Source organism: Cyprinodon tularosa, unplaced genomic scaffold, assembly GCF_016077235.1.
Source record: "Cyprinodon tularosa strain WSP-4 unplaced genomic scaffold, ASM1607723v1 ctg580, whole genome shotgun sequence".
NCBI classification, from domain to species: Eukaryota; Metazoa; Chordata; class Actinopteri; order Cyprinodontiformes; family Cyprinodontidae; genus Cyprinodon; species Cyprinodon tularosa.
This window is the reverse complement of record NW_024039319.1, coordinates 274,227-335,907: the sequence shown is the minus strand read 5'-3', so window position 1 is coordinate 335,907 and position 61,681 is coordinate 274,227. Positions and strand designations below refer to the sequence as shown.

Sequence of the window (61,681 nt, the reverse complement as noted above, 5' to 3'; positions counted from 1 at the left end):
ACACCTGATTCCAATAATTTGGATGGGTGAGCAAATACTTTTGGCAATATAGTGTATATAAAGCACTGTACTTTTCAATGAAGATAACCTTAAACTAGTCTTAACTTTAAAGAAATACACTCTATACATTGCTAATGTAGTAAATGACTATTCTAGCTGCAGATGTCTGGTTTTTGGTGCAATATCTCCATAGGTGTATAGAGGCCCATTTCCAGCAACTATCACTCCAGTGTTCTAATGGTACAATGTGTTTGCTCATTGGCTCAGAAGGCTAATTGATGATTAGAAAACCCTTGTGCAATCATGTTCACACATCCGAAAACAGTTTAGCTCATTACAGAAGCTACAAAACTGACCTTCCTTTGAGCAGATTGAGTTTCTGGAGCATCACATTTGTGGGGTCATTTAAACGCTGAAAATGGCCAGAAAAAGAGAACTTTCATCTGAAACTCGACAGTCTATTCTTGCTCTTAGAAATGAAGGCTATTCCATGTGAGAAATTGCTAGGAAACTGAAGATTTCCTATAATGGTGTGTATTACTCCCTTCAGAGGACAGCACAAACGGACTCCAGCCAGAGTAGAAAAAGAAGTGGGAGGCCGCGTTGCACAACTGAACAAAAAGATAAGTACATTAGAGTCTCTAGTTTAAGAAACAGACGCCTCACAGGTCCCCAACAGGCATCTTCATTAAATAGTATCCGCAAAACACCAGTGTCAACATCTACAGTGAAGAGGCGGCTGCGGGATTCTGGGCTTCAGGGCAGAGCGGCAAAGAAAAAGCCATATCTGAGACTGACCTATAAAAGAAAAAGAAAAAGATGGGCAAAAGAACACAGACATTGGACAGAGGAAGACTGGAAAAAAGTGTTGTGGACGGATGAATCCAAGTTTGAGGTGTTTGGATCACAAGGAAGAATGTTTGTGAGACGCAGAACAAATGAAAAGACGCCGGAAGGATGCCTGACGCCATCTGTTAAGCATGGTGGAGGTAACGTGATGGTCTGGGGTTGCTTTGGTGCTGGTAAGGTGGGAGATTTGTACAGGGTAAAAAAGATTCTGAATAAGGAAGGCTATCACTCCATTTTGCAACTCCATGCCATACCCAGTGGACAGCGCTTGATTGGAGCCAATTTCATCCTACAACAGGACAATGACCCTACACACACCTCCAAATTGTGCAAGAACTATTTAGAGCAGAAGCAGGCAGCTGGTATTCTATTGGTAATGGAGTGGCCAGCGCAGTCACCAGATCTGAACCCCATTGAGCTGTTGTGGGAGCAGCTTGACGCAAGAGGTTTCTGGCAGCGTTGGGTGCAATTTCTCTAGAATACCTCAACAAATTAACAGCTAGAATGCCAAAGGTCTGCAATGCTGTAATTGCTGCAAATGGAGGAGTCTTTGACGAAAGCAAAGTTTGATGTAAAAAAAAAATCTTATTTCAAATAAAAATTATTATTTGTAATAATAACAATAAACTAAATAAAAATAAAATTCACAATAAACTTGTGAATGTCTTGACTCTATTTTCTATTCATTTCACAATGTATGGTGGTGAATACGTGTGACTTTTTAGGAAAACACAAAATTGTTTGGGTGACCCCAAACTTTTGAACGGTAGTGTATATTATATATATAAATATATATATATATATATATATATATATATATATATATATATATATATATATATATATATATATATATATATATATATATATATATATATATTGTCAGTATGTGTGGTCTGTTTTTGTGTTTCCTTTCCTCCTCCACTAGGTGGTGCCCCGTCCTCATTGGGTCTCCCTGCACAACTGCAGCTCATTGCCTCATTACCTGTAGAGTGTTCTTAAGCTGCTGACTGCCACTAGCTAGACGCCAGAGTGTTTGCCAATACAGGGCACTCTAGCCATGCTTAGTTTAGCAGAGTCTAACCTGAGTTTTGGTTTGGCAGTTTTGGATTCTCTAGTCAAGCCGAGTTTTTCTGAGCCAAACTGAGTTTTTTGTCAACCTGAGTCTTAACTTTGTTTTTGTCTTTGCCTCTCGGCAGGAAGTCATCCTACAAACGGGATTTGTTTGGTCCTTCTCTCTCTAGAAGGTTCAATCGAGCTTCTAACTGAGCTGGGGTTCCAAACAGGAAGTTTGGATCAATTTTCCCCAAGAGGTCGTTTGAGCTTCACACCAAGCAAAGAAAGCACTACAACCCGTTCAAGTACTGCAGGAAATCAGAGTGGCAGTCAGCTTCTCCATTCACCAGGGAACAACCGCAGTCTGAGTAACCCAGTCCACCCATTACTAAACAAGACAATCTCTGGTACAACCCTCACAGTCTGGATTTCATAAAGGACTCCTTTCCCTGGAGAAGTGAGTCTGCAACCTTTTCCTCCAATTCTAAATCAAGATTCAAATTTCCTACTGAGCCTGAACTAACCGCAGTGTCTTCCCCTCACCTTCCAGTTCCTGTTGAGCAGTGTTCAGAGCAACACTGGACTCATTCCCTTCTACTCTGAGCAGCACTGGTTTCATCACATTTTTCCTTAATAAACCTGTCTAAACTTTTCCCTGGTCTCTCTGTTTGGTCTTCTGCATCTTGGGGTCAGACCTTTAAGTAAAATCAAATGATAAAACAAAAATTAAATGCAAGATATTTACTTTCTATAATAAATAAATTCTTAATTTAAAAGTTATTCAAACATAGATCAGTTTTTTTTTCCATTTGAAAGCAGCATAGAGAACACAGGCTGTGTAACATCTGCTTGGGAATCTACTGGTAAATTACGGAACCAGCAATATCTCAACTTTTGTTGAAGGATGTAGATCTTCAGGTAATCTGTTCAGGTTGAACTTCATCTAGTTTTCTAACAGCTAACTTACCATTATCTCAGACTGCAAAGTATTGAGTAGCTGGGGACACAAATATCTGAATGTCCACAGATTATGTACAGTTTATTCTGTAAAAGTTTATAAACAATCCACTGGACTTGGTTTCCAAGGTGTGAAGACGTTTCGCTTCCCCTCCAGGAAGCATTCTCAATTCAAATGAAATTTGAATGCCATCCCCGTTGCTCCTGGGGGCTTTGGCATTACTGCGGCTAGGGGATTTCCTCGTGGCCATTTTTCCCGTTCCCTTGATGGGGGGGGGGGCGTCAGATTTCCTGTGCTGGCCCTTCTTGGGCGGCCTTACTTTTTGGTTTGGTTTCCCCGAGCCTGCCTCAGTTCTCTGGGGGGTGGGTCTTTGGCTCTTCACAACCACTACTGAACATTTTTCTTTTGGATAAACTTTACATGCAAAAATGCACTCTCACCAACAACTACAGGTGCTTGGTTCCAGGTACTTAATGATTCACTTCTATACAAAAAGCCCGTATTTTAATCTTCATCTACCACAGTATACATGTCAGATTAAATAATACTACATATACTTCAGCGTTGGTGTCAAGGCCGTACTGCTCCACTGGTGAAAGTGAAATCTGTTGGGCTCTTTTTGGCATCAAGACAATAAGTCTTATTGCCACATTGCCAGATACTGTAAAAAAGGTGAGCAGGTGAACTTCCTGTGGATCCCATCAGGCTAGAGACTTTTCCTGTTTTGCATAAACCTGTCAGACAAAATACCTTCTCAGCTTACAGAGGTTGGTCAGATGGTTGACTGAAGCAGAGCCACAAAATGTTCAATCTTCCAATTATAGCTGCTAAGGAGTGCCTGCAGGTTTATGATGGGGCCTTTGCTAGGTATAGGTTGGGGACATTTTCTCCTGGGATTGTAATGTTTAGAGATCTAAGAGCTAGTGATATGAAGCAAGCTAATATTTATTTAAAATCCTAACTGAAGCTAATTTGCACAGTGCCAAACATTTATCAACATAATGTCAATATATAAACTGTGGAAAACGATTTTTTTTTGGATGCCAGAGTTCGCTAACTGGTATGCTTTAACACTAGAACTACTACGGAGGGGTCAATTGTCCTTTTTACCTAAAAGCCCTACAAGAGGGTCATTTGACCTTTGGACCTCCTGCGGACACTGCTTTTGTTGTGGAAATGTAGCTGTTAGCAGCTCATAGCTGTCACAGAGTCGCTTGAGCCTGTGTGGGGAAGGGAACCCTAAGGCAAACTTTTAGTATAGATTTTAGTGGATTTTTCCGGGTCAATTGACCCCTCTCTGGTAGTTCAAGGTAGGCAGAAAAATCCTGGAAGTTCTATGACCTCATAAATGGGCTGGGCAGATGTTTTTCTTCAAACCTAGAAGAAAAACATGTGCCCAGTTTGGATCATTTGGATGGGATTAAACAGTTTTTCATCAGGACCTGTCATTTAAATCCCATATCCAAGAGGTTTCTAGAATTTCCTTCTTTCATCTGCGGAATATTGCAAAAATTAGAAATATCCTGTCCAGAGGTCAGGGGCGTGCATACATAGACACTAGGTGGAGCTAAAGCACTAGGAAGTTTGCCCTTTATCAACGAAAATGCCCTTTTGAAACTCATTTTTTTTAATTATTATTATTAATATTATCAAGATTTTACTGAGGTCGGTTTTGAAATGATCTTTTGAAAACCTGAGTAATTAAAAACGACTGAAACAATGCCCCGAAATGAGCCACCTCCTTGCGCACACCCGACCAGCCTCTCTCTCTTCCTTTGTCACGTGAACTCGCGCGGTCGCCCGCAGGGCATGCCAGATGTGCAGCATCATAGCAGTTCAGTAAGCGTCTTCAGATAGCAGGAACGGTCGCTGACAGGCTGCTTCTCCCCTGCGCCATTAGCCAGGTAATATACAGATCAAGCAGAATCATTTTGTTGTGCATTAAAATGTCTCATTCAGCAGCACCAAACAAGCATTTTTGCCGACTGGTCATCTGATAAACTAGTTAGGCTAGATAAAGCTAGTCGGCTAGATAAAGTTTTACACTGTAGCCCAAGTCAATGACAGATAACGTGAGGACGACCAGTTAGGCTACAAATAATTTCGGTAGAGTTTGCAATTGCAAATCTATGTGTTAAGACAAACGTTTTCTGTTGTATAGGTTTTGTTAGGCAACATAAATTAACACATTTTGGTCTCTTTATTGTCTTAATTGTATATTGATTTAGTAATTGCAGCACAATGCCAAGAAAGGAGAGGCTGAAAAAAGAACAAATAAAGGAGCTGCAGCAGGCAGCACAGGGAAGCAGGTCTTTGCTCTCCTGGATGACAGCAAAGCCAAACGATGACAGGTCAGAGTCAAGGTCAGAATCACTAACTGTTGTGAGCCTTAGTTATATGCTATTGATCTGCTCCTATTGAGCTGTTCACATTTTATTTTTAAGTGGTTTGTATTTAATCAGCAGGTATTAAAATAGCTATTATTTTGTAGGCTACCATAAGTCATATCCACGTGACAAGACTTCCAGTCATGTTGCCCTAATAGCCCATTATTTAAACTAATGTGGCATATATGTTAAAGCTATTATTATCATTATTATTGTCATGATGGTTATTATTATTATATTGTAGCCAGTCACAGCAGGGAAGCTCTATACCATCAACATCTACCAGGACAGGAGATGAGGAAGAGTTCAGGGAAGACACAGAGACAGAAAAAGACCAGGATGAGGGAGAACAGATGGATGAGGGAGAGCAGATGGGTGAGGGAAAACAGGGAGATGAGCCAGATGAAAGAAGAAGAAAGATGAGCAAGATAGCGACTTTGCCGTATCCCACAGATCATTCACATTTTTCAGCGTTTAAAATCAAGGGTGATGAATACATTTCAATGTGCTGCAGTCGGGGCCCATGCCAGCCAGATATACAATACCCAAAAAATACAGAGGGGAGATCATTCCAGAAGCAGTGGTTTTCAGGGAATGTGTGGCTGGAATACTCCCCTGCTGGTAATTCCATGCATTGTTTTAGCTGTCGGCTTTTCCTCTCTGAGGAAAAATACAAAAGTAAAACAATCTGGACAACTGATGGCATCAGAAAGTGGAGCACTGCTCTTGAAAAAAATCAAGCAACACTCCATCACAGAGATGCACATGACAAGCATGGTTCGATGGACCAACTCCCAAAAAAAGCTCCTCCAGTCCGCATTTGATGTTTCAGATGTAAAGAGGGTGGAAGTTAGAGAGCGAGAGAGGCAGGCAAATAGGGAAATCCTGACCAGATTGATTGACCTCACAGTGTATCTTGCACGTCAGGGACAAGTATTCAGAGGTCATGATGAGAGTGAGTCCAGCGACAACCGTGGCAATTTCCATGAATTGGTGAATGTGTTTGCTCGATATGACAGTGTCCTGAAAATGCATTTGGAAAAGGTTTCGAAAGCTAAAGCCACCAAGACTAGGCCCCAGGTGTCACTGCTTTCCAACAGATGCCAAAATGACATCATTGCAGCACTAGCCACTAACATCAGAAGGGAGATAAACCACGAAATAAAAGAGGCTGAAATGTTTTCCATCCTTCTTGATGAAACCTCTGAAATCTCACACAAAGAGCAAGTTACATTTGTTGTGCGATATTTACATCATATGAAAATCAAGGAGCGGTTTATTGAAGTCTGCAACGTAGATTCCACTACAGGCCAGGAGCTGGAGAACACTGTGTTCTCCCTTCTCCAGAAAAATGGCCTAGAGCTTAACAACATGTATGGCCAAGGCTATGATGGAGCAGCCAACATGAGTGGCATGTACAAAGGTCTCCAAGCGAGGATTCGTGCACACAATGAGAAGGCGCTCTATGTGCACTGCAAAGCCCACTGCCTCAATTTGGTACTGGTGGAAGCAGCAAAGTCCAGCAAACATTTTGTGACATTCTTCAACCTGGTGGAGAAATTGTATGCGTTTTGCACAGGCTCTCCAAAGCGCCATGCTGCCCTGGTCAAATTTCAGGAGTCCTTGTATCCTGGACAGCGTGTTTTGGCATTTCAGCAGCTGTCAGATACCAGATGGGCTTGCAGGGAAAAAGCCCTGAAGGCACTTCAGAGAAATCTGAAAGCTGTTTTTATGCTCCTTGATGACATCACTGAAAGTGACTCACATAACCTGGCCAGAGGTGATGCGCAGATGTACAGAAACACCATCAACTTCATGTTTATTCTGTGCATGGAGATCACCACCCCAGTATTCGAAGTCACTGCTATGGCATCAAATTCTCTGCAGAAAGAAGGATTGGACCATTCCACAGCCCACAAGGTAGTTGATGGTGTTCTTCACACAATGAGCTCCTTGAGGTCTGAGGAGAAATTTGCAGAAATATTTGGATGTGCAACAGAAAAGGCAGAGAGTTTCAACATTCCAGTACCTACTGTGGTGCCTGGTCAAGAGAGGAAACAGAAAGTGCCAGTGCGTTTCCAACACAACCCAACAGTGTCTCAATTAGGAGCTCAGTTTGAGTCAGTGGAGGCATATTTCAGGAGTAGCGTGTACTTCACCTTCCTGGATATTATGACTGAGGAGATGAACAGGAGATTCAAAGGGGAGAACACTGGAAGCCCTACATCAAGAATCATTGAGTCATTCCAGCCCTTAACTGTACATGCTAACTGGGTAGGCACACCAAACACAGAAGCCATGGAAGCTGTGCACATTCTCTGTGAGTTCTATGGAGAAGATGAGGAGCAGCTTAAGACAGAACTAAAGGTCTTCTACTCCAGCTTTACTTCAGAGAACCTACATGAAATATGTTTAATACTGAGGGAAAACCATGGCCAGCTGATCTTTCCTGCCTTTGTCAAAATGATCCAAATATATGCAACATTACCAGTGACGACAGCTTCAGTTGAAAGATCATTTTCCAAGCTGAAAATCATCAAAACTAAACTAAGAAGCCTGTGTGGAGAAGAAAGGCTCTCTGACCTTCTTCTGCTTGCCATTGAAAAAGACATTGAGGTAAAACACAGCGAGGTGATCAACATCTTTAAAGACATGGCACCAAGGAGGATGCTGCTTTAAAGTAGTACGCTTTTTTCCATTGAAAACTCATGTTTACAGAATGTTACAAATAAAAGTCAAATTTCATTCAACATGCGTGTGTATTTTTTTAAAATAATTAATTGTTCCACGTGTGCTAAAAAGTGCCCCCTCCCTCCTGAGCACCTGCCCCCCAAAATGTCTGTGCACGCCTCTGCCAGAGGTGATGCTGAGAAACTAGTCCATGCATGTGTTACTTCAAGGCTGCACTATTGTAATTCTTTACTATCAGGAAGTCCACAAACTGTAGTTAAAAGCCTTCAGCTGATCCAAAATGCTGCAGCCAGAGTTCTGATGAAAATGAAAAAGAGAGATCATATCTCTCCTATCCTGGCTTCTCTTCATTGGCTTCCTTTTAAATCCAGAATAGAATTTAAAATCCTCCTTCTCACATATAAAGCCTTAAATGGCCAAGCTCCATCTGATATCAGAGATCTGATTGTTCCTTATGTTCCTAACAGAGCACTTCGCTCTCAATCTGCAGGTTTACTAGTGGTTCCTAGAATTTCTAAAAGTAGAATGGGAGGCAGATCTTTTAGTTCTCAGGCTCCTCTCCTGTGGAACCAACTACCAGTTTTAGTCCGTGAGGCAGACACCCTGTCTACTTTTAAGGCTAGGCTTAAAACTTTCCTTTTTGATAAAGCTTCTAGTTAGAGTGGCTCAGGTTATCCTGAGCTATCTCTATAGTTATGCTGCTATAGGCTTAGACTGCTGGAGGACATAGGGACCCCTTTTTCATCATTCTGCTTCATTCTCTCTCTATTCTCCCACTCTGCAGAATCTGTTAGTTCAATCTCTAACGTTCATCTGGTCTGTTCCTGTTTGGCTGTGACTCCATCCTGGAGAGAAATATCAGCTGTGCTGCTGCCATCAACACCTTTGTTTCTAGATGTTGGAGCTTGGCCTGTTTTCCAGTGTAGTCCTGTTTCTCTGACTGTGACTAACAGGATGTGCTCTCTTCATCCTCTGACATGGGAGTTGACTCATCGCTGTCTGAGGTCCCAACTTGTTATTTTTGTAACTGGAGACTCACGTCTAGCTTAAGGGAAATGGGGAGAAAATTTGCTGGCAGAAACAAATGGAGAATTCTGCATTCACTCTTACATAAAACTAGTTACTCTTGAAAGTTATTAGGCAACTATATAATTACCTTTTTAACCCCACTGTTAGCAAATTCACAAAAACTTTTTTTCATAGGATTTATCTTAGCTACATTATACAACATGTCACTTTGGCAGGAAAGCAATGTTTGTTTAAAGCAAATAGATTCCATGATTAAAACACTACGGGCAAAGTAAGATAAAAGATACAAAAATTACAAGCATAACAGGTTCCACAAATTAAACACAAAAAAGTCCCACCCATCAGACGTATACTTTACAGGACTGACTAGAAACATGATCATGTGAAAAAACTTCACCTGCTGGTGTTGAAGAGGAAAGGAGAGAAAAGGGCAACTTTCACCTTTCTGTAGCTCCTTATGAGAATGAATATCTAATCTAACAAAAACTTTGACTTCCTATATTTACAATGAGATTCAAACTGCAACTGCCCAAAAAATGGAATCAATTCTTCTTCTACCTCGTCCTTTCTGTCGTCCTTCTGCTGCTGCTGCTTATGGCAAGAACCAGGTGAGTGGAAATGACCAACTCTAACTACTTCAACATGTATTTAAAAAAAAAAGAAAGAAAGAGGCTTGGCAGGGGTTACTATTAATACGTTTTTCACTGTTACTTATGCTTTTATGGAAGCAAATCGTTACCATATTATGCTTTTTCATTTTAAGAATGTGGCTGCATTGTTTGACTCATAAATTAAATTAGTAATCAATAATCCTATTTGCATTTTCATTTTCTTCTTCAACACTGCTCATCCTTTTACTTAATTACAATTAAAAAGAAAAAGAGATTTGAGATTTATTTTTCAAAATGTACCCCAGCAAATACATACCAAAAATCAATTTAAAATGTAAAATTTAAAAATGAAAAAGTATTTCCAGAAATGCTTTTTCATTTTAAGAATGTGGCTGCATTATTTGACTCATAAATTAAATTAGTAATCAATCATCCGATTTGCATTTTCCATAATGCTTTGGGCTGCAAATACAACAAATACAAAGTTAGGGAGGATATTTGTTTAAATGAAGCGTTGAAATCAGGTAAAGAAAAGGCTGCTGTGTCCTGGTTGTAGGTGATAAATTATAAACATGGCTTCCAAAAAAAGAGCATTTTTGTTGTGTCAAGAGGTGAGAAGGACATAAATATTTTGTGCTTTTTGGTGGGTAGAAATGATTTATTGTTTAACTTCAAAACTGGAACTTCTTTTCCTAAATCTGCATTTAAAATTATAAAATTTCCAACTTGAAAATTTTTCAGAGAGCTTTGCATCAGAACCATTGAGTGAATCTGATTTTCCAAAAGAAATTTAACTAAATGGAAATTTAAATTATGTTCAGCTCTTAACATCAGGTCTGATCAATAACTTTAAGGCGTCTGCTAGAAAGCGAAATATTTTTGAGAACCAGGAAATTTATGGTTTAAGCCAAAAGAAAAAAACAAAATAATAAAGGAGAATCTGAATGACCTCCTTTATTATTATAATACCGGTAATATAATAAGATAAATAAATGTCCTGAGAATCTTGTCTTAAAAAGGTCTTGGAAACTTTCTTCCCTTCAAAGATAGCTGACGGTTATTGTGATTCATTCTAATATTAAACTCTTCATGCGCTCCTCTTGCATAACTAAAGGAAGTAGGTAACAAAACTCACAATGGAAAAGTACAGAAATGAAGCCTGAGTAAATAAAAAAAATTGATTAACTTGGAACCTTAACACTGAACTGCCTCAGTAGAGCAAAGGGTTGAGAATAACAATGGTTTAGTAAACATTTCCTCATCATTTGTTGTTCTGCAGGACCCATCAGACTTCTCACTTCTTTGGTAAAAAGAAACAAATCCACAATGATGGAGAGGTGTCTGTGCAAGATCATTTATCTCCGATGACGCCAACAGGAAAGACAGGTACAAATATGGTGACTGGATTTTAAACGGCTCGATGTTTTTAAAGGCTTTAACAGGAGAAATGTCTTTTGGTTATGTTTTTTTTTTTTTTTTAATCCCTTCATTAGGATTCCTGACAGCTAAATGTTTGGCTGCAGGTGCTCGACCTCTTGTTCAAATGCACAGAAAAACAACTCAAGTTTCACTGTTTGGGTTGAATATTTTAATTCGCATTTATGGAGGACCAGTAAAGTCACCGAACAAAGATTAAAACCATTTAAATCCTAAAATATTTATCATAAAATTAGAAATCTATAATTAAACTGTTTTATAGTTGCACATTTTCAAGTAAAATATTATAGAAAATGTGTAAAGTGTATGTATTAAACTGTTATAAAACATCTTTTCTTTTCAAACCTTATTTCTAATTAGAGATTTAAGAGCCACAAATCATAAATCGAATTATAAATAATCCTCCTTATTACTCATTTCAAATGGTAATTCTAATCTCTACTTCATCTAGCACATTTCAATTATTTTTGCACTTGCATTATTCTTTTTTTCTTTTTCACATTGTGTTTTTGTGATGAAGAAACATCTTATTAATTAAGATTAAGTTAGAGGTGATTAAATGGTACCCACACATTCTCTTAAAGGTTTCCCTTTCCCATTTGGTCTTTGTGTGACCATTGTTGCCTAAATCGTTAACGAGCTGTTAATAAATTTTTTACAAATGGTTAATAGGCTGTTACTTAGCTGCTAAAAAGTGTTCCTAAACTATTAATAAGCTGTTGCTTAATCATTAATAAGCTTTTACTAAACTAATTATGAACTCAATCCAAACTTGATAGGTTGAGACAATTCTATTATTTGATGAAAACTAAGCGGTTAAATAGCTGATGGGTCATGGAAATTATAAATGGAGCAAGTGAAGTTAAAAAATGAAACAGTGAAAAAGAAAATGGAAACGGAGAAGGGAATGACCTCTTAAATCTTTGATAAAATGATATTCATGATCTGTGATGGAATTTCAAGGTACCTTTTTTAAATGTTAGGACAGTTTGAAATTCCTCTTTTATAATCTAATTTAAAATGTGCAATTTTTAAGTTGTTTTTATTTTTTACGAATTCTCCTGGCCCCCCAAATACTTTCTTATATATAATTCTTTGTATAATTTCTTTTTCACATTCATGTAATTTTTAAAGGAGAATCAGCATATTTGGTGAAGGTCAAGGGAGCAAAAACTCTGCTGGTCTCTGCCTATTTGGAGCATCGCACAGCGGTAAAAGAAGTAAGAAAATTTGTCAGATGTTTCAATTTCTCACACCTTCTAACATTAGAGACACATTCTGAAAATGTTGTGTCGATACTAGTGGAAGTAGTGAGACAGGAAATGGATTGATAGAGAAAGAGGTGGGAAGTCATGCAGCAACAGGAAATGACTGACAGCCATGTTGACGACCAACACCTGTTCTGAAAAGATTTGCATGTTTTCTAAGCTAAAGCGAGGCTTTGAGTTTGGTCCACTCTGTAAAGCCTCAAACTCAACGCTATTTCTGACATTTTGCATTGAAAAAGCTTCCTGATTGGGAAGGGAAATGTCTTCAAACTGGGAAACAAAGTCCAATGGATTTTTTTTAAACATTCTTGGATTTTAATGTATTATAAATTACACAGCACATGAATTTTACAAAGGGTTGTGATGGTAGATAAGTGTGAACAGACCTGTAGATCAGATGTCATTTAGCAAGCCCTACACTTTTAAAACCTGTTAGGAAACCAAATTAAACACATTTTTTTTCTTTTGTAAAGACGCATATTTTCAAGAACTTACAGAGTATTTTGTCATTTGTAAAGTCGTGTTTTTCTCAATCCTTTTACAATGAAATAACATTAGTGACAGAAGATAGAAGATCTTTTTAGATCTTTTTTTTTCATTATTTTTTGTCAATATTCAGTAAAAAGAAGAAATTAGTTTACTTTTCTGGCATATCAGGCATTTCAGGAATATTAAGGGAAACCATAAATCTTTAATTTTCAAACTGGTAATGTACCAATGGAAATTATTTTTACGAACAAGTTGTGCTTGGAAAAGTATTTATGGTATAATCTTAAAATATATTGTTCCTTCTGTAAACATGGTCTGCTGATAACATTACGTTAAGTTCATGACTAAATATAGATATCTTTTAATATAAATGCTTCATTTAGGTCCACTTCAAAACCTTTTTTCTCTCTCTTGACCCTTTTTTTTTATTTTTTCTTTATGTTTAACAAGCACTGATCCAAGGGCATTTAGATTGGGTTGGTAGTTTTTAGATATAGTCATGGTTGTTTAAAAATATTTAGGGAATTTTAATATAAAGTATTTATTTTTCAGTTTTATTTCATGTGTTTCAGTACCACTTACTGTATCTACACTGTAAAAACGACAACTCAAAATTGTTCACCTTACTAAGATTTTTGCATTCACTGACAATAAAATTGCCAGTTGGAACTTGAACTGTCTGTTGTGAGCCAGTTGAACTCACTTTCATAAGTTTCTGATGAAAAGTTCATCTTATTCAATAAATTAAGTTGAGTTTACTTAGAAGTTGTAGTTGACACCCAGTCCGAGCGAGGTCAACTTATCTGCGCATGCTCATTTCAAATTTGTCATGGCAACCGGCTGCTACAGGGTTTCCATGGATTTTCCCAGGAGCTCCCTTCTAAAGTTTGGTTCAGCCATCTGGTCACTCGTCCAAGAGAAGACTAAGGCACTAGTTTCCTGTCATCTCTGGCAATATTGCATTATTTGTAAGGTTTTAACAGGAGTTGGAAAGTAAAAAAAATATGTGCTGAAACCTGATTTGCTTTAAGCATAAGATTACTTGTTTACACTGTGAAATTGTAAACCTGTTTTTGCCAAAGTGGTTCAAATAAAAATGCAAAATTTAACTGGGTTACTGTTAGGGCTGCTCGGTGGCGCAGTGGGTAGCACTGCTGCCTTGCAGCAAGAAGGTTCTGGGTTCGATTCCTGGCCTGGGGTTTTTCTGCATGGAGTTTGCATGTTCTCCCTGAGCATGTGTGGGTTCTCTCTGGGTACTCTGGCCTCGTCCAAAAACATGACTGTTAGGTTGATTGGCTTCTCTAAATTGTTGAGTGTGTGCATGAATGGTTGTTAGTCCTGTGTGTCTGGTGACCTGTCCAGGGTGGACCCTGCCCCACTTGGGACAAGCGTGTAAGAAAATGGATGGATGGTTTACTGTCAGTGGATGATTTAATGGGGGGGGACTGAACTCAAAAATGTAAGTTATTACAGGGGATGGTAATCTGTATTTAAAACATTTTACAGATAATCTGAACTTAAAATAATAAGTTTTTACAGACTTGAAAGTTCCAGTAACTTGAATTAAAAAAACTTAGTTGGCAGAACTTGAAAAGCTTAGCTGACACAACTTAATAAGTGTAGTTCTACAAAACTTAAAAAATTAAGTTGATGCCTTCAACTCAAAAATTCTGTGCAGCCGGTTGCCTTGAAATTTTGAGTTGAACTAACTTTTTCGTTTTTGCAGTGTAAAGCAAATTTATAATTTTGCACATTTTAATTATATTAGCCAGAATATAAATTCTTTTATTAATGGACTTATTTATCAAACATATTAATGTTCACCTTTTGTTAAATTCAACAGGTGTGCCAATACTTAAGGCTAGCAATCATCAGGAGCAGAAACATTTCTTGTTTTCTGTGTGTTGCAAAAACAAAAATGGCAAAACCTTTTTGCATTATTTCAAAGACACATACAGTAAGAGAAACTAAGGAAGATTCTGCGAGTCCTTGATCTTGAGTAGAATTATTAATAACTCATTGTGGACATGCTATGTTGCAGAATATTTCACAGAGTAGTGTAGAGCAGTATAAAAATCTGCTTTGTTTGGTGATATTCAAGTCGTAGGGAAGTCATATTTGACTGTCAAATCATCACACACAGTTGCTTGTGACATTTCATGGGCATCACGTTGCCGTGCGTTATGCATACGTTAGGCTGTCGGACATAAGTTCTGGACTCGTTATGAATACATAGAAAGTTCCGGGTATGCCAGCGTTTTAGAAGACTCTAGGACGTCAGGCGTACGCTGGTATAAATCGTCAAGGTGTGATAGGGTCTTTAGGTAAAAAATTTCCCAGCAGTGATCAATAGTCTTATAAAAATTTAAGAAAAAATTAGCTTGTTTCTTGGTGTAAAACAAAATTAATAATTTGTTTTACAAAAAGAACTTATCAGCAAATATCCATAGTCTCAAAATCTGGTTTCCAGGCCTCAGAACAGCTTAATTCGCATTCACAAAGTTATAAAGGTTTATGGCCTTAACACTTTTTAAATCTACACCCAGTACACCCAAATTGCTTAAACGCTCATCAGTCATGGTGCTTCAAAGAAACGCAGATGCAATTTTGCTTAACAGCACATTAAGCAAAATTGCATTGCAATACAATGAAGCTCTCATGATGTATGGCATGACAAAGTAGGCTATGCTAATTGGTGGTTGAAGGATTAGGGATCGCACACATGCATGCATTCACTGGCTCATCAGTGCATTCAGCAGCCGTGCCTTGAGCTCACGTAACATGCATGCATTCCTGCTTCCTCCATTTGTCCATCATTGCTAATCCTTTATTTGTTAGTAAATTTTTCTCATTCATCTTGAAATATTTCAATGTTTGTCTCTGCTTCAACTCTGTTGGAAAGCCAAACCCCTGGAAGTTGGACTAAAACATTTCAGTCCATCCCTCTGTGGTTTGTGTCTTGGAGCAAAGAAGAAGCACAGATATTTCTGACATGTTCAGACTCCTTTTTATGCACCACTAATGGTTCTTCTTGTAATGCCAGGTTCGTGTCATTGTAATCACGCCTCGGAGCGAGCAGGCGGTCTTTAACTGCCACCTAGACTGCCAAAGACAGCTCTACATATCTAAAAATGTCATCAAGCCCAACAAGGACTTCTTTGGCTATCTATACGGGACGGCAGACATCATGTGTCCCCTTCCTCCAGGCTGTGAAACACCAGTTCATGTGGCCATCACCCTGAATGGCTCTAAAAGTGAAGGTACAAGATGTGCTAAACGTAATGGTTCAGAGATGACCACTTTCTCTGCTTTTAGGTGATGTACATAGTTGCTGTTCAATTTAAGATGAGTTGGGGTTCAGAAATAGTTTCATTAGATAGTCCCAGTTGCAGATGAAATAAAATGCATAATAGATGTGTTATCAATTTCTTTTTAAATTCAGTTTATATATATAACGCTAATTCACAGCATTGCCTTTTTCTGTTTTAACCTGCTCCTGAGCAAAAACTAAATACCTGTTTGATATGTGTGCTAGAAAACTTATGTCACTCTACAAAAACACAAACTAAGCTTTCATTTGTGTTACCTGGATTTACAAAGCAAGTACCTTAACACTAAGAGCAAAAAAAAAAAATACTCTTACGAATACATAAAATGACCAAAGCCCACCTTCCTCCGACAGATGGAAATAATAATTCACTTGCTATATTTATATTTTAGTATCTAAATCTCTGTAATTTGATTTTGTATTGATTGGATTTTAGTTTATTTTCTGCGCAGGTTAATGTTGATTGTTAATTCTGCCTCTTTTTTAACTTTATTGAGTGGCTAGTCTTCAGAAGTTCCTTTTGTTTCTTCTTTTATCTTTAGATCATGAATTCCTGCAGGTTAAGAACCAAAAGGAAGAGACCAAGTTATTTCCTTACAACTTCACCGTGTGTTTCTCTGTCATGTTTGATTTCACAAACGTTCTGCAGGTAAAATTTTATTGAGTGCTCTTGCTTCTATATCGCTTATCAAAAGCTGATGAAAAAGAACTAAAATGTCAAGTATTGTTTCTGGAATAAAATGCTACAGGGCTAACTGATTATTCAAAAAGCATAGAGGAGACCATAAGAATTATTATCTTATAAACGGGTCTGAATTTTCTGAGAACAAGCAACCTATTGAAGAACAGCCTGCCTGGCTTTGGTTACATAGGGATTAAGTAGTTTTCTGTAAAAGTTTAAAAAACAATCCACTGGACTTGGCTTCCAAGGTTTGAAGACGTTTCTCCACCTCTCCAGGAAGCTTTCTCAATTCAAATGTCTGGATCCGCAGTGAGTTTGAGTCTTTTATAGACAACGCCTTGTATCACTTGGAAACATGGAAATTGAAACCGACGAGCAGGTCGTTTGTTTCCATTGTTCGCCTGTAATATCTGAAACCTGTCTATGATTCTGAAGGTCTATGATTCTTCATCAGCATTAAGGAGCTTTGTAAGCACCTTATGCTCCCACAGCATCACTCATAAAATGCATTCTCCAGAATCACAGTGTATGTGGGAAGAACAACTTCACTGCTATAACAAGCAGTTGCAGGATGATAAATATGTATTTCCTGGTTCCAGGGCCAGAATGAAGGCCACACTAATCCATACTGGATCTGGGGTCTATTTCATGAAGCAAGTTTAACAAACTCAGATTCTAATCCGCAACTATAAATTGATCTAGCCAATGTTATTAATCACCAACCAAATAAATCTATCTTTGTTCATTCGGATGCTGCTAAAAGAAGAGTGGATCCAGCCTGAGTGATAAATTGTTCACTGTGTAAAATAAACACAAATGACTGCCAGTTAAAATACAATGGTGCCATCATTAGCTGCAATCAAACATTATTACATCTTATAACTAAGCAAACACTTGACACTACTGAAAATAAGCAAAAATAGAGAAATAGGGGAAGAGTTGTTTAAAAGTCAGTTCAAAGTATGAGGGATGTTCGAAGTTTAAGGCTTTAAACATTTGAAAGTGTTCTTTAAAAATAGCAGATAAAATGTGAATAAACCCTGAAACAGAGATCTTAATTGCAGTCAAAACTGCAGTCTATGGTGAAGAATGAATAATGGCTCAGGAATGCATTAAACTACGATGAGGCTGAAAGAACCGTTAGCCTAGCTGGCTTCCGCGGTTGTGGTTCTGGTCTGGTCCAACTGAAACAAAGAGAGGGTTAGCTCAGGATGTAGCCTCTATAAAGTGTTCAGCATGTGTTCATCCTGAGCTATCTCTATAGTTCTGCTGCTATAGGCTTAGACTGCTGGAGGACATAGGGACCCCCATTTCATCATTCTGCTTCATTCTCTCTCTGTTCTCCTATTCTGCAGAATCTGTTAGTTCAATCTCTAACCTTCTGCTCTCTCTGCTTTTCCTCAGAGTAGCTTTGCCTCGTCTGTTCCTGTTTGGCTGTGACGTCATCCTGGAAAGAAACATCAGCTGTGCTGCTTCCATCAACACCCTTGTTTGTAGATGTTGGAGATCGGCCTGTTTTCCAGTGTGGTCCTGTTTCTCTGACCGTGACTGAGTGGATGTGCTCTCTTCGTCCTCTGGCATGGGAGCTGCCTTGGAGCTCGTCTGCCTGGCTGTGTGTTTCCTGGACGGGGCCGCCTTTTACAGCTGCTTTTTGTATCTCTGCTTCTGTCTCCTTGAACCCCAGTCGGCCTCGGCAGATGGCCGCTCACACTGAGCCTGGTTCTGCTGGAGGTTTCTTCCTGTTAAAAGGGAGTTTTTCCTCTCCACTGTCGCTACAAGCATGCTTAGTGTGGGGGATTGTATTTGAGTCAATGAGTCAATGCAATCAACTGGTTTTCCTTAGATAGAAAACTTTGTATCAATTTGACTGTATGATCTGGTTGAACTGTAAAGTGCCTTGAGATGACATGTGTTGTGAATTTGGCGCTATATAATTAAACTGAATTGAATTGAATTGAATTGAATTGTTCAGCAGTTCACTCTAGCAGTTAGCTTCAGCAACATGTGACTCGTTCAGTCTATGTAGTGAGCATTAGCATTCAGTTAAAATCTTAAAACCATCAGGAATTGAATCAGAAAGCTTATTGCAAATAAAACTCAAACACAACTATCTATTCTACCTTTAGTTCACCCAAACAGAGCACTTATTAAGCATCAGAGGAAAAGGGTTGGTACTGTTTTGGTTCGGTGGACTGAAGGCCTTCGGCACGGTCCGGTTCTCTGCAGGCCCAATCCTCTGTCCTGTCCGTTTGTCCAACAGCAGCTCAAAAAGATTTGGATCACTTCAATGCAATAACAAGAGGCGATTTTGCAAGAGGGTTGATTTTATAACTCACGGTAGGAAGGGACGTCTCTCTTTTAGCTACGGTGGTAAGCTTGTAGCCGCAGTCTCCAGCAGCTCCTGGATGCTGCTCTATCTCTCAGTCTCATGCAGTCACGATCTGGCGGCTTCTAACGGCTCCTTCGACGAACAGCAATTGGGGGCCCCTTTGTTCTGCAGTTAGTTTCAGCTTAGCAGAGCTGGATTAACTCATCTCTGTCTCTGCTACAGCAGGCTTTAGGGAACACTGTGTTCAGCTCTTTCTGGATCTCAGGAAAAAGGCAGTCTGACTCGGTGCAGACTTGTCCGGAGGTGTTTTGGTTGCTTCTTAGTGTAGCCTTCAGCTGGAAGCCTTTACCGGCACAGAGCCATCTGCAAAATAGAGGCCGTTTCCCAATATGTGTACTTGTGTGTTCTCATGTGCTCGTAAAACGTCTTCAGCCTCAGCCCTAGTACTGTTCCAATTCACAAGAACAGCAGACCGAAAACGGTCCCCGGATGTTGTTCTCACCCCTCCCTATTTACCGAGTATGCATCAAAGCTGACTTGTCCGTTCTTGAGATTGACAGCTGTCCAAGCTTGCACTGCGGCAGCAGCAGCTTTCAATGGACCGCTCCATTGAAAGTTAAAAATTCTCCTTTCTGTTGCTGTTGTTCAAAAGTACGTTTTAAGATCATTTGACGCGAGAATGTTATACTTTAAAGCGTCACTATATGGTCCATTTAGCGCTTTAATGCGTAATTAAAAAAAAATGATTCCAAAGTTCCGAGGACCTACGAGGCTAACGGCAGCCCGTCTGCTGCAGCCCTCTTTCTGCATAGCCCTGTGTGAAGGATCGCTGGCTCTGATGGCAAGTTTTTTGTTTTATTTGGCAAAATGTTCATTTGATTTGAGTTTATCTGACTGTGTTCATTATTATTCCCCCACTAAATGAAAAAGGAATAATTTATTATTATCAAGAGACTATTAATAAGAGGAGGTGAAATGCAGCTCCAGACGAGCCGGGTATGTGGTGATGTCACGAGTACGCTTCTGTTTTTCTAAACCTGAAATATGGTACATTGAATTTGCAATTTCATAAAGAGAGCTTCCTCAACCTCTGTTTCAGTCACTGTAGTATCATTCTCCCCAGAGTTAACCTGGTCAGCAGCAGGTTTTCTACAGTCACCTCAGAGTGTCCTCTGTCTCAGCTCTCCTAAAAGCCAATCCACATTGTTTTATTTTCTGATTTAGCCAGAGTTTTGCTGCAGTTTTGTGCATTAAAAAAAAATCATTAACTAGGTCCATTAGGTCTGGCACATTATCTTTAAGAACAATAAAGATAAAATGATTGCATAGATTTTTACTAAAGCTTTTAGTAAAACAATATCAACTCTTAGGTGTTTTACATGATTGAAAGCTGTCTACTCTACCAATAAATATCAAGAACCCAAAAGCCCAGAGGCTTTCTGGCATCCATATTTTTTCCAGTGTAGAACCTGAAAGCCTCCCCTGTGTTGCAGCTGGTGCAGAGTTTGGAGATGCTTCAGTTACTGGGAGTAAACAGGGTTGTCGTTTACAAAACAAACTGCAGCCAGGAGACTCAGCGTGTGCTGGAATACTACGCTAGCAAAGGTTGGTATTAGACTTTTTAATTTGCATTAACGGCCTGATTTTACTTACTTTGACCAAATAGTTTTTCCCAAATTGTCGGTTAAATTTCTGGAGCAGGTTCTTGTAATAAAACTTACATAAAGCTGCCTGTATTGATTGTTTTGATATTCAGCTTTTAATTCTTATTTTGTAAAGCTAGGTGCTATTTGTGGCACTTGATGATTTTTTTTGTGGCCTTTGATTGCAGTTCAGCGATGATACAAATTGAAGCCTATTGGAAATAGAGCTGATGCAGATGGATCCTTTTTATAATGTTTTCATATTAGAATTTCAGAGACAGTTTTATTTGTGTTAAATAGAAAATATTCAATACAACACAACATATTATATTATTTCAGCTATGCATATCTTTACTGTTTTATTCTTGTGGCAAGTAGGACCACAAACATCCAGTGAATCTTTATTTTATAATGGCTGCATTTATTCACTTCGCTAAATACAGGGAGGGTTTTTAAATGAAGCTCTTTCTTTTGGCTAGAAATAAAACATTTGTCGAACAACAAAAGAGGAAACATTTGGTCAAAAATGTAAAAACATGAACGCCTTTATTTTATGAAAACACACGTCTGAGATCCCTTATCAAAGCTAAAGTATTTTAGTTTTTGCTGTTTGTGTCAGTAAAATATTGCATGTTAATGTAAATGTTTGGGAGCATAAAAGAAAAAAAGATTCTTAATTTTTTAAAATGTTACGATTTGTGGCTCATTGTGGAAAATTTTGGAGAATTCTTTAATTTTTAATGGGGCCAACATATTTATGGAAGATCTGCTTTTTTGCTATCAGGAACAAACATTTACAACTCAAATTATTTTGGGGACCATAGACATTTGAGCTGTTTGAAGGAGCATAGTACAAGTTCCAGAGTTTTTGCAGAATATCTTCCTATTTGGTGACAAGTTGAAATAAAGTAATGTAGTCTGCAACTGGGCATGACTGTTGTTTAGGGACCTAAAGCCTCCTAAGGTAGGAAAGTTACATCAAAGGTATCTTGCCATCATGCCAAAGGTTGAGACTAACCAAAGTAACCAGATAAACAAGATGCCTCAGTGTGATACACCCAGAGGGCACGACCTGATGTTTCATTAACTGACAAATGGAGCTTTGAGCCAACTCTGGTAACCAGAGTGAAACTGATTTACAAGTCAGGGAAATGTAAGGGCATGTACAGAAGGGGAAAAAGTATTTAAAAGGTCAAGATTAATCCTTTAAAAAATAATACATCCACAGAACTTCCATATTTCCTTCTGGTTATGATGCAAACACTGATGGTGAAGGTTTCTGCACCAATAGGAATAATAGGTTGTTTGAAGGAGCTCAGGTGTCTTCAGATCCTAGCAGCTCAATGACTGGGCTATAAAAAAAAAAAAAAGCCTTCTCCTCTGGGTTACATTTCTCAGATGCAAGCCAAAAAATAAAATAAAACAAATAAGAGTTCAAATGAGGGTGAACATCAGTCAAGCATTTGAGCATTGGTGGTGATTTAATGAAGCAATGGGGCTCAGAAGCAACACAGAGCGCCACTTATTGGCCGAGAGGAGTTAAACTTGTAATTATCACCTTTAAATTTTTAACTTAAACAATAATTTTTTTTAAACTTTGAATTAAAAGAAAAATCTGAACAAAACACTTTTTTATTGAAACATGCAAAGTATTCTGATTTCTGTTGAAAATGGATCTGCACATCTTTGTTAATGATTTTGTTCTGACCCTTTGTGCAGATGTGTGACTTTGGTTAAAAAGAGTTAGAAAAGAAAAAACACGCCTTTTGACATGTCCTCGCTCCACTTCCTGTCAGACTCTGGTACAGTTTACATTTGGTGTGAATATAAACCAGCCGCAATCTGATAACACTACAGGAAACATAAACCTTTCCTGAAGTTTCACCTGATCCTCAATGTTTTGCTTAACGAAACAGAGCATGTTAAATGGTGCTGTTTCAAAATAAACCTCTACTTGACCTGCACTGACTGAGCTCCTATTGACCCAATGATCGTGCAACTGTAATAACAGCACATGGATGCAGGAATTTTGTGAATAATTTATTTCTGAGTGTATGGTCACATCTATCTAAGTAGTCCAACAATTGTCACTTTGTCTAAAAGTTATAGTTCACTTAAACAGTGCAATGAGAAACAAGAAACGCTGGTTTTGGTTTGGACCAAAGGACTTTCTTGCTGTAAATACACCGATAATAGAAGTCACTGGATTTTAAAGTCCTATTTACTATTGAATGACACTTAAAGCAACAATATGTTGATAAGGGGAGAATATGTTTTACTGCTCCATATATCACTCACCTTAAAAGGATTGATATTTCTATATCTTTTTAAAAAACTGCATTAAAATATAGTATTTAAAATAAATGTGCATCTGCTTTGATGGCCTAAGGAGCCATTCTCGAATCGTGCTCAATGTCTGCACAAAATCAAACCAAGGGCTTAAATGGCCCCTCGGCCACGACTTGAACATCCCTGCTGTAAAATTTTATTCAAAAGATGCCAAACTCTTTGTGCCCAGGCTTCTTTACCATGGAATGTGTTTAAGCTGAAAGCTCAGTGAGGTAATAAAATCTTTAGGTAGAGAACAAAGATGAAGCCATTTTAAAATCTATAAACAGCAGCAATAGCTGTCTGTTTAAATGATTATAAGAGGATAGGATGTAGTTTGTTGTAATGAGGATTTAAATCTGATTATTTTGTGTCTCTTCAGGTTTCGTTGAGGTGGTTCCTTGGTCTCTGTCAAAATATTTGAATGTATCTCGAGGTTTTATGTCTCATAAGGATCCAGGTGATATCCACTACTTTGGTCAGATGCCTGCTCTTAGTGACTGCCTCTACAGATACATGTACCAGTCAAGATATATGGCCTTCCAGGACCCAGATGAGCTCATCTTGCCGCAGTCCGTCGACAGGTACAACAGGTTCTGTGACTCAACAACAATCAACAACAATGTTAAAAGCCATCTAGTATTTCACATTTCATGAACACAGTCAGATAAATTCACATTTCAACATTATAACCTAGCGCGTCACTGCCTAAAATATGTGTCGGGTTCATAAAATGTAGGTTTTTGCTTAAGAAGAACTGAAATACACAATTTATGGACACAATTTCTGCAGAAAGGAGAGACAGTTGAACCCCAGACACAAACACACTGTCTCCCACTGGACCTCCTCCACAGATCATTTTATTAACAGAACATGACGCATGGTTACAAACAGAGTATTGTTCTTACAGAACAATTGATCAGTTCATGAAGACAGAATGCTCCATCAGAATGACAAGGCAGGATGGTCTCCTGACTGAATCATGAGACAGGAGTGGAGCATCCCATCGCGCAAATGTTTCAGAAACACATTAATTTTATAATCATCATTGAATAAACCTAACAAAATGTACTTGGGCAACGGCAGCTGCTATGTGGTAAAAAGCTTCAACAAAGCAGAAACCATGTCATCCGAGATAAATTAAGTGACACAAGCTTACATTTACTGTGACAAAAAGCCAGCATTCAACAAGACTAGTAGCTACTAAACCCTTAACTCTGCACCGACAAGATTGATATGTTTTCAGGATCTACTCTTATGCTCTCTAGGGTAACAAGCAACATTGTCTAATGGAACCAAAATGGACAAAATTAGCTTTCTGCTAATTTAGGTAGTACACTTCTCTAACTTGTTCTCTTTTTGGCTTTCTTGGTAAAACTGTTTCTTGTGCTGCTGCTGCCTATTCATGGTCCTGCATTGTGCTGCAATAGAAAGACTCTCAGTTGTCGTTTTAGTGTCTCCAGATCAACACTGTCGCCTCTGAATCATACTGAACTGCCAGTAAGCGGAAACACGTTGTTATTCCATGCGTTATTAATATTTTATCACTCTTTAGCCTCTATGCTTTCAAGTAGGGATGTCACAATTCAACTTTCTCATTTCCCATACGATACCGATATTCTAGCTTTGGGAATTGCTGATACTAATCTGGACCTGATACGATATATGACGAGTCTCGCTGGCTTTTATTACTTATTTTACGTTATAGAATGTTAGAAAAGGCTTGATCAAGTAATAACATTAAAATAGGGAACAAAAGTGAACAACAAAAGGTATGAAAACAAGTGACGCGTGTAGAAATAACCATTGAGTTACAGAAACTTTAACAGGAAGTTTAACAAAAAATTGACCAGCCTTATGTATAAACTAATATGCAATTCTTTGTTTATGAAAATGTATCTGATTATTATTGTAGGTAATTATACACCAATAATAACACATATGTAAATGGTTTCAGTTAGTCAAAAAGAGAAATTGTTCAACGGTGAAAGATTTGTTATTGTATTGATTATTTTATTTTTTGTAGTGAAATGTTTCACTGAAGCAAAAACAGTAGAAATCTACAAGGGTCTGAATGTTTTCTTCAAAGGTTTCATGTTCATATTTGTTTTTTCACAGCTGGTTGAAGTTGTTGCCTGTGCTGGAGAAGAGATATGGTGCTAACAAGTGTTACATGTTTGAGAACAACGTGTTTCCCAGAGAGAGATCGCTGCCTCCTCCAAAGCCTCAAGTTCTGCCCAAACAGAACCAGTGGCAGAATGTAGCAGGGGTAAACATCCTAGCTCACCTGTACAAAGAACCTATCATGCCTCAGTTTAAATGGGCCAAGTTTAAAATCATCGTCAACCCCAGAGCTGTGTTTACCATCACCGTCCATGGAGTGGTAAAATCCCAAAAAGGTTGTGCCTGGATCGACAGAAACATAGCGAGGATGTACCACACAAGGTAGGTCAGCAGCTCTGTAACTAAATACACTGATGATGTCACACATAGATGAAACCAGAGGTTACATTCACTGCAGACAATGATATAATCTTATTACCTCTTACCTAAAATTTTAATACATTTTTTATTTGCCACTGAATGAAATGAAAAAGACTCAAGCTTGAATTCTCTTAAGTTGTTGGATTTTCCTAGCCTAGTAAACTAGCTCCACCCGCCAGCAGCCAAATCCTTTTTACCTGCGACTGGTCTAGCCTCGATCAATGCCCCAGGCTCTAGAACTACAGGTGCTGGTCATAAAATTAGAATATCATGAAAAAGTAGATTGATTTCAGTAATTCCATTTAAAAAGTGAAACTTGTATATTATATTCATACATTACATACAAACTCATATATTTCAGATGTTTATTTTGTTTAATTTTGATGATTACAAATGACAACAAATGAAAATCTCAAATTCATCATATCAGAAAATTAGAATATTGTGAAAAGGTTCAAAATTGATGGCCCCTGGTGCCACATTCTAATCAGCTAATTAACTCAAACCACCTGCAAAAGCCTTTAAATGGTCTTTCAGTCTAGTTCTATAGGCTACACAATCATGGGGAAGACTGCTGACTTGACAGTTGTCCAAAAGACGACCATCGACACCTTGCACAAGGAGGGCAAGACACAAAAGGTCATCGCTAAAGAGGCTGGCTGTTCACAGAGCTCAGTGTCCAAGCACATTAATAGAGAGGCGAAGGGAAGGAAAAGATGTGGTCGAAAAAAGTGTACAAGCAAGAGAGATAACCGCACCCTGGAGAGGATTGTGAAACAAAACCCCTTCAAAAATGTGGGGGAGATTCACAAAGAGTGGACTGCAGCTGGAGTGAGTGCTTCAAGAACCACCACACACAGACGTATGAAAGACATGGGTTTCTGCTGTCGCATTCCTTGTGTCAAGCCACTCTTGAACCACAGACAGCGTCAGAAGCGTCTTGCCTGGGCTAAAGAGAAACAGGACTGGACTGCTGGTGAGTGGTCCAAAGTCATGTTCTCTGATGAAAGTAAATTTTGCATTTCCTTTGGAAATCAAGGTCCCAGAGTCTGGAGGAAAAGAAGAGAGGCACTTCATCCACGTTGCTTGAAGTCCAGTGTAAAGTTTCCACAGTCAGTGATGGTTTGGGGTGCCATGTCATCTGCTGGTGTTGGTCCATTGTGTTTTCTGAGGTCCAGGGTCAACGCAGCCACATACCAGGAAGTTTTAGAGCACTTCATGCTTCCTGCAGCTGACCAACTTTTTGGAGATGCAGATTTCATTTTCCAACAGGACTTGGCACCTGCACACAGTGCCAAAGCTACCAGTACCTGGTTGAAGGACCATGGTATCCCTGTTCTTAATTGGCCAGCAAACTCTCCTGACCTTAACCCCATAGAAAATCTATGGGGTATTGTGAAGAAGAAGATGCAATACACCAGACCCAACAATTCAGAAGAGCTAAAAGCCACTATTAGAGCAACCTGGGCTATCATAACACCTGAGCAGTGCCACAGACTGATCGACTCCATGCCACGCCGCATTGCTGCAGTAATACAGGCCAAAGGAGGCCCAACTAAATACTGAGTGCTGTACATGCTCATACTTTTCATGTTCATACTTTTCAGTTGGCCAACATTTCTATAAATCCTTTGTTTTTATTGGTCTTCAGTAATATTCTAATTTTCTGATATGATGAATTTGAGATTTTCATTTGTTGTCATTTGTAATCATCAAAATTAAACAAAATAAACATCTGAAATATATGAGTTTGTATGTAATGTATGAATATAATATACAAGTTTCACTTTTTAAATGGAATTACTGAAATCAATCTACTTTTTCATGATATTCTAATTTTATGACCAGCACCTGTAGTTGGCCAATCACAACGCAGAGATGTGTATTGAATTTCTGTATGCAAAGTGGTTTTGAGGACGTGACGACAAAGGTGTGCGACGCTGGAGAAAGGACAACAAGGAAGATGGCAACAACTATTTTTTAGGAAGGACGTATTCGCCATTTTACCAACAGGCTGTTTGTTTACGCTCCCCCACCAGCTTTCTGTTGAGCTACGCCACAGTCAGTTGCCCTCATTGGTCAGAGCGTTGGCTAATAGGCACAGAGAGCGGTTTGAAAGGCAACGGGTTGCTCTCATTAACAATCTTCTGATTGAGTAAATTACACATTTAATCTCACATTTAGTCTGGTTTATCAGGCTAAGATTTTCTTTTTAAACTGCAGGATTTTGGTAAAGCATTTTGGATATAATTTCACAAGCTTCTAATAGCAATGTTGCTGGGATTCTGGCCTTTTTTTTACTTGATCTCTTCTACTGCCCTTCAGCTCCTGATATGTTGACAGTTTTTTTCTCTCCATTATGTCACATAAGGAAGACATACCTTTGAAATTGCGTGACTGGAAACTACAGAGTAAACACAGGAAGGCAAACATTACCAGACTTGATTTTTTATCTTATTTCGTTTGACTGGTGTAAATATAGGCAATGTTAGACTGTGTTATGCTGTCCAAGTTTTGATTAGGCTTCATAAGAGATGTCTGTTGAAACAAATGTGACACATTGAACAATTGAATCTGATAAATATGTTTTTCTGATCTGTGTTCTACGGGCTAAATCTCGCTGAGAGATGATCCTGTGATTGATTAGTCATGCCTTCTTAGGACTGAAGGGGGAGCTATTAGCCACGATGTCTCATTCCTGCTGTGTCTGCCTGAATGGAAGCATCGTGTCTGAGCTTCTTTCATTCTTTCAAACTGTTTTCAGGTAATAACTGAATATTCTTATTTGTTTACCTTTAAAAACGTTTGCTGTTGTGTTTGGTCAGTTTTCCATCTCGAAGTTAAATGGTTTTGAGTAAATATTTTACTATTGATGAACGTGACTTGAGATACTGTTTTAAGCTAGTTAGCACTGTTTTAAGCTAGTTAGATTAGCCTGTGTTGACGTAGCACTAAGAGATTACTGTTGACGCTTTATAGTCTGTGTGTGTGTGTGTTCAGAGCATTCATTTAAGTTAAGAAGAGGTTAAAAAACCTTTATTTGTGTATTCAGAGCATTTATCTAAGTTAAGAAGAGGTTAAAAAACCTTTATTTGTGTATTCAGAACATTTATCTAAGTTAAGAAGAGGTTAAAAAACCTTTATTTGTGTATTCAGAACATTTATCTAAGTTAAGAAGAGGTTAAAAAACCTTTATTTGTGTATTCAGAATATTTATCTAAGTTAAGAAGAGGTTAAAAACTTTGTGAGTTTGCTACAGTTGATTGTAAAAGTAAATTCCACTGAAAATTAGCATTTGGGCTTTTATATTTTCAGTTGTTGTGATGGAAAAAATAAGAAACAGCAAAGAAATATGGAAATGCAAAAAAGGAACTGTTTTATACCGACATTCATATTTGTTTATTTTATTGTAAATTTATTTTGACAGAGAATTTAAGCTGAATTTAAGTTTTGAAAAATACTTTTGGGTTGTAAATAAATTCCTGCTGTGTCTGCCTGAATGGAAGCATCGTGTCTGAGCTTCTTTCATTCTTTCAAACTGTTTTCAGTGTGCAGGCCGCAACATTTTGGAGGTCCCACCGAGATGATTGAGTCCTGGATGGGCTATTTGGAATGGACGTCCGGATCATCACTCATCTTTTAACTCATCACAGTTGCTGTCAAGGCAGATGGTAAAGGGTGCTCGTCCAACATCTGTGCAGAGTGATCTTTATATCATCTGAGGTAATCCGCTGGAGCCTGGAGAGGTACATCATCTACTCTACAGAGTATCGAGCATCATAACATCGACATGACAGATACTGTAATGGATTCATCAGAGCTGGAGGATTTAAAGCTAATGGTGGGAGGTGCACTATACACTTTGACAAAAGATGCTTTGATTGATGTTTGCGATTTCCTAACAATTGCTGGACCCAAATTTGAACATGTGTCTGGAAAAAGTCGTCTCACTCTAATTACACTTATCCAACAACATCTTGAAAGAAAAGAACTGTGTGAGCTTGAGGATCAAGGAATGGCTGAACTGTTAGCTTTGAAAGACAAAGTAACAGAGTTACAACAGCCTGTTGAGGAAACAAAACAAATAACAGCAGCTAAACAGACAAGCTGTGTACCAGAGGTGACAGTTCAGCAATCAGAGGAGGAGCAACTGAGGAGAGAAATTGCTACATTACAGCTAGCATTATAGCGATCATTACAAGAGAATAAAAACAAAAGTGATGGAGCAAGAAAATTTGACCATAATATCAATGAACAACCCCGTCTTTCCCTACAGTGGAGCAAAGAGTTCAAAATCTCTGGCCAGATTGGAGAACCAGGCCAAAAGGACAAACTCTCTTTTTCTAGCTTGGCACACCAGATCGAGCAAGCTATTAATAAAGGCTTCCCTGAAATAGAAATAATTGATGCAGTAATAAGAGCAATCTCACCTGGATTGCAACTACGGAGTTATTTGGAAGGCAAAACAAACCTGACTCTGCCTACTTTGAGGAGAATTTTACGATCTCATTACCAGGAGAAGGGAGCAACAGAACTTTATAAACAACTCACATCAGAAGTCCAGAGCAGCAGAGAAACCCCACAAAACTTTATTATCCGTGCGCTTGATTTGAGACAGAAAATACTTTTTGCATCACAGGAAGATGAATCTGGGCTGAGGTATGATCCCAACCTTGTGCAAAGTATGTTTCTCCACACTGTTTTGACAGGGCTACAAAATGACAGCATAAGAAGTGACCTACAGCCATACCTGCAGCAGACAAATCCAAGCGATGAACTGCTACTTGAGAAACTCAACAAAGCTTGTGCAAACGAGACAGAGAGACAAAATAAAAGGAAATTACTTACCCAACAAAGACCAGCCATGATTCACACTGTCCAATCAGAGGAAAAAGCAACAGACAAGAAGACCAAAAACATAAAACACGAGCATTCCTGCCAAAATCAGCCTGATGTTCTGAATGAACTAAAGGAGATGCGCTCTGATATCGCTGCATTGAGGCATCTGGGAGCTGAAGTTGCACAAATAAGAGAGTCCATCCGGGGCCCAAACGCACCGCAGTACCATCCACCACATGCAATACAGGAATGCATTACTCCTCAATCCAAATTTCCTACTCAAAACACATGGCAACACCGAGGACAGGAGTGGAGGGGAGATGCACGACCATACCAGCAACCCTTCCCATCTCAACAGTCATATCCACACCTGAACCGTGCTCGTGCAAGGAAATGTTTTCCTTGTCAGCAAAATGGTTGTGAGTACTGCAACCACTGTTACCGCTGTGGCAGTACTGAGCACTTTATTGCCGGCTGCAGAAGGAAGATTGGAGATAGCAATGACAATCCTTTAAATGGAACAGGGTTACCCCCAAGGGACAGGGAGTAACCTTTAACACAGACTTGTCCCATCAGCATTGCTCCTTTTGCGGTGTTTCTGGAATGGAGCACAGTCTTCGGATATGTAAATCCTGCAGGAGAGATACTTATTGTTCTAAAGTTTGTCAAAGTGGACATTGGCCAAAACATAAAAGACTGTGTAAACAACATTCAGAGAAAAGAACAAAGAACATCCACACAAAGAAAAGAAGTAATCAAACTCAACTTGTTTCTTTGGTGGGTAAGAGATGCATGGTTGAGTGTTATATTCAAGGAAAGAAGGTTCAAGCATTGTGGGATACAGGCTCTCAAGTAAGTATAATTGATGAACAATGGAAAGTGAAATATATGCCTGATGAGACACTTAAAAATATATCTGAGCTACTTGATGCACCTGACGACTTGAAAATCACTGCTGCTAATGGGCAAAACATGCCTTACAAAGGTTTCATTGAAGTTACTGTTGCTCTGCCAGCAGGGGGCAGTGAAATGAAAGTACCAATGTTGGTGATGACAGGCAATGGACTTCCACAGCCCATCCTTGGCTTTAATGTCATTGAACACATGGTTAAAACTACCACAACAGAACCAGTGAGTGGGACACACACAAATAAAAAGTTGCAGGAGACATTAATGACAGCTTTTCCAAGTTTAAAAGAAGAAAATGTTACCACGTTTGTTGATTTAGTAACTGCTGAAAATCATGTGATTATATTGTGGAAACAGCCAGGGAAAAAGTCATTGTGCCAAAACACACATCTGTGCTGGTTGACTGTAAAGTGAAAATAAGACCTGTTAACATGGACATCATACTATTGTTTGAGCCAGAGATCAACCCACAGTGGGCAGATGGCCTTGAGCTTTGTGAGACTCTGATTACACTTAAAAAAAATGTGCCACCTTATATCACTCTCAGTGTCCAAAATCCCACTGAGCATGACATTGAACTGTCAGGAAGAACTGTAGTAGGCACTTTACAACAGATTGAGGCTGTGTATCCAGAAACCATTCTGGGGGAGAAGGATCAAGCTCCAACAGCTTTGATTAGTCAGGTGTGTACAGAAAGTGTTAAAGAAGAAAGTCCATGGGATCCACCTGTTGACCTTAGCCATCTAAGTAATTCTGAGAAAGAGAGAGTACAGAAAATGCTTCTAGAAGAATGTGCATCTTTTTCTAAATCGGATGATGATATTGGCTGTATTGAAAGACTGAAGTTAGGCATTTCACTGAAGGACCTGACCCCGGTTGCACGCACATATCTCTCTGTGCCAAAACCTCTGTATAAAGAGATGAAGGATTATCTTCACAACCTCATTGCACAAGGATGGGTGAAGAAGTCCAACTCACCTTATTCATCACCAGTTGTCTGTGTAAGAAAGAAAGATGGGAGTCTTCGACTATGCATAGACTACAGAGAACTGAATAAAAAAACTAATCCAGACAGACAACCCATTCCACGAGTGCAGGATATCCTTGACAGTCTTGGTGGTAACTCTTGGTTCTCCCTGTTAGACCAAGGGAAGGCTTACCACCAGGGATTCATGGATGAGAATAGTCAGCCATTAACTGCATTTGTGACTCCATGGGGTCTTTATGAGTGGATAAGGATTCCCTTTGGGCTCATGAACGCTCCCGCCGCCTTCCAACGCTGCATGGAAGAGTGTCTGCAGGAGGTCAGAGACAGCATTTGTGTTCCCTATTTGGATGACACATTGGTCTTCAGTCAGTCATTTGATGACCACCTTGCTCATGTGCGGAAAGTACTGCAGCTATTAAGAGGATATGGGATTAAATTAAAACCTGCCAAATGTGAACTCTTCAAACAGGAGGTCCGCTACTTGGGGAGGATCGTTTCTGTTGAGGGCAGCAAAATTGATCCAGCAGACACCATCGCTGTGAGGACATTGAAAGACAAGAAACCCAAAACTGTTGGTGAGTTACGTGCAATTATGGGACTGCTAAGCTATTACAGACAGTACATACAGGATTTCTCACGGATAGCAGTGCCATTATACAACCTGCTGAAGGACTCAACTGTAAATCAGCCACAGAGTAGGGGAGATAAAAGACAAGTAACAAAGAGAGGAGCCCCATCACACAAACCAATTGAGTGGAGTGATGAACATCAATGCACACTGGAGAGGTTAATAGACTGTTTGGCTGAACCCCCAGTCCTTGGTTTTCCAGATTTTGCAAAGCCATTCATTCTCCACACAGATGCATCTGATAAAGGCCTTGGCGCAGTCTTATATCAACACCAAGATGGTAAGCTGTGTGTAATAGCCTATGGTTCCAGAACTCTGACTACTTCTGAAAGGAATTACCATCTTCACTCAGGAAAATTAGAGTTTCTGGCACTGAAGTGGGCCATAACTGAGAAATTCAGAGATTATCTGTATTATGCCCCAACATTTACTGTGTTTACAGATAATAACCCACTGACCTACATCCTGACGAGTGCCAAATTAAATGCAACTGGATCCAGATGGGTGGCTGAACTGGCAGATTTTCATTTCACCATTCGCTATCGTCCGGGTAAAGAGAACGTGGACGCAGATAGTCTTTCAAGAATGCCAGTGAACATTGAGGAAGTGATGAAGCAATGTACAGAAGAACTGACATCTGACAGTGTGGCTGCTGTGACACAAACTGAGGCCAAGTATCCCATCTCATATCACTTATGTGCAGCGCTAACATCTCCTGGATGGGATTCAGAAACTGAATTGATGAAAAAAAAACTGTCAGCTGGTGAAATATCCCAGGCACAGAAAAACGACAAAGACATTGGTCCCATTATGCAGTACAAGGCAAACGATCTTAAACCATCATTGCAGGACATGTCAACACTAAGTGTTCAGAGCAAATGCTTGTTGCGCGAGTGGGAAAGGCTACATATTGATGAACATGGGGTCCTTACCAGAAAGACAACAAACAAAAAGCAATTAGTATTGCCTGAAGTGTACAAAGCTACAGTGCTAAAAGAGTTGCATGATGAGATGGGCCATCAAGGCACTGATCGGACAACTACACTGATCCGGGAAAGATTCTATTGGCCTTATATGCAGCGTGAGATTGAACATTATGTTGCACGGACTTGCACCTGCCTTAAACAGAAGAAGCCACATAAAGAAACGCGTGCACCTCTAACCAATATCATTACCACACAGCCATTTGAACTAGTGTCAATCGATTTCCTGCATCTGGACAAATGCAGTGGTGGGTATGAATATATATTGGTTGTTGTGGACCATTTCACTCGTTTTGCCCAGGCATATCCAACTACCTCCAAGTCTGCCAAAGTAGTTGCAGATCGAATATTTAATGACTTTGCTCTGAAGTTTGGGCTGCCCGCAAGAATTCATCATGATCAAGGTGGTGAATTTCAGAACCGGCTTTTCTCTCAGTTGAAAAAGAATTGTGGTGTGTTGGGATCACAAACAACTCCTTACCACCCACAAGGAAATGGGCAAGTTGAGCGATTTAACAGGACATTACTACAAATGTTAAAGACACTGACTGATAAAGAGAAGACAAATTGGAAAGAATCCTTAAACAAACTCATCTTCGCTTACAACTGTACAAAGTCAGAGGTAACTGGATTCTCACCATTTTACCTTTTATTTGGACGATCCCCAAGGTTACCCATCGACCTGCTCTTTGGACTCAGCTCAGACGCAGAAAACACAGATCATCTTGCTTATATGGAACGATGGAAAACAGAAATGCAAGAAGCCTATGCACTCGTCCAAGCAAATGCAAAAAGATCCACAGATCGGAGTAAAAGACATTATGATGCAAAAGTGAACAGTTCAATTTTGTATCCTGGTGATCGTGTACTAATTAGAAATCTGACACCAAGAGGAGGCCCTGGAAAACTTCGCAATCATTGGGAGGAACATATCCATGTTGTCATGCGTCAGATTGGAGAAGATATCCCAGTATATGAAGTCAAACCAGAGCAGGGAAGAGGAAGATCAAGAATTCTACATAGAAACTTGTTAATGCCATGTGATTTCCTGCCTCTTGATACTCAACAGAAAATAACAATAAAGAAAAAAAAGACAAATACAGTCACAGACATCTCTCAAGAAGGAGAGGACGATGAGGATGAATGTGCATATGATTACACTCCAGTAATACAGTACCAAGAACCCACACAAGATATGGATAATGAATATATCCAAACAAAAACGAACCAGGAAGCACCAAATGGGGACGAGGAGGACAAAGATTCTGATGAAGGGGTGACCAACACAGATGAACCTGAAACACAAGAAGAAAATGTGCTGATTGAGACTGACCATCATGTTGAGGATCTGCAATTGGCTGAGGAAATGCACAGTAACATCCCAGAATCCTATGACTCCCAGACAAAGAGCCAAGAAAAACAGCTTGGTGATATGCCGAAAAGAGAGAGACGGGCTCCTAGGATCTTCACCTATGATCAGCTCGGGACTCCGTCATGCTACAGCACAGTGCAGGCAAATGAACTTTTGTATCAATACCAACCCACTCCTTATAAAGACTTTCAACTAGTGAGGTGGATGTATCCTTTTCAAGTACATCAACCAATGTTTATGCAAGGATATTAGATTGTAGCATAAAACTCTGAAAAGCTAGATATCATCTTGCTGGTACTGAGAAAGACTACTTAATGTACGCGCTTGGTGTTCTTGAGGTTGTAGTTTATTGATGTTGATGTCGGGACGACATCTAGTTTTGCAGGGGAGTGTGTGACACATTGAACAATTGAATCTGATAAATATGTTTTTCTGATCTGTGTTCTACGGGCTAAATCTCGCTGAGAGATGATCCTGTGATTGATTAGTCATGCCTTCTTAGGACTGAAGGGGGAGCTATTAGCCACGATGTCTCATTCCTGCTGTGTCTGCCTGAATGGAAGCATCGTGTCTGAGCTTCTTTCATTCTTTCAAACTGTTTTCAGGTAATAACTGAATATTCTTATTTGTTTACCTTTAAAAACGTTTGCTGTTGTGTTTGGTCAGTTTTCCATCTCGAAGTTAAATGGTTTTGAGTAAATAATTTACTATTGATGAACGTGACTTGAGATACTGTTTTAAGCTAGTTAGCACTGTTTTAAGCTAGTTAGATTAGCCTGTGTTGACGTAGCACTAAGAGATTAGTGTTGACGCTTTATAGTCTGTGTGTGTGTGTGTTCAGAGCATTCATTTAAGTTAAGAAGAGGTTAAAAAACCTTTATTTGTGTATTCAGAGCATTTATCTAAGTTAAGAAGAGGTTAAAAAACCTTTATTTGTGTATTCGGAGCATTTATCTAAGTTAAGAAGAGGTTAAAAAACCTTTATTTGTGTATTCAGAACATTTATCTAAGTTAAGAAGAGGTTAAAAAACCTTTATTTGTGTATTCAGAACATTTATCTAAGTTAAGAAGAGGTTAAAAAACCTTTATTTGTGTATTCAGAACATTTATCTAAGTTAAGAAGAGGTTAAAAACTTTGTGAGTTTGCTACAGTTGATTGTAAAAGTAAATTCCACTGAAAATTAGCATTTGGGCTTTTATATTTTCAGTTGTTGTGATGGAAAAAATAAGAAACAGCAAAGAAATATGGAAATGCAAAAAAGGAACTGTTTTATACCGACATTCATATTTGTTTATTTTATTGTAAATTTATTTTGACAGAGAATTTAAGCTGAATTTAAGTTTTGAAAAATACTTTTGGGTTGTAAATAAATTCCTGCTGTGTCTGCCTGAATGGAAGCATCGTGTCTGAGCTTCTTTCATTCTTTCAAACTGTTTTCAGTGTGCAGGCCGCAACACAAACAAATGTGATATGCTTGTGATGATCTACTGTTTACTATATTAGCTTGAACTAACACCATTAGCAGAAGCTAACGTGAATTCAAAATCAAATAGGAAGATAAAGAACGACAGTTTAAAGAGTCAGTGAATCATCTTTCAGTCGCTGAAAGACACTTTTCTGATAAAATACAAGAAAATTTTAAAACATTTGCTACAAGTCATCTGACTGCCCCAGTCAAGCTCCAGTATCCATTATATTTTAAGGCTTGTGCACAAAATATTTAAAATAAACACCTGTCACTGAAATAAAACTACAATATGGTGATCACATTTTGTTTAGCGTTGATAGTGTTCATTTGGAGAGGCAGATCTAAATGTTTTTTATATTTATAATTCTATAATACAATAATATTATAATAAACATTGGACTGCTAATATGGTAGGATGGCGGGAAAGAAGGGTAAAATACGATAGTTTCCAAGTCAAAATGGCAGACTTGTACGGAAGAGGATTAGGGCCACTGGAAAAAAAAAAAAAGTTAACTGATTTTTAAATTTTCTTTCAGTTTAACATTGGAAAATAGTCAGAATTTTGACTTTTTTTCTCAGAATTCTGACTTTTTTCTCAGAATTCTGACTTTAAACTCAGAATTCTGACTTTTTCTCAGAATTCTGAATTTTTTCTAAAAATTCTGACTTTAAACTCAGAATTCTGATTTTGTTTTCAGAAGTCTGACAGATTACAAACATGTTAGCATCAAGCCATAGCCATGTCTGTTTTACAGTCTAGCTCTCTTGTTTAAATGACCTTCTGCTCCTCCATTAATGAGGGGAGCCCTCAGGCATGTAAGAAGTTGCCTAATTGCATAATTTTCCACCAATGTGTTCCTGTTCCTCTCAAACAACTAACATCTTTGTTAGTGAAGCTGAGTGCTCCACATCTCTTCCTTCATGGTGCCCATCTACATTAAGATCCAAAATTCTGAGATTAAAGTCAGAATTCTGAGAAAAAAAAGTCAGAATTCTGACTTTTTTCACATATTAAACCAAAATGAAATTTTAAAATCAGTTAACTTTTTTTTTCCAGTGGCCCTAATCCTCTTCCGTAGGTTGACAGCTATGCTCTTGTGATTTTTTTATTGTCATCTATTTTATTCTGCTACGCTTTAAACTGAAACATGTTGCTTAATATTGCCTACTTATTATTATTATATTGCTCATTAATGGTTACTTATTGCAGTTCTGGTTGGACAGAGTTAGCACTACAGGAGCATTCGTCTATTACCAAGAATGCATTAAAACACTGTGGCGATATTCAAGGGACAATATTTAAAATAAATCAAAAGAAAACGGCTTGCAATGCTTTTACAAAATTGTGTTTTCATTAAAAATACATTTTCTTAAGTAAAGTCTGATGTTACAAAAAGGTTTACTGTCGACTATAGGAAAGATGTTTTAGTCTTTTTGTCCATGAATGTTAATGTAAGGTTTTATCTACAGATTAAAACATTTCGCTAAGGAGTAACGGTTGTATATTTGCTCTACAGGGCTGAAATGCAACCCAAGCTTAGAGACGACCAGTTAATTTATGATGGCCGACTGCTGAGCTACAGCTCACCTCTCATAGCAGCTGTTGAAACCGTGTTGACAGAGACCCAACTTCTACCTGGAGACGGCACAAAGTGACGACTCAATATCCTCTGATTTACTCTGGTGCTAATGCTAATACAGTGACTTGCATGTTGTGCTTTGTATAAAAAGTAAATACATTGTGTTTACATATCATTGTTAAAGTAACTGTTGTTTTTTATTGTCCGGCTGGCACTCCCGATGAAGTAAATACAAATAAAGCACTTTTTAAAAATAAAATTTGTTTCACCTAAGAACTTTTAACCAGTAATCAATGACTTCCTGTTTCCGTTGCATGTATTGACTTTCCACTGAGCCCTATCTCCCCATCAGAATGTATGATTCAAGCAATGCAATCATGTGTTGATCTTTACAAGTCAAGAAAAAAAAATGTTGGCTTAAGTTATTCCAGATTAACAAACAGAACAAGAATTTAAAGGCTTATAACAAATGGATGAAACAAAGCAGAGTTCATCTTCACAAAGGACAGCGAGGACAATGGCGGTCAGGTGAGAAAAGTAGAAAGGTCTCCAAACCTCACTGCAGCAAAGACTGACACCTTGGTTGTACTCTGTCTCCACGTTGTGCTTTGGTCAGAAACTCTGGTATCTGATCAAAATCTCTCCAGGTGGTCCAACATGAAAACATGAGAGGAAGGAGTGGAAATGAATCTCATAAAACAATGAAATTCTTGCTGAAAGGTCCAATCAATTTCTCTGTCCTGTAACGACCTGATCTGGGGGGACATAACTTCCACATTTAACAAATGAGATATATTTGTTTTTTTCACCCAAAGGTTTAGAGTTGTTTTTATTTAAGTTCTTGTCTTTGGATTCCTCTTTATATTTCTATGGTTGGGTGGGATTGAGCTGAGCTCAGCTTCCCAAATAAAAGAGATAAATAAGAATTAATTACCTAGACTGTATTTGTAGGTTGTTTTGTTTTAAAGAGAGGACATCTGTGGAAAGTTATTCTTTATGAGCTTTCTGCACACATTAACCCAAACCTTACTGGAAGTTACTGGAGAAGATTTTTTTTAGTCCTGTCAGCTTCTAAAAAAACACCTTTCTTCTCTAAATCAGCTGTTAAAAACAAAAAAACAACAACAAACAGCTTCATATTTTATTGGCACTTGTAGGGAATGAAAAGGGTCGATTGTAATTCAACCTCTTTTTTGTTTAAGGTTAACTGTTAAAATCAAATTACTCCTTCAAAGGTAAAATCAAAATGTCACCGTAAGGCCAAACTGCGAACTGCAAGACTGATTTTCTCCAAGACCCTGACTTGATAAACAGGGTTCGATCTGCAGAAAAGATACCAGCTGCTGCAGACACAGAGTAACACAAAGTTAACATTTAATCAGTCTAATATTTTAAGAATAAGTCCAACACCAGAAAACTGAACCTAGATCTGCTGAATGACTGGGGACACACCTTTTGGCTTTGAAGGTCCAGAGTTCTCACTGGTTGCTGGGACAGTGAAACCTGAATCAGTCATTGAATAACTAGACCTGCTTGACAATTTATCTAACATCCCTCTCTCCCTTTTGTGAGAAGCCTTGCTAAAGAGCTAAACCAGTTGGTTACCCTAAACTGGAAAAAATGAAACCTAAACAGGTATTTTTTTTCTTAAAATAAGTTGCTGGTAAAGGTTCTTAGTCATCCAGGTCATAGTTATTCCAAAAAAAAAAAAGAAAATTAAAAACAATCCACTGGAGATCAAATCCACTGTTTCCAAGTTTGAAAATGTTTCGCTTCCCATCCAGGAAGCTTTTTCAATTCAAAATGCCCGGAATAGCGTTCAGTTTTAGGTTTCATGCAATAGCCCAACAAAACCTTATTTTTGTTTGAAAACATGCAAATTAGAACGAAGGGGTTCACCCCTTTGGAACGGGGGTAGTTTGGCCTCTCTTGTTAGCCTACAATGCCCCATACCCATGTCTGAAAGGGGGTCGTTAAAGTGGATTATTGGCCTGGCTGAAAGGTGAGCTCCTCTGCTCTGCTGTATACAAGAGCTGGGGCTGTGATGATAGCGGGAAGGGATTAATTCAATCGCTGCATTGTAGGTTCTGAAAGCTGAAACCAGAGTTCCCCCCCTCTGTTTAAGCTTGGTTTTACCTTCATTTCATTTTGAATAATAATAAAGCTCCCTGAATGGTGAGACGTCTTCAAACTTGGAAACAAAGTCTAGTGGTTTGTTTTTAATTTCCTTAAAATAAGTTAATTTTTTCTTGAATTGAGGAGGTAGGTGAGACACCAATGCCAATGGAAAAAGAAAATGTATGTTTAAAATAAGGGGGGGAAACAATTGTACTGTCTTATTTCAAGTGCATATTATCTAATTATCGTAATTGAAGAGTAAAAATACTCGTTCCATTGGCAAATTATTTTATTTACCTACTTAACTTCAGGGTAAATACACTTAATTTAGTAAATGTTGACTTATTTGTAGATTGTTTGTGTAGTGTAATGGAAGATATTCGCAGAATTCATTAGAAATCAAACATTTGCCATCTATCTATCTATCTATCTATCTATCTATCTATCTATCTATCTATCTATCTATCTATCTATCTATCTATCTGAAGGAAGAGCAGAGACAGGTGATAGTGTAAATGCAGCAAAAACTTGGACAAACAGGACTTCATTCTACTGCAAGTATTGTGGACATGAGGCTTGAACCATGATCAACCACAGCCTACACTAGGGTTCCTCAATTCCTCAGGGCCCAATGTCCAGTACCTTGTAGAGGTTTCTCTGCTTCCACACCTGGATCAAATAGCTGAATTACCTCCTCAGCTTGCAGACAGGTGTTCCAGAGTCATGCGTATGACCTGATTGTTGGTTTCAGGTGTATTGAGGCAGAGACACTACATTCAAATGTTACATTCAAAGCTGAAGTGACATTTTTTTAAACAAAGTTAAGTATGAATTTGATGTTTGAGAACCAAAGTTTATCTTAAAGAAATTGGAATGAGGTTAAATCCATAGCATTTTTTTTACCTACATGCGTCCTGTATCTGATCTTTTCATGACAGTCTGAACAACACAGATATGTTTTTAAAATTTGACCCAGGCTATGTGGTCCTGAATCGGATCTGATCTAGGAGGCACCACATACGTCCCGCAGACAGGAAGTGACAGTTAACGGGTTCACATCTAACTTACCTTCAAAAGAACCACTAAAGGCTGATTAACATAATTTTGAAAATATAATTTTTGTCTCTGTAAAAACGTTTATTTTCTAAGAGAAAAATACAAAGAGATGTTTATTCATTTCATTTTTTTAAACCAGGTTGGTTATCCCTGCCTTCATCTTGTCCCTTCCTTTTTTTCTATTAAATCTGGTTTGGAGGAGTTTCTACTCTTTACTCTGAGCTGCAAAAGCTGGACGATTTTCTAAACCCACATTTAATCTTTTTGGCATTTCCAACTTGATGCTAGCTTAGCAAAATGAGAAAGTCATTGTTTCCTTTCCTAACTGAACCGTTTAATTCAGTGCTAATTTGGAAAGAACTTCATGGGGTATTATATTGAGGCTTCAGCCAACATGAAAAGATTACCATTAACAGAAGCTACTGGTGGAAGCTTTCTTGATTAAAAAAAGACTTTTTTCATGGTTGTGGTTCTGTTTAAGTTTTATCTTTGAGGTTTCATTGGTTTTAATTCCATTGTGTGTTATTTGGGTTACTTTTGATAGTATTTGAGTTCTTAGGTATTTCTTGTTTGCCTTCTGTGTCAGCCTCCCTTTCCCTACAGTAGCTCCCTTCTAGATTCCTCAGTCCACACCTGCTCCCAATCTGCTGATTAGCCTGGTCTTTGTTTCTCTCTCCCATATATGCATCTTTTTCGTTTGTCTTCATTTCTTTGCCCCTTGTTGTGAGTACTAATGGTTATGCTTTTGTAGATTTATGTTTTTGCATTTTTGCTTCTGTTGAACTTTTTTGTAGAATAAATCTTCAAGTAACCTCCTTCAGTTTTAGTCTGCATTTGGGCCCTCCTGTCAAACCTCCACCCCTACAGTGAAAACTATATGAAAAGAAAGTTTTTTTTGCATTTACTCCATGGTAGGTGGCAATTGAATAAAAACAGCAACATGTTTTCATGTTTATTTTTATCAAAAAGTATTTTTTTATGTAAAGCAAAGCTTTCAAGTCAGTATTAGCATTAGCACCAGAGCACATCCAATGACTTTCATTCATCACTTTGTGCCAGATAGGAGTCGGCTCTCTTTCAACACGGTGTTAACAGCTGCTGAGAGATCTGTGCTGTAGTTCAGCAGTCGGCCGTCGTAAATTAGCTGGTCATCTCTAAGCTTGGTTTGCATTTCAGACCTGCAGAAAAAAAATGCAAATGTTATTCCTTGGCAAAGCGCTCTAATCTGTAGATGAAACCTGATACTTACATACACTGTGTTGTGCATTTGTATGCATTCATGCCTTTTTAATATTCATTTATTTAAATAACTTTGGAACTTTCACACACTTTCCTATGACTTACACCCAACTAGCTGTGTGCTAAGGCAAAAAATTAAAGTGTTTTTTAAGCTCAAATCATAGTTTAACTCAGAAAATATATTGAATAAATTCACAGCATCAAAAGAAAATATAAGAATTTATTAGCAAAAGTAATTCACTCCAGGTCAATCATACTTCTGTTTAAAAACTGAACCAAATTAGTAAAAATCAAAAACATTGATAACTATTATGAATAGGCTAAAGTAGTATTATTGCAGTTAAGCATGATTTTGACGTTTGAGAACCAAAGTTTATCTTGAAGAAAATGGAATGAGGTTAAATGGTCTTTTACTAATAAGAAAAAGTGGAATTAACTCATATTAATTCATCACTGCAAATTAAATTTAATTTAGATAGGGTGACCAAACGTCCGTATTTCCCGGGACATATCCGTATTTCACGTCCTGCCCCGGGCGTCCCGGGTTTTTTTTAGAAAGTGAGGAAATGTCCTGATTTCACTGCGCACGACGCTCCGTGTGACGTAATCCCTGAGCCGCGTCAGTGCGGGCAGCCCTGTTCTTAATCAGAGGCTCTGTTCGAAAACCTGGGCTGCATCCTCCAAGGACGCGGTCTACCTAGACTGGATCCTTCCAAGTCCTTGAAAATAAGGAGGCCGGAAGAGTTTTGGCTGTAAATTCGAACAGGTCTACCCTTTGGCGGGTTTTACCGCCGTATGCTCTGTTGCTTAGCAACCGTGAAAGTTGACACACAAAGCAGGAAAAGAATGAATACCAAGGTTTTCAAAACTGTTTGTTTATTTATTTTTAAAAAAGTTAAAGTGAACAAAGACTACACTCACAAGAATCCAGAGTGGAATAAAGGTTCCAACCACCGGGAGCAGGAACTAATAAAATCAAATGTAATGATAGAAACCTTAGTCAGTTAAATAACCTGCTGCTGTCATTCTGCACACCTCTGATGTTGCTGCTATTTTCAAATATCCATTACTGTAAAAATGTCCATAGCTGCATATTGGTTATTTATTCTCCAGTTTTATATTGTTAAAACACTTAACAGTATTGTATTTTTTATATTTTAACTCTTCCCTATTATGTTGTTCTTTTACATTTTTCTAAGGTCCACATTTGTGTGACAATTTTCAATAATCTTTCTGCTGCTGTAAATCTGCCCATTGTGGGACAATAAAGGGATTTTCTATTCTATTCTATAAAAGGGTTAGAAATATATAAGTAAATCTAAACAATGTATCTACAAAATATATCTGCAAAATCTCTAATATTCAACAACAAAAAATACTTAGTTAAGCATATTGTGCAAAACAACAATAAAAAAATTAAACTCCTATCAGATTTATAGTTCCCACTCTGTAGATCTATTAGAATCTGTCCTTAAATTCCAGCCAAATTAATTTACACAGTAATAGATAAAAACCTTTAGATAAATCAAACATTACCGCCACATATCTGACTCTATAACCATTAAAACAACTATTTTCATTCATTTCAGACTAAACTATTCACTGACTGGATTATATTAAACTGAAGTTCCAATTTTCACCACTGTTCTGCGCCAAATAACATTTCCTCTGATCACGGAGCAAATCCCGATGATGAGACATTTGTTCTTTCAATCAACCCCCCCCACCCCTCCAAGGTGTCCTGGTTTTCCCAAATGAAAATATGGTCACCCTAAATTTAGAACTTTTTTTTAATTAATTGATTCACCTTAGCAGAGCGTTTACATAATTGATTTTTAATATGGTGACTATTCCTGAGAGAAAAGCAAAGGGAAGGACAGATTGCAGATGTGTGTATTTAACCGTGTTTAGCTGTGTTTTTATAGACAAAGGAGCTAATCGCAAGCAGACACAATGGCTCTTGTTTGAAAAGGAATATTTTCGATCATAAAGCAGAAATGTTTGTGGATTATCCTGAGGTAATTAGGTTGGTTAGAACATCATAAACCCTCACTCAGGACAGCTAGCTGAGGTCAATCTCAGCCCTTGTCCACAGGTCCTTTCAACCTATAGCCTACTTTCTCTGCTGTGCTGCTGTAGATGGCCTTCCTCCTCCTTTACCCTGTAATGCTGAGTGCTTTGTAAGCTCTACTCACAGACTAACATGCAGTCTCTCCACTCTACCTCCATATGCAGGAACCTTCACCTACAGCCCTTCTGTGGCAGTCTCTGACAAGGTGGTTTTATTTATCCCTATTTCTTTCTGAGGCTTCCTTCAAGAGTTCAAGAATGACCATAAACTTTGTTGCCACTCATTCTAGACTACTGCCAGGTCTAAGGGTGGTGCTAGCAACACGCTGGGGAAACCAGGTTTGAGCAAATCTGCTGAAAGCAGCCTACCCTATGCAGTGTTAAAAAAAAAACATTTTGATTTTTGTTTTCTTTGGTTTTTCTCCGACAAAGATGAAGGTCATGGCTTGCTTTTCTTGTTTTGTCGTATGACAACTGGCAATGGAGCTACAGATGCTCTCTGCAATCGTCTTAAGCACCTTGTTGTGAAGCTACCGATCTTTGCCTTCTCCCAGAGCTTTTTTGCAGCATTTTGATATGTACTTAAGGGTTAACTTTTCCTGAAACAAGGGGTATGCTGGTTTGTTAGCCAAGCCTCAGCAGTGCTGGTTGGAATGGCTAGGTAGGTCCTCATCTACAGCCTGGACTGAGATCTAATGTGTTGTGGTTCTGTCCACAAGTGGTCATGCCATAAGTTCTTCCACTTTCTCATCTTTCCCCCATCCAGGTCCTTGCTGTCCCATCCCCGCTGGTCAACAAACTCTCTCCACATCCAATTCTTTGATTCAATCTGAAAAATGTGTCTTTGTTGTTTTCCCCAAACCTTGTCAAAATTAGGTGGTGTGACAGTTCCTTTCCTAGTTCTGCCCATCCCATTGTCCCTGTTCCTACCAGTACTGCATACTCTGCTGCTTCAGAGACCTAAGGATCCGCAGACACCAAACATTGCAGTACGTCCTTTAACTGCAAAACTGTAATCTCCTCCTGAAAAGACTTCCGAGGTAGTACAAATTTGCAAGAGTTTTCGTTGACAAAACATGCTGCTACAACAATGCCTTGACTTTCCATCGTAGACCTGTCCTTTCAACCTCCTTAAGCCATCCCTCCAGGTCTTCATAAGAGTTATTGATGCGCTACTATCAGTCAAAGGACTTCCCAAAGCTCTTAACTGGCTTCTTGGATAGGAATGGTTGTTCCCGGGGGATAGCAAAGCAGAACCTGTCTGTCGCTTTACCCTTTTTCCAAAGAACTAGATTTTGATAGCTTGAAAGACATTCACCTCATGAGCTTCTCCAGGCCTACCAGGATCCATCTGCCTCCAGGGACCAACTCACTGCTTAATGTTAGGTCATTCATAAGGCCCGGATTAGTGGTTGTGTAACTCCAGACTTGGACTTGGGACCACAGCATTCTGTCTCTGGAGATTTTACAAACATGTCCATAGCCAGGGCAAGAAGGATGACTGAGGTGGTGCAGCCTGTAATGATTCCTAAATCCAATCTGTAGTATCCCCTCTACCGGGACCCTAAACCCAAAATAACTGTAGTGATCTATGTCAAGGTGTCTTATTGTGACTGGAATGAAATGCCTCACCAGTGTCTCCATTACCAGTTTGCAGGGCAAATAGCAGTAGAGATTTGCCAGGCTTAATCACAACACACACCGTTGCTGTGGAAGAAACCGCCAGCCGCTTCACCAAAAAACTAAAGGAGATCTTTCCTACCACAGCAAAATGACTGTTTTCTTTGGAATCTTCCTCTTTGGGGATCAACACTGCTGTGCAGATTTTATTCTAGACTACTTAATTTTGCGCAGGCTTTTTAGCAAATATGGACAGTGTTTAATTACATTGTAGGGTGTTTCAATAAAAGGTCTACAAAAACTGTACCTCTCTTCTGTTATTTTTTTGTTCAACAGAAAAATAACTTTTAATCTAGTGTGATTTATAGAAGGTTACATCATTTTATGTGACCTCTGGTTTCATCTATGTGTGACATCATCAGTGTTTTTAGTTACAGAGCTGTTGACCTACCTTGTGTGGTACATCCTCGCTATGTTTCTGTCGATCCAGGCACAACCCATTTGGGATTTTACCACTCCGTGGACGGTGATTGTAAACACAGCTCTGGGGTTGACGATGATTTTAAACTTGGCCCATTTAAACTGAGGCATGATAGGTTCTTTGTACAGGTGAGCTAGGATGTTTACCCCTGCTACATTCTGCCACTGGTTCTGTTTGGGCAAAACTTGGGGCTTGGGAGGAGGCAGCGATCTCTCTCTGGGAAACACGTTGTTCTCAAACATGTAACACTTGTTAGCACCATATCTCTTCTCCAGCACAGGCAACAACTTCAACCAGCTGGGAAAAAAAAAAATGACAGCATTTACATGAAAACTCCACAGAAAATGTTTGAAGCCTTTTAAATTTCTGCTGTTTTTGCTTTTGTGAAAAACTTGAGTGAAATATAGAAAAAGATTAATAAAGTAACAAATGCATTTTAATATTGATGTTATATCTATCAAGTGTTGGATTTATTAATACAGGAAATTTTAGAATATCCGCTGCAAACCGTCCGACCACCCCAGGCGAGCTGTAGTAGCTATAATATTTTATAACATATGCACAAGAAATTTAAAATAACTTCTCAAACAACTGCAAATTATAATAAGATGACCAGATAGCTCCATTTAGAGAGGCAGATCAATATTTTCTTTTATATATCATTTTATTATACACTATACAGGAGATTTACGGGAGATTGTTAATATAGGAGGACAACAGAAAAGAGGGGGAAAATACAGCAGTTTCCCAGCCAAAAGGGGAGACTTTACAGCTACGAATGTTGTTCATGGAAGCTAACTGTATATTTCAGGCAGTATAAATGCATCACAATTAATTTCACATCTCTGTAAAAAACTGTATAATCTACCTGTTGACAGACTGGGGCAAGATGAGCTCATCTGGGTCCTGGAAGGCCATATATCTTGACTGGTACATGTATCTGTAGAGGCAGTCACTAAGAGCAGGCATCTGACCAAAGTAGTGGATATCACCTGGATCCTTATGAGACATAAAACCTCGAGATACATTCAGATACTTTGACAGAGACCAAGGAACCACCTCAACGAAACCTGAAGAGACAAAACCCAAAAACAAAATGTCATTTCAACCTCAATACAGAAAAACACTGTTAGCAGAAAATTGACCGCTGCTGTTTATATAGATTCAATTACAGATCTCCTACTCTCTGAGAAAGATGTAGTTTTCCTCTGCAACGATAATGACGTGTGTAATAAGTGTATTTTTTTTAGCTGTGGAGGAAAGAGCTAGCTCCTTGGGTTGTTGAGCATCCAAGAATTAGACCATGCCTAGAAGCAAACAGCTTAGACAGGCCCAGACTAGGGACAACGCCGGGTAGTGGTACTCTAGCAGTTCCTGAGCAGTCATGATCAGTATGGGAGAGAGAGAGAGCTGAACAACAAAATCGAACACACCTGCTTCTTCTGAACACTTGAGACCTAACAAGTCACATGACATTTTAGAGGACAAATCACTATCAATGCTTAATTTGGACATTTAGGGGTGTAGTCAGAGGTGTCAAGTAACAAAGTACAAATACTTTATTACCTTACTTTAGTAGAAATGTTGGCTATCTATACTTTACTGGAGTAACTATTGTTTGAACAACTTTTCACTTCTACTCCTTACAGTTTTTTGCAATTATCTCTACTTTCTACTCCTTATATTTCAAAAAAAAATTTTTTCTTTTCCTTATAATTTGTTTCATCTAGACAATTAATTTCTTTGTGGTATGACACGGTGCTGCCCCAACTTGTTTTTCATCACATACCAAAATAAATACTTTCTTCAAGGTGTTGCAAAGTTAAATTTAACATTGTTACCATAAGTTATAAAACTAAGAAAATAAAGTCTAAGGAAAAGATCATCCAGAAATAATTACAGTAAAGCTTCTGTCCTTAACATTTTTTCTACATTACTTCTAATTTTTTATTTTTACTAGTTTTAAAAACAGTACTTCTAAAATGTTACTGTAGTAAAAAGCTTAAGTTGATCTTTTAACTTCTACAAAAGTGTTTTTAAACAGCAGGATTTATACTTCTACTGGAGTAGTGAACAATAAAACTTTAACTACCTCTGATGGCTGCATATTGTGTATGATAAGTGAACTATAAATTTACATTGTTACAGTATATAAGCTACTCACAGACCGTGTTTTATAGATTCAAAATAACATTTCCGCAGTGTTGTCCCATGAAGAGAAATTCTTAATTATCTGCAGAAAAGTGAGGGTTGCATTTAGTGATACACTGCATGTATGTTCTTTCAACCACCCATTTTGGAAACTTAAAAGACTGTTTTGGTCTGAGCAACTATTTGGGAGTTAGAATACATTGAATTGAAATCAGGCTGTTAATGCAAACAAAAAATCTATATACTGAACCTGTGCTTGTGTAGTAGTCCAGCACACGGTGAATCTCCAGGCTGCAGCTGGTCTTGTAGATGACAACTTTATTCACTCCAAGTAACTGAAGCATCTCCAAACTCTGCACCAGCTGCAACACATGGGAGGCTTTCAGGTTCTACTCTCTAAAAGAGATGAAGGGTCAAGAGGATTTTAGTTTCTAGGTTCTCAGATTTTGTACTTTGGGGTTAAAAAAGTAGAATCTGTAAAAAATGTAACAAAACACTCAAAGCAAATGTATTTTCTACCATTGAAAACATTTCATATTTACCTAAATATTCTATTGACATTTTTGCAGCTATGCCCTTATTTTTTAATTCTTTATTTATTTCAATACATTTACTTTTCCCATGATAAATTCATTGTTTTATAATGTTTTAAGCCATTTCACAACAACTAAGCTGCAAAAGCTACACAATGAGCTAATGACATCCAGAAGGAAATGTGTTTCCTCACATCAGCAATTATTAATATTTATGATGTTTTTAAATGAGCTTTTTAGTTTCGTAAAAACACTTAATTTTAATCTCACCTGCAGGACATTTGTGAACTCAAACATGACAGGAAAACACACTGTGAAGTTGTAAGGTAAGAATTCGGTTTCTGCCTTTTGGTTTTTAACCTCCAGAAAGTCATGATCTAAAAATAAAAGAAGAAACAAAAGGCAAATTTGAAGAATAATATTTCACTAATATACAGGATTCATTTTAAAACTATACAAATACACATGTATGTTAACATCAGCCAAGAATGGTGTCACAATTGAGTATATACACATGTTGAAGAAATTGTTGGTACCCCTCCTTTAATGAGTCTTCTAAGGGTACCATCATTCTGATGAAGCATGAAAAGTAAGGCCTCACAAATAGAAGTAAATTTTTATTTGCAATTTTGCAGAAGAAATTCATATTTCTTTAGATGCAAACTGAACATCCTTGTTTGGGATAAATAAATGTATTTGTATCTTTATGTGCTTAAAGATAATAAAGACACAAAACTTAGTGTTTGAGAAAATTAGAGGGCTGATGACACCAATCTATATCTGTCTATAATCCAGATGAAGCTAACATAGATTAATACTTGGATTACAGGCATGTCTGAAGACATAAAAACCTGGATGACTCTTACGGTAACTTTCTGCTTCTGAATGCAGACAAAAAAGAATTTATAGTGTTTGGACCAGAGTCTCTGAAAAAGAAGCTGATTAGTCAGTCACTTCATTTGGATGGGATTAAACTGATTTCAGATAATAAAGTAAAAAATCTTGGTGTTATTTTTCATCAGGACCTGTCATTTAAATCCCATATCAAAGAGGTTTCTAGAATTTCCTTCTTTCATCTGAGGAACATTGCAAAAATGAGCAATCTCCTGTCCAGGGGTGATGCTGAGAAACTAGTCCATGCATTTGTTACTTCAAGGCTGGACTATTGTAATTCTTTGCTATCAGGAAGTCCACAAACTGTAGTTAAAAGCCTTCAGCTGATCCAAAATGCTGCAGCCAGAGTTCTGATGAAAATGAAAAAGAGAGATCATATCTCTCCTATCCTGGCTTCTCTTCATTGGCTTCCTGTTAAATCCAGAATAGAATTTAAAATCCTCCTTCTCACATATAAAGCCTTAAATGGCCAAGCTCCATCTGATATCAGAGATCTGATTGTTCCTGATGTTCCTAACAGAGCACTTCGCTCTCAATCTGCAGGTTTACTAGTGGTTCCTAGAATTTCTAAAAGTAGAATGGGAGGCAGATCTTTTAGTTATCAGGCTCCTCTCCTGTGGAACCAACTACCAGTTTTAGTCCATGAGGCAGACACCCTGTCTACTTTTAAGGCTAGGCTTAAAACTTTCCTTTTTGATAAAGCTTATAGTTAGGGTGGCTCAGGTTATCCTGAGCTATCTCTATAGTTCTGCTGCTATAGGCTTAGACTGCTGGAGGACATAGGGACCCCTTTTTCATCATTCTGCTTCATTCTATCTCTATTCTCCCACTCTGCAGAATCTGTTAGTTCAATCTCTAACGTTCTGCTCTCTCTGCTTTTTCTCATAGTAGCTTCATCTGGTCTGTTCCTGTTTGGCTGTGACTCCATCCTGGAGAGAAATATCAGCTGTGCCTTCGTTTATAGATGTTAGAGCTTGGCCTGTTTTTGAAAATAAAGAGGTAAGCCTGCTTTACAAGGCTTCATGTCAGTCTTATATTACTGCTCCCTCTGAAGCAGTTTTACGAAGTTAAATGTTTTGATAAGGAGCTAGACTCCTTTAGTTCAAGGTTATTTAAACATCAACTATCCTTCTGAGTGTGAAAACAGAAGAAAACTGTGGGGTCCTTTGTTTGGCCACAACAGACAGAACATTGTTAAAGACTATCCGTTCTCCCTGAAATAGATTAATAAATGTTGTTTGAAAGAGGAACATCTCCAAAACACCAGACATCATTTAGACGTTGGCTTTTAGGCTACATCGGTCCGTCATAGTCTTGATTAATTCAACAAGTAGTTGTTTTCAACTGTGGAAGTCATTGTCTTGACTTTGTAACCAATTTTTGCCCCTTTATTTCTTAAAAAATAGTACTAAGATGTTTCTTTTTCATTCACATAAAAAAGAAGTAGTTATTAAGAAATCAATGAAATTATTACAAACATAGTAAATGGAGGAATAGACATGCAAGTGATCTTAAGGCATGGCTGAATGCAATAAACTGGTGAAGGTGTTGCAAATAAAAAATACCAATATTATTCAAGAAAATTTAAAATTTATCTCCAGAGGGAACATCCTCCTACAATTTGTTGTTGTTGGAATTGGTTGACAAAATTAAACCACTGATATGAGGAGTTTGAAAAGTATTACAAATTATAAGTTTTTAACTAACTCTAATCTTAATGACAACAAACCATCAGAGTTAGAATATCTGAAGATTGAAGATTGAACAGACGGTGGACTGTTCATGTGGTATTTGTTTGGTCCTGCAACAAAAGCAACATGAACAAAACTTCACTGCATCAAATAAACAACTGAATTGAAGTTTTTACCACAAACTTTAAAAACTCTTTCTATTCACATCCAGCCGCAACAAACGGCAGCAGGAAACCCCCCACAGGCTGGCTGCAGCAGAGAGCTTTCAGCGGGGTTTTCCAGCGCTGCCTCCTGGCTGTATGCTGGTCTGGCGCTCAGAACAAGACCTGCATATTCTAGTGGGATCGTAATCCTATTGAACTGATGAACAGACGATGCTTGGAGGTCAACTTTCTCACTTATAAATGTGTTTAAACTATTTTGCAACTCATACAGTAAATAAAGATAGACTGCTCTCTACTTTGAAGCTACAGAACAGAGCACAGGCCTCAAGTTTAACACATTCAGTTCTGGGGTAACTTTTCACTTTTCAGCTATTAAGTCGAATAAATCCCAATATATTAGCTTCAACATCAATACTGATTAAATCTGAAACCAATCAATGTTGTGACTCAGCTCAAAATCATCATTAGCTCCTAACCATCATGATTAGCACATCATGTACCTTCGCCTTTAGAGCCATTCAGGGTAATGGCCACGTGAACTGGTGTTTCACAGCCTGGAGGAAGGGGACACATGATGTCTGCCGTCCCGTATAGATAGCCAAAGAAGTCCTTGTTGAGCTTGATGACACCTTTGGATACGTAGAGCTGTCTTTGGCAGTCTAGGTGGCAGTTAAAGACCGCCTGCTCGCTCCGAGGCGTGATTACAATGACACGAACCTGGCATTACAAGAAGAACCATTAGTGGTGCATAAAAAGGACATAAAAAGAAATATCAGTGCTGCTTCTTTGCTCCAAGACACAAACCACAGAGGGATGGACTGAAATGTTTTAGTCCAACTTCCAGGGGTTTGGCTTTCCAACAGAGTTGAAGCAGAGACAAACATTGAAATATTTCAAGATGAATGAGAAAAATTTACTAACAAATGAAAAAGGATTAGCAATGATGGACAAATGGAGGGAGCAGGAATGCATGCATGTTACGTGAGCTCAAGGCACGGCTGCTGAATGCACTGATGAGCCAGTGAATGCATGGATGTGTGCGATCACTAAACCTTCAACAACCAATCAGCATAGCCTACTTTGTCATGCCATACATCCTGAAAGCTGCATTGTACTGCAATGACATTAATGTGCCGTAAAGGACATGTTTACACTGAGCACACACAGGAAACACAAAAAACCTAAAGCAACAAGGCAAGAAATAATGAAATGTTTACATGAGTCACCATTTAGTTCAGTTTCTAATGACTTCCCCTCCCCCCAAAAAAGCAAACAGAAGAAAAGATTCAAGGATTCTTCAGGACAATTCTCTTTAAAAGTTCAATAAAAAGACATCCACAAACATGATTTTCAGGCTTTAATCTTTTCTTTTTCAAATTCATAATCTTTCAATGACTTCAAGGAACTGAGAGAACCGTGCTTACTTCTTTTTCTGCTGTGCGATGCTCTAAATAGGCTGATACCAGCAGGGTTTTTGTTCCTTTAACTCTCAGCAAAGATGCTGATTCTCCTTTAAAAACAGAAAGAATTCAATGATACACTCATCAGCCTGAACAGTGAAACCCAAACAAGCTTATTCAAATAAGTTTTGACAACAGGAGTGACACCAGAGCTGCTGCAAAAACACTGACTAGTCATAAATCAAACAAACCTCCGTTTGGTGATGGCGTCGTCTGAGGTAAATCACGCTCACCAGACGGTTCTCCATTATGTGGGATTTGTTTGGGTGCCTGAGAGATCCTGAAAGGCCAGTGGGACCTGCAGAACGACAAAAGTTAACCAGGCACACTTACTCTCAGTGGTCCTGTTACCTAGGTGAAGATATAATGTTAACAAAGCATATTAATTAAACAACTGAATATTGTGTGAATTTCTGTCATCAAGCTTTTAGCCACTTTCTCATGACTGAGAAGATGTCAACAACTAAAGCATAATGTGGCTGAACCCATATCCCCCCCCGGGCGTTCTAACAGGTTAAATTTCCTCCTCCTAATATTATCCTCTGATTATGAGAAAGCCACTGATCTTTAGGACATACACTACCGTTCAAAAGTTTGGGGTCACATCGAAAAGTCCTTATTTGTGAAGGAAAAGCTCTGTACTTTTCAATGAAGATAACTTTAAACTAGTCTTAACTTTAAAGAAATACACTCTATACATTGCTAATGTGGTAAATGACTATTCTAGCTGCAAATGTCTGGTTTTTGGTGCAATATCTCCATAGGTGTATAGAGGCCCATTTCCAGCAACTATCACTCCAGTGTTCTAATGGTACAATGTGTTTGCTCATTGGCTCAGAGGCTAATTGATGATTAGAAAACCCTTGTGCAATCATGTTCACACATCCGAAAACAGTTTAGCTCATTACAGAAGCTACAAAACTGACCTTCCTTTGAGCAGATTGTGTTTCTGGAGCATCACATTTGTGGGGCCAATTAAACGCTTAAAATGGCCAGAAAAAGAGAACTTTCATCTGAAACTCGACAGTCTATTCTTGTTCTTAGAAATGAAGGCTATTCCATGCGAGAAATTGCTAAGAAATTGAAGATTTCCTACAACAGTGTGTACTGCTCCCTTCAGAGGAGCACAAACAGGCTACTGCAGGTACTATTTAATGAAGATGGCAGTTGGGGACCTGTGAGGCGTCTGTTTCTCAAACTAGAGACTCTAATGTACTTATCTTCTTGCTCAGTTATGCAACGCAGCCTCCCACTTCTTTTTCTACTCTGGTTAGACCTCCATTACTGGTTTACATAGTTTAGTATGAGATACTATCTCATAATTAAGGGATAGGCTACAAAATTAACTACATTTATTTGAGACATAGTTTTTGCTAGCATGGGCCCAGTACGCCAGGAGATTATGCATCTGAAGAACTGGTGACATGTTGTAAACTATAGGTAGTCTACTTAAATCATACTTGTTCCCAGCTTACATTCTTACTGGTAAATATATTTTTATATACTTTTTTTTTTTTTACTTTTTTGATATATTGATAGATAAACCATTTTCTACTATGTGGAACAGACCAAAAGAAGTCCAAATGTATACAGTATATATATTTGGTGGGTAATGTTTGGTTTATTGAAAGGTTTTATCTGTCGCTGTGAAAATGGGTTTGGATGACATTTAAGCTCAGATTCCCATATATCTTCAGTGTGGGGACTATAAATCTGATATCTGAGATGACGGTACTGCTGCTGAAGCTCCTCAGAAATTTAATTAGCACCCAGAACAGTAGTGAGAAGTTTGGTATACATTCTTTGCCTGCTTTATGTGGGACTTCCGGGCTATTTCAGTCAGACTACGCAGCAATGCAGCAGCAATGCAGCAGAAATTTCATGGGTCTGAGAGGAAAAGAGACACGGATCCAAAGTAAATATATAAAATAAAATCTGCGCAGGGAAACAGTCACAAAAGAAAATAACGAGGGCCAGACAGAGAAGGAACTGATGTATCTCGTTCACCTCTTTATGAAAAAAGAAAGAAAAACTGGGATAAACTTCCCAGATCTGTCTCTGAGAGTCACTTCTCTGCCTCAGTCAGCATAGAAACCTTCCCACAGCGTTTATTGCTTTGTTTCTCTTTTCTTTAGACATAGATCTCATTATGTTTTTAATATATGAACATTCTTTATCTGTTCTGGTTTGAGATGCTGCAGACTCGTGAAGTGGGGCTTTGCTTTATAGAATGTGCCACTGATTTTTAAATGTATTTAGCCAGAAGTACAGAGACAGAAGTAAAAAAAAGTTTAAAAAGATTATCTGCACAGATCTGCTCACCATGCCTAGGGGGAGCCTATCTATATGCAGTCAGTGTAACATGGAACAAAATTGGATCGGAGATTAAAAATTCGCAGCCAGTGTTCAGGCTTTTAGATCTAATGCTTTTAACAGAGACGGTGAGTCTGGACCGTTCTGGTTGTGCTGGAGTCACTCCATGCTCTTCTCAGCTGTTTATGTTACTATAATGCTCTCTATCTAGGTTCAAGGCTGTTGAGTAATCCCCACAAACAAGCTTGTAGTACAATAGAAGCTAAATTTACAGTTAGCTTGCAGAAATGACCTACTGTCCATTTTATTCGCTTACATTTGCAGCAGTCATAGTTTAACCCTTCTGTATGTTTAAATATTTTAAGCAGTTAGAAATTGGTCGTTTCCACCCACCTGAAGGTCTCCAGCAGCAGCAGAAAACCGAGAAGGATGAGGAGAAGGAAGTTCTTTGGATTTTTAGAAAGTTTCATGCTAAAGAGTGATGCTAAGTCAGGACTGCTCTTAAAAACTACCTCAGTCTTGATCAGAAGCTGCAGAAAGGCACACGTCATGCATCGTCTGGGAAAGTCCAACACTCAGGAGCTGATGTTGCACCCTGTTTTGTCTGCTCTCTACCAACCCTGAAGTCACACTGACATTAACCCTGAGGTCACAGGGACACCAATACCTAAACCTGAAGGAAGCAGTGATGAAACACATTTGAATCACAATACATGAGGGATCACAGAAGATGGTGTATCAGCTGATTCTTAAAACTTTAAAACCCCCTCCTTAGCCCTCAACCCCTGAGGGGTTTTCCCCCAAAACCAAAATACGGAATCAAGCCTGGAATTACAGGATATTCTAGTTTATTTATGCTGAGTTTCACATTTAAAGCAATAGCACAGAAAAAAAACAGAGGTAGGTAGTGTAACTTTTAGTCAAACTGTGAGATAACTCTGGATCTCTCCTCCTTTGGTCAAAATGTTATTACCTCAGTTACAATAACCTAAGGGGAAAATGTTGCTGATCCATTTAAAGGCAAGGCAAGGCAAGGCAAATTTATTTGTATAGCACAATTCAGTACAAAGACAATGCAAAGTGCTTTACATGATTAAAATACAGGAAGATAAAACAGAATCAAAGCAAGTAGGAAAAAATAAAATAAAAAATGCAGAAACAAAAAAAAAATATTAAAAACAGTTGGACTAAAGAAAATATTTTTTAGTTGAACTGTTTAACTAGAACAGTGGCAGGCAATCCTAAACAAATGTTTTTTTAGTCTTGATTTAAAGGAACTCAGGCTTTCCACACTTTTCCAGTTTTTTGGAAGTTTGTTCCAGATAAGTGGAGCATAGGAACTAAATGCTGCTTCTCCATGTTTAGTTCTGGTTCTAGGTCTGCAGAGCAGGCTGGAGCCAGAAGACCTGAGTGGTCTGGAGGGTTGATACACTGATAGCAAGTCTGTGATGTATTTAGGTGCTAAGCCATTCAGAGATTTATAGACTAACAGAAGTATTTTAAAGTCTATTCTCTGAGATACAGGGAGCCAGAGGAAGGACTTTAGAACCGGGGTGATGTGCTCTACTTTCTTAGTCTTAGTGAGGACACGGGCAGCAGCGTTCTGGACCAGCTGCAGCTGTCTGATCCACTTTTTAGGCAGACCTGTGAAAACACCGTTGCAGTAATCAATTCGACTAAAAATAAACGCATGGATTAGTTTTTCCAGATCATGCTGAGACATTAGTCCTTTAATCCTGGGATTAAAAGGGGATTAGATGCTCTATTGTCCAATAATCATTTCTATTATTTACAAATTATTTTGCAACATAACACACAGAGATCTAGTCATATCCATAAAAAAACAACAACACATAAAATGTAGATGTTTGAAGTGCAGTCTTTATATCCTTGTTTTGAAAAGTCCTCACACTTTCACTATGAAAAGTGGATTACAGTTAAATCTGTTACCACAAAGAATCTCCAACTCTGCCTTAAGACTCATCCTACTGAACAACTTGGCCACATGACAACAACTAACGCCTTAATAAAATGATTAACTACTAATAATATCTGACCCTCACATTTGTAGAATTTCATCCACATCTCAAAAAAACAGTGGTGTCCAGATTCAGTCCTAAGGGCCGCTGTCTGCCATGTTGAAATTAAATTCCAAGAAAGTAAAAAAGGCAACAGTGGATTACAAAGCTGAGCTGAGCCATAAGGAATAAGGACCTAACAGCTTCCTAGAAATGTAGTGGAGTAGAAAGTAATAAGTACCCACGAAAAAATTGCTCAATTAAAGATACTCAAAAAAAGAACTTAAGGACAGTAATCAAGTAAATGTACTTTGTGAAATTCCACCACTGTTCATTTGTAGGACACATTTGGACCCAACCATTAACTTCCTACAAGGAATCTTAATATGCTGCTTTAGGATTTCATAATCGTCTGTACTTGTGATGCAAAATGTTTGGTGAAAAGCTGCAAAACACCCTCACATAACGACGCTGCTTCCACCCAATTCTACAGTTGGGACTAGCAAAGTTCCCCCCATTTTTTAATATAACACTGATCATCATGACTTATCACTGCAAGGTTCATTATATCAAACCACAGACATGCTTTGAAATGTCAAGGTCTTTAAACGCGAATGCATATCAAAACTGTAATCTGGCTTTTAATGTTGTTTTAGCAGTCAGGTTTCTAAGTGGCTTTTCTGCCACTGTCGGAATAGGACGCATTTCAAATATAGATTGACTGAAAGTAAAAGTATTTAAGCACAGTTAGAAATTCTCGTATATCCAACATTAAACAGTTGAAGGCAAAAGTATTTGTGAGCCGTTCACCACAAAATAATTCGTTAAACTAAAAAAAAAAAAATATTCAGCCTTCATTCAATTAATCTATACTTAATCTGTCATTAAAGTTGGTGACAAAAAACACCTTTAGGAAAAAACAACAAAATCAAATTCCATCCATCTTCCTCCTCTTATCCAGGGTCTAGTCGAAGGGGTAGCAGCTTCAGTAGGGAGGCCCAGACGTCCCTCTCTCCAGCCACTTGGTCCAGCTCCTCCGGGGTAATCCCAAGGCGCTCCCAGGCCAGCTGAGAAACATAGTCCCTCCAGCGTGTCCTGGGTCTCCCCCTGGGCCTCCTCCCGGTGGGACGTGCCTGGAACACCTCCCGAGGGAGGCGTCCAGGAGCAATCCTAACCAGATGCCCAAGCCACCTCAACTGGGTCCTCTCGATGTGGAGGAGCAGCGGCTCTATTCTGAGTCCTCATCGAATGACTGAGCTCCTCACCCTATCTCTAAGGGAGATAGGGTGAGGACACAATATGGAGAAAACTCACTGAGAATTTCAGCCGCTTGTATCCGGGATCTTATTCTTTTGTTCATGACCCAAAGCTCATGACCATAGATGAGGGTAGGAACATAGATCGACGGGTAAATTGAGAGCTTTGCCTTTTGGCTCAGCTCTCTTCACTACAACTCCATACTCCTGGAGTACCCCCCCCCCCCACAGGACTTCCCGAGGGACACAGTCCAATGCCTTCTCCAGATCCACAAAACACATGTAGACTGGTTGGGAAAATTCCCATGGACCCTCCAGGAACCTGAAGATGTAGAGCTGATCCAGTGTTCCACAGCCAGGACAAAAAGCACGCTGCTCCTCCTGAATCCGAGATTCATCAAATTCGAAAACAGATATTTGTTATAAAACAACATCTTATTTAAACTATTTGCAGAAACATCAAACTTTTTTAAAACATAATTTTGTGTTAAGGTTAGTTTATGTTTATTTCTTTTTGGAGGAATCCTTGTAGTTGTTTTTTTTTAAATATTATGTGAAATTAAACCATTTTATCATCATGGTTTTAAATCTGGTTTACCCGCTGGAGGGAACATCTTCTGTAAAAGTAAGATAACACTGCCACCATGAGGTCAGAGTGTGAATTACAATATGGTTTTACTTGGAGCAAACTTTTAAAACCAAGAGTTGACTTTGATGTTTGATTTAGAAAAAAGAGAGAAAAAAAGAGGCTTTAAAATTACTTACCTTTTATTTATAATTAAATATAAGTGTTGAAAGTTTTTTTTTTATTAATTATTATTATTTTTGTTCATGATAAACTAGTGTGTAAAGTTTGGGAAGTCATTATCTACATCACTTTTTGACTATAAAAACTTTTTGTGGTCTATCCAGTCTAAGATCAGTGAGACATTTTTTCTTGTTTCATTTCAGCTTAAAATCTTTTTTTTTGGAACTACCAAAGCTACATGTGCCTTCAAATACATGCAGCTAATATATTTAATTAATATGACTATGGAAATGGTTTATTCCAATATGCTTGACAAAAAGCTTCTCTGAATATATATATACAGGTGCTGGTCATAAAATTAGAATATCATGAAAAAGTAGATTGATTTCAGTAATTCCATTTAAAAAGTGAAACTTGTATATTATATTCATACATTACATACAAACTCATATATTTCAGATGTTTATTTTGTTTAATTTTGATGATTACAAATGACAACAAATGAAAATCTCAAATTCATCATATCAGAAAATTAGAATATTACTGAAGACCAATAAAAACAAAGGATTTATAGAAATGTTGGCCAACTGAAAAGTATGAACATGAAAAGTATGAGCATGTACAGCACTCAGTATTTAGTTGGGCCTCCTTTGGCCTGTATTACTGCAGCAATGCGGCGTGGCATGGAGTCGATCAGTCTGTGGCACTGCTCAGGTGTTATGATAGCCCAGGTTGCTCTAATAGTGGCTTTTAGCTCTTCTGAATTGTTGGGTCTGGTGTATTGCATCTTCTTCTTCACAATACCCCATAGATTTTCTATGGGGTTAAGGTCAGGAGAGTTTGCTGGCCAATTAAGAACAGGGATACCATGGTCCTTCAACCAGGTACTGGTAGCTTTGGCACTGTGTGCAGGTGCCAAGTCCTGTTGGAAAATGAAATCTGCATCTCCAAAAAGTTGGTCAGCTGCAGGAAGCATGAAGTGCTCTAAAACTTCCTGGTATGTGGCTGCGTTGACCCTGGACCTCAGAAAACACAATGGACCAACACCAGCAGATGACATGGCACCCCAAACCATCACTGACTGTGGAAACTTTACACTGGACTTCAAGCAACGTGGATGAAGTGCCTCTCTTCTTTTCCTCCAGACTCTGGGACCTTGATTTCCAAAGGAAATGCAAAATTTACTTTCATCAGAGAACATGACTTTGGACCACTCACCAGCAGTCCAGTCCTGTTTCTCTTTAGCCCAGGCAAGACGCTTCTGACGCTGTCTGTGGTTCAAGAGTGGCTTGACACAAGGAATGCGACAGCAGAAACCCATGTCTTTCATACGTCTGTGTGTGGTGGTTCTTGAAGCACTCACTCCAGCTGCAGTCCACTCTTTGTGAATCTCCCCCACATTTTTGAATGGGTTTTGTTTCACAATCCTCTCCAGGGTGCGGTTATCTCTCTTGCTTGTACACTTTTTTCGACCACATCTTTTCCTTCCCTTCGCCTCTCTATTAATGTGCTTGGACACTGAGCTCTGTGAA

The 61,681-nt window shown here is 38.5% G+C and overlaps 2 protein-coding genes and 1 long non-coding RNA gene across 3 annotated transcripts; 2 read left to right on the top strand and 1 right to left on the bottom strand.

The window, feature by feature from the left end:
• Positions 1 to 10,863: 10,863 nt before the first annotated feature.
• Positions 10,864 to 15,904, top strand: LOC119797366. The gene is made up of 3 exons (XR_005282578.1): positions 10,864 to 10,967; positions 12,153 to 12,238; positions 15,819 to 15,904. It is a non-coding gene; the product is annotated as an uncharacterized LOC119797366 (long non-coding RNA).
• A 7,569-nt stretch (positions 15,905 to 23,473) lies between these two features.
• On the top strand, positions 23,474 to 38,437 carry LOC119797367. Its single transcript, XM_038306422.1, has 3 exons — positions 23,474 to 23,669; positions 25,204 to 25,530; positions 38,275 to 38,437. Exons 1-3 carry the CDS (start codon positions 23,527 to 23,529, stop codon positions 38,411 to 38,413), a joined length of 609 nt encoding a protein of 202 aa, XP_038162350.1. The 5' UTR covers positions 23,474 to 23,526; the 3' UTR covers positions 38,414 to 38,437.
• Positions 38,438 to 42,459: 4,022 nt separating this feature from the next.
• On the bottom strand, positions 42,460 to 56,746 carry LOC119797375. The gene is made up of 9 exons (XM_038306433.1): positions 56,521 to 56,746; positions 54,006 to 54,112; positions 53,779 to 53,864; positions 52,855 to 53,071; positions 49,876 to 49,982; positions 49,323 to 49,434; positions 47,790 to 47,991; positions 46,892 to 47,218; positions 42,460 to 42,689 (listed from the first exon to the last, which is right to left on the bottom strand). Exons 1-9 carry the CDS (start codon positions 56,676 to 56,678, stop codon positions 42,557 to 42,559), a joined length of 1,449 nt encoding a protein of 482 aa, XP_038162361.1. The 5' UTR covers positions 56,679 to 56,746; the 3' UTR covers positions 42,460 to 42,556.
• Between the last annotated feature and the right edge of the window lie 4,935 nt (positions 56,747 to 61,681).

Excerpts from the sequence above, each read along its gene's own strand:
- LOC119797367 (XM_038306422.1), top strand. The coding sequence starts at position 23,527 with ATGTCTCATAAGGATCCAGGTGATATCCACTACTTTGGTCAGATGCCT. Across the intron at positions 23,670-25,203 it reads TTGCCGCAGTCCGTCGACAG|CTGGTTGAAGTTGTTGCCTG; the intron begins GTACAACAGGTT and ends GTTTTTTCACAG. Across the intron at positions 25,531-38,274 it reads GCGAGGATGTACCACACAAG|GGCTGAAATGCAACCCAAGC; the intron begins GTAGGTCAGCAG and ends TTTGCTCTACAG.
- LOC119797375 (XM_038306433.1), bottom strand. The coding sequence starts at position 56,678 with ATGACGTGTGCCTTTCTGCAGCTTCTGATCAAGACTGAGGTAGTTTTT. Across the intron at positions 49,435-49,875 it reads AGTTCACAAATGTCCTGCAG|CTGGTGCAGAGTTTGGAGAT; the intron begins GTGAGATTAAAA and ends CATGTGTTGCAG. Across the intron at positions 42,690-46,891 it reads GCGAGGATGTACCACACAAG|GTCTGAAATGCAAACCAAGC; the intron begins GTAGGTCAACAG and ends TTTTTTCTGCAG.